Below are 71,550 nucleotides of genomic sequence, written 5' to 3'. Positions count from 1 at the left end.
CCTTTAGGATGTGATATGATTTCTTCAGGCTTAACTTCCACGTGGACTTTATTCAATTATTATGCCAATGAAGGTGTGATGTTGTCAGTACAGCATAGGCTGAGTGCAGTTGCAATGGGACGGACTGTCCCTGTATGCAAATAAATTGTTCTTTTTAACATGTGAAATGACTGTACCCTACTCTATCTAAATTAGTTAAGTTGCTCTAATTTCTGTTTCTAAGTCTTGATAACAAGCTGTCCTTGGACAGACATTGGTAAAGCCTACACATTCATTTCTAGGTTTAAGATAAATGATGATGAAAGGCAAGAATCCCATATTCTGTCCTCAAAAGAGGCCTTAAAAGAAAAGCTACCTGAGTACAAGTGAAAGAGAGCTCACATGGAAAAAGTGGTCGGCCTGAAACAGATTTCAGTGGACTTTCTATCTACAGAATGGGATAGAAAGTGTTTTCCATTCTATTGACCTTAAAGGTGGCTACTTTATACCCATTCCAGAGGAAATAAATGAGGTTGAACTCTTCTAATTGAAAATCAGTGCACTCCTCCATGTGTGTGAACTTTGCAGGACCAATCACTGGAGGAAGTCCCTGAGCTGATGGTTATTGCTCATTCCTCAACTGTTATCTTGAAATCCACGGTAAGTGCTTCTGGACAGCAGTAGACACACACTGGCAACTCCTGCTGTGGCAAGGGACTTTTATTTCCTTTCAATTAGATCATGAGAGAGCCTGGAGTTTTAGGTATGTACAGGAACTTTTGTTTGGTGCTTTTCTCACCAACTTATTTGTTAGATTGATTGCTCCTCATAAGGAGGATGTGGACCTGTTGGAGTGAGTCCAGGGGAGGGCCACAAAGATGATCAGAGGGCTGGGGCACCTCTCCTGTGAAAGCAGGCTGAAAGAGTTGGGGTGATTAATTGGAGAAGAGCAGGCTCCAGGGAGACCTTAGAGCACCTTCCACTACCTAAGGGAGGCCCATAAAAAAGATGCTGACAGACTTTTCAGCAGGGCTTGTTGTGATAGGACAAGGGATGATGGTTTTAAACTAAAAGAGGGTAGACTTAGATTAGATATAAGACAGAATTCTAGTTTTTACAGTGAGGATGATGAAAAACTCGAGCAGGTTGCCCAGAGAAGTTGTGGATGCCCTATCCCTGGGAACATTCAAGGCCAGGTTGGATGGGGCTCTGAGCAACCTGTTTGAGTTGAGGATGTCTCTGCCCATAGTAGAGGGTTGGACTAGATAACATGGAAAGGTCCCTCCCAGCCCAAACTATTCTATGACTCTATACAGAGAGCCTATAAAGCAAATGAAACCAAATTAAATCCAACTGTCAGCCAGCTCGGCACTTTCTTACTTGCAGCCACTCTATTTGCCAGATGTAGCTCAGTACGGATCGCCTGAACAGGGGCAATAGTTTCTTCCTGAGCATCCTTTTCTGTGTGCAGGCAGAACAGAGCCATGCTTTTACCACACAAAATTCAGCCTTTTGCATTCAGCCACAGGTTCCTTGTATAAGCAAGTGGAGAGTGAATGAGGCTTTCCCAGAGGGTAACAACATTGAACTTCTAGGCAGAATTGCTGCTTCTGAAGCCTTTCCAGCCCTTCTGCCTACAGAGGTGCCTAGTGTGACTCCTCCTCCACCAAGCTGGGGCACACAGCAAAGTGCTGTGTATTCTCAATCCTGCCTCCAGCTCCTTCTTGCTCTGGCTTTCACCCGTGCTTCTCTTCTAAGCATATATGCACCATGGGAACCCCATGCCACCTGCTGGCTTCTGTGCCTTTATTTTTGTCTGAGGGTGGTTGTTTTTTCAAAGCATCTTGTTCCCCTTCTCTTCCTTTGACTCTAGAGATGATGTAGGCTTTTACAGCATTGTGTGGTCAGGGAGCATGCTGTGGTCCTTGCACCACTGCAGGACTGTAATGGGTGCAATGAACTGATTCATCTTGCCCCCACAGATTGAGCAGCTGCCTGAAAGATGAGAATATTTAAGTGATCTGTTCTACAGTAATCAAACACCTTTCCCCACAACACATGCACATTAATGTGAATCCTTTACTGTTTAGAGAAACTTCAGGGAGGAAATGTCCTTTTGCTACTTAAGGAGAAGCACTCACCAATCCTGTCTTAATTTGTACACAGAGGCTTTTATCTTCACTCACTTGATTCTGCTGGCCTCTTTAGAAGACTCTTGGATCCAAATTAAGGGCCACGCTGTGCTTGACCATACAGAGAAGTTCCTTGCAAGGTTATGGAAGCCCTTGTGAGTCAGTTCCCATGGAATTGACCAAATGAACTTCATTTTCATAACTAAAGCAGGAAATTACAACAGTCAGAGCATTTAAAGCATCATTTAATTACAGATTTGTTTTGAATGGAAGGTAAAGTGGTGTAAGCCTTCCTAGAGAGGATCTGACTTCCATGCAGATAATGTGTAGTCTGCTATATCCAACATTTTATGATCAGGAAGAAAACAAATCTCTACTCAGCAGCAGAAGCAATCTCTCCTTACTATGATTTGGCCAGAGAAGTCTTCCAGTCGTTCCCAGTGAATGCTGTCCACAGGAAAGGTTTTGATGAGAGCTCCTTGGGTATGATGGAAACCACATGGAAAGCAGAAGATGCAAAGCAGTGAGGGAACATCTCGTGGTGAGAAGCCAGTTAGTGGAAACCAAGTGCAGCACTATTATTCTCTTATTTGCGTTTCACCTCCATCTACATCAGATGTTCACTCTAACAGGCATTCCACCTTCCATCTTGGTGGAAAGGACTTCCTTTTAGACCTGGGATTTGGGAGTTTTACATCCTTTATTATTTGTTTCCTCTCCTTTTGTTTTAATTTTAGCCATAATGTAGATGATCCGATGTGATATGAGATCAGCCTTTGGGCTTTGGTGAATGCAGCAGATATTTACTCCCGAAGTATCAGAAGAACTGCTTTCAAGTCCAAGTTTCCTGTGCAATATAATTATTCCTGTTTAAATAAAGGACTCCAGCACTTCTACTCAGTGGCACCTCTCTATACAAAGTTCCCTCTTGACACAGCTTTTTCTGCTCTTCTCAGAAAATTACTCCATTAGAACCAAACATTAGTCCATCAAAGTGCCTTAAATCAAGGATTGTCTTATATTCTTTCTAAAAAATATCACAATGAAACTGCTCTATTTTCCTTCCCCTTATTGTTACTATTATTACCTCATAAATGCTCCAGAGAGAAACAGCTGCATCTCCTTTAGTTTTCAGCTTCTAAGACTTAGCTGGATGTGGCTTCATGCTCCAGGAGTCCATAGACTCAAGTCAATTTGCAATAAAACTAATAAAGAAAATGGCCCTGATAAGATGTGGCATTTGTAGAACTTGGATTTAGTCTGCTCAGCAATGTAAATATGTCTCAAAGTGAGTTTTATCTAGAAATGCATCCTGCAGCATCATGGTGTCAGAAACTCCCATTCACAGGGGCTGATACCCATTGCAACATCCAGAGTTGGTGGTGGGGTCCCTCAGAAGCAAGACCTACAGCAGCTGGACTTCAGTGGGATTAAACACTTACTACTAGAGCTGGATGCACAGCTGAAAGGAATAGACTCAGGCTAGGTTACTTGAGTAGGGTATTAGGAGAAGCTAGTGTGTGGATTTATGGACACTGCCATGCTCTACAGGAGCTGTGGGTAGCTGCTCAGCAGTGAAAAGTACCCTGCCTCACAGAAATGGAAGTACCTCATCTTTTTACACAATGTTTTCATATTTTTAAATGTTTTTCTTTCACAATCCCAAAGTGTTTATCTGTCTGTGGCAACCACCACAGGATAAGCAGACTGGCTGTCAACAAGCCATAGAAAGTCTTCTCAGGTGCCTGGTGCTTTGTCCAGCAGATTACCAGATTTACCACAGGAGCATCCTACAGCTTTCTGGTAGAGCTGAAGGTAACAGGAAGGCCCAAAGGAGAGGATTCAGAGGGACAGCCTGGGGAATGTCTTCATTCCTTCAACACATCCTGTGGCAGAATCCAAACAGCCTCACCAGCTGTCCTGTTTCTGCACATGAAAAATGGTATCACTGTAAATAAATAAAACCCAAAGTCCCCTAACTTATGGCAACAGAAGTAGCAGGACCTCTCTGAGAAGTTAGTAAGTATGAAGAAGGAAAGTCTGTGGCCTCTACAGTAAGTCCTGTTGGCTTCTTGTTGGGATTTCTTCTGCCAATTCTCTGCTGTATGCCAGCATTGGCATCCCCTGTAGCCATCCCCTTGTGCCATGCTTTCTTCTGTCAAAACATGGATGAATTGGAACACATGCAAAGACAGAATTGTAAAAATGTCTTTTTCTACCACACTTGGAAAACATCCTTGTGCAGGACCTGAGGGAGCAGGTGAGTTTTACAGGGCTCTTTCAGCCAGCTGGGTTAGAAGGGAGTCTCCTCAGCTGCAGCCCCTTAAGGAGCCTGAAGCCATTTTTAAATCAGTAAAATTAAGAAGTCTGGGGGTTTGAGAAGCTGATTAGCTCCACAGGGCATCTACAGATCTCAGAGGCAGCTGAGGTGAGACAAAGCTTGCCTGCATCACATCTGCCTGTTTCTGCCCTTGAGTGTTCCTTGGCCATTGATGGTCCCTGTTCAGCCAAGGGGCTGCCAAAGCTCCTTCCCCTTCAGAAGAGAGACCTGGCTGGATTTGTGTGCCCAAGGCCCTCGACCCTGCAGCCATCCCACTAATTTAACACTAGTGACACAGGCTCACATCCAGCTGTTCTCTCAGCTTCAACCCAGCCTCTCAGTAACTGTTCCTCAGCCTTTCCTGGTGTCTCTCCACACATCTTTACCCACATGGGCACAGGACTCAGGGCTTGGCTCACTGCATCTTTCCCATATTAGAAAAAGCTCAAGACTCTTTTAGAGCATTTTATATCTGTTTAGAGGCAAACTTTGCATTTGTTTTGATGAAATGAAAATAGCTGGAGGTTTATGATGATAGCAGCCTGCTGCTATGCCTGCTAGTACAGCAAACCTGCTGCAGGGAAGAATGGCTCTGCACTCTGCTACTCCTGCCAGGAGCATCCCTGGCACCTCCCAAGACTGCTGCATTTTTCCTCTGGATAAAGCTTGGATTGGCATCTTTTACCAATCCTCAGCTCCCAACGTTTTTAATCACTGTCTTTTCTATCTCAGGGGAAAAATAAAACAATTTTAAAAGCCTGTTTTTCAGGCATTTACATTCATAACAATTTAGCCTGCCCATCTCCACCCCTGAGTGCCCATCCACCCACTCCTGCACAGGTAGAGCCAGAGGGGACCATTTAATTTGTTTTGTCCTGAAACAAAGGCAGCATCTCTGTGGGCACAAGGGCAGAGCTGCAGCACTACAAGAACATTTCTCCACTTCCTTCTGTGTCACTCCACAGACAAGTGAGAGGCTTGGAGGAACAAAGTTTTCTTGTCAATGTCTGATGTTCCTCAGAAGAGTTGGCACCTTACTTAGCATCAGAAAGCTCTGCCACTGCCTCTTTTGTCCACCAAAAGGAAAGTTCATTTTTTAGTGCCACAGTAAGGAGACAGCTTCTCTCTTCATCAGTTTCCATCTGCAAGATGAAAATGACAACGGCCTGGTGGAGACTTTGCGGGGGAAAGGTGCAGAGCTGCTGAAGGCTCCCTTATCCCTGCTCTGCTTCACATGATGTTGCTTAAATCACAGAGTAAAATGTAAGGATGGAGCCAGGACAGTACCAAAGGCATTATTTATTTTGACCCTGGCAGGTTGAAGGCTCTAGTATTTACACAGTGGTCCCATAAATCCCAGAGGTCATCTCCTTGAGTCACATAAACTAATGCAGTTTTAAGATATTGGAGTTTATGCCAATTTATAGTAGCTGAGAAACTGGCTGAAGGTTTTCAAGTCCATGGGAAACACTGCAGCAAAGACTTCCTGCTTTTTAATCTCCTTTATGTCTTCTTAACTATACATGCAGAGGTACTTAGACAACATATGGAAATTGAATTATCACTTTTTAAAATACTACACCATTTTTCCAGCATCCTCTTAATAATTTTAAAACCTTGCTTATGAGAGTATTTCGTGAAAAGCTAGTCCTTAACTAGACAGCTGGTGGCTGATTTGTATGGTTTAAGAGAACATTACAAAGCCACAGCAACCACTAATTTTGCTGTTCATATCTCCCTCCATGTAAAGAAAACCATCCTGTTACCTGATAAAAATATATCATCTCTAAAATCAATATGACATATGCCAGCATACATATTTTCACCTCAATGACGATTTTTTTTCCAGTGGAGGCGTGACTAGACACTAACTACCTTGAGAAGACTGTCATGGAGTAGTTCAAGCATTTTCATCAGTTATCTAATATGTTCATCCCAAACCCACAAGGAAATCTTGTTGGAATCTGTCCCACAAAAGCTATCCTGATAAAGTTCATCTCTGTGCAGTGGGACCAGATCTATATGAAAGTCCCAAAATAATTCTGGAAAAATCTAATATTATAGATTTGTTTGGTGTGTTGTGGGTTGTTCCCAAATTATTTTGCAAGCAGCAAATTATGGTTCCTAAATTATTTTGCAAGCAACTACCTGCAGTTGTAATAGCTCTCACTGAAGGCCCAAGAGGAAATGCCAAGAGGGGCTGGACCTAATTCTTTTTATTGTTTTCCTTAAGCAGATGAGCTGTGGCTCTTAAAGTAGGATATGGAGATCTCCTGGTCGCATACACCTCCCACTGTAACACACCTCTGAAAGGTTGCTTGAAAACAGTAGTCAGTGTTGCATTCAGGTACAGCATTGAAGACCTAAAGAAAAGTATGAGAGCTTTGTGCACCTCTCAAACTCAGCTCCTTTTAGTTTTTCCCTGCATTAATCTTTTCTTCAGCCTCAGAACAACTTTAGCATAACTTTATGGTTGAGTTGTCTTAAAGCATCAGTTATTGGGATCAAAACCATAAGATTCCTGGTTTCTGTTAAAAAATGCCCAACAATATCACAAAGCAGCAAAAAGAAGCAACAATAACTAAAGACCAAAAGGCAAACTCAATAGTCAGTGTTGGCAAGAAATTATTTTCAGGCCTTTAATGTTTAAATCTGAAGGCCAGCAGTTCGTAACTCATATGTTGATAAAGATCATATAAACCACACTGATTCTGAAGTGTTTAGTTAAAACTTCCTGTGCCACTAATTAGAGGTTGGGCTCCACAAGCTCCTACAAGTAGAAACTCCAGACCTTCATGTAGAAAGAGACAAGTTACTGTACAGGTGAGAGCTGCCTCCCACCCCCAGATCACCCCTGAATTAGCTCCTATCTGTGCATTCGCTGAGAGATGGAGGGAGGGAGGGAGGAAGAGAGGGAAGGACCGATGTCTGAGCTGGGCACACTTGTCTACCTCCTTGTGTACAGAGACAGGGTCAGCACTTGCTGGCAAACTGGCAGCTGGGTCTTTTCCAGAAGTTGCCACATCCCCCAGGCAGTGACCAGCCCTCCTTAAACCTACCTCTCCATGTCTGCCCTTAAAACCTGCCCCTCCCCAGCGGCCTTCCAAGGCCTTTCCCACTGTGACTGGGATGCTTGGCAGAGCAACCAACTCCACCAGAACAAATTATGTAAATCCAAACATTCTTTCAGAACAAACCCATCCCTTTGGATATGCACCAAAATGACCTACTCAGTTTTAGTTCATGTACTAAACTGAATTTGTCTAAGTTATGATTGGATTACATGAAATCAATATTAAATGCTTCCCCTTTTTTTGTGAAAAGCATATTGGAAATCTTACTTTAATTTACAGTATAACTCAGAGCAATTAAGGCATCTTACAATTTCAATTCTGAATATTTTGCTAAAAATAGCCACATAAAAGAAAATATTAACTGTAATATTTATTGATGCCTACAAATCTAATGCTTATGAAATACATGCCCCTGATGCTTATACACTGATTATTATAAAGAACTTGCTTTAAGTCTCTCAGGACTCAAAAAAAAAAAAAAAAAAAAAAAGGCAGAGTTGTGACAGATATTACAAAATTTTTGTATCTTAATAAAGAAAGACTATCATTGTCTTAATTTTCTCTTAATTCTGGTGATTGAATTGATTTATTTTTAAACATCATAAGGAGAAAGAATGAAAGTCAAATAGAATAATAAATTACCTGGATTTAGTTTATTTTGCTATGTTTTTTATATCTTGAAACTGTTTCTGTTCCCCTGTTTTGATCATACATCTGAACAACAGCTATTTAACTCCACTTTATTAGTGATGAGTATTTCTTACAAAACTTAAATATGCAGTGGAAGTTTTAATTAAAATTAATAGCACCATCAAGGTTTCTCATTTGCTTTATGGGGAGGAAGGAAGGAAAATTTTGTTGTGAAATGCCATAATACATCAGCAAAAGTCCACCAAAACCACTGAAAAGAGTAAAAATCAGGTCGCGAGTTAATTCATACTATTTCCACTTTGATTTCCTGTCACTTTGGGGAATGGCTTGATCAAATTTTCACTATTAATAAAAAGAGGGGCCAGGAGCAATAACTCTTTTTTAATTTAACCAATATCTTCAATTAAACACAATGACCTTAATACATGACAGGGATGGCCATCTGACTGCATAAAATAGTTTAAAAAATCATCATTCCTACCCCTCAACAAGTCATCTCCTTCTTTTAACAGTTAATCTGCAATGTTAGGAAAGATCAATATTGAGAAAGCTGTGGGGATCTGCAGATCTATTAAATTTTGAAATAAACCCATGAGATTGAAGCCACTTAAATGCTCCTTTCTGTTTAGAAAATTAGATTATGACTGAGAGAAGACTTTGGTATGTCTACTCCTATTGTCTCCATCTCTTTCAAACTGTAAAAAACCGTAAGAACCCAAACCCTGGGGACTGGATCACACAATTGAAAGTGGCAAGTACAGCAATTTAATGAGGATCTATTGGTGGAGCCACAGTAATTGTGTTCACACTGGTTGTCCTCTCTAGTTGTAAGGTAAAACACATTAATTGAATCTCATTCTGCTGGAATGTAACCTGTTTGTTTTCCCTCGCAACACAAAACAGTCTCTCGGGAATCAATAGGTGGAGGGTTAAACTGTTTTAAGTTGAGGATGGTTTTAACTCTGTTCCTCTTCCATGGCTGAGCCCCTGGCAGCTAGGGATTATAAAACAATTTGTATTTATATTCTGGGTTCACTTTCTGCAAGTTCAATGAGCTGAAATGGCCCAGCACAGGTGTCAGAGGGAGAAAGGCAGTGTGGGGTGGGGCAGAGTGGAGGAGCTAACAGAGACAGCTTCCAGGGTCTGCTTTCACCCCTATGGATCACAGGAAGTACAAGAGAACACTTCAGATTTTGGCTCTCTGACTCTAAATATGCTTAGATGGAGGCTATAAGCAATTAAAACTGAGCAGAAAAGAGTTGCCCAAAGAACATTTCTGATCATCTGGTTTAAAGTCTCCCCACTCAGCATGCTTGGCTGCTGGCAATCCAAGTGCTAAAGTCTCAGTTTCGCCAAGAATTTCCTAGAGCTTATCTCAGCTTTGTGAATTGTCTTCCCAAAACCAGGTACCAGAACTAAAGCATAGCAATACTGATGACTATCACACTTGCTAACTGGATAGATCAGCCTAATTTACCAGCTTAGGGTGCTGGTCCCAGGATGGCACATGGGAATGAATTCCTGCACATAGGAACTGTTAGCCCCAGCCAATGCAGAAATGTAATGATGACTGTAATTCATCACTGCAGATTTTGACTCTGCCTTACAGTGAGGTCTGTGGAGAGATGCAATCTCATCTAGGCACAGAGCACCCCTGACTTTAGTGAGGCTAGGCACAGACACAAAAGTCATCTCACTCAGAGCTCACACAAGGCTTCACTGCTACAAAACTCACACACACTCACCATACCTTCCAAAATGAGGGCTTGGATTTGCTTAAGAAGAAAACAAGAAAAAAAAAAAATAACCCTGCAAACCCAAACTGGCCTGCAAGAAGAAAAGTTAATGAAACCTTGCTTCTGTAACATGCTCTTCCAGTGTGGTAAATCAAATCCCAAACCCTCCAGCAGGCTGGAGATGGTGCTGGTTGTCACTGAGGGGCTCTTGGGCGATCTGAGCTGCCACCCAACTGCTGCCAGACATGATGGAGGAGTTCCAGCCTCCTTTGCCTTTACAGGTACACAGATAGTTCCTGCCCCCACCTAGAAAGCATGAACAAAGGTGTCAAACATTTACAATTTTGCATTTGGTAAAAGAATGGGACAACTTTACTGCCAGTATGAAAGGGAAATTACCAGTGCAATCACCTCAAAGTGCTAAGGATAAGGTAAGCCAAATCCTAGTTGAATCCTTACTTTGATAACAACTTTATGGACTAACAATATAATCTAGCAAAAAACATTAAAGACTAAGCAAAATCTTAATCCTTAACTCTTCCTAAATACTGTAATGACACAGAGTTAAAAGAAAATCCATGCGATGATGGAACTGCATTGACAGTCTGAATGTAAAGACATGATGGTAAGCAAGGACAGAAAATCACATTCTTCTACTAATATGCACTTAAAAGAACACTTGACCATGGGAAATAAATATACACCAGAACAGTCTGTAGCACAGACAGCTTTATCTCACACCTTTCCTTAGGCTTCAGGGTCAGAAGACAATCATCAGCTCTCAGAGGGAGGGAACTATGGATTCCCCCATCTTTCATACTGCTACACTTCATCTCTTGCGACTGATCCTGTTAGTAGTGAAGAATTGGCAAGCCCTGGCTTTGAAATGGAAATAGATTTTAGAGGCCATTTTCCTCTTTTAAATACATAACCTAATGCATAGTCAGAGGCTACAATAGCTAGCAAAAAAATTACAAACAGTGTGTTGGTTGCTGCACAAGATAAAAGTTCAATATTTATTGAGAAACTCCAGGCTACCATAAAATAGTGCGGTAAGCCGCAGGCCACTGAAGCTTGAAATAAGACAGCTCGATACAAGACATAAAAAGACTTGAGAAGTGAGCAATAAAAATGAAGTTTCTAAATCCTAGGAAGCCAGCAAAAGCCCAGCTATACAGCACAGGGGGACTAGATGACTGTCTAGTCCCCTGTGAGAAGCTACAAAGGAAAGTCACACTGGGAAAGCACACTGTGGGCTGAGATATTTGCCTGGCAAGCCTTGCCCAATTCAATCTTTTATGGCAAGAAGTTTCTCTTTCCCTGCAACTTACTACCTTATTTTTTTTCTCCCGTTCTTCAGTAAAGAATAACAGAAGTATAAGCAACATGCAATAAAAAAAGACAGGCAGCACCTAAATGACCCCATGTTCTCCACCTCACTATAAATAACTCCACATAACTGATACTGTCTTTGTTTTTGAGGCTGAGCCTCCAGCACTTATTAGACGAATTTTCAATGTTGTTGTTTTTCTTGTCAGATGAATTACAATCAGAAATGAAGTTCAGAAAAAGAGGGCAATGACAAGATGTTCAGCCTCACAACAGCAATTGGGAACAGTCATTTGCCATTCCCTGCATTCAGCACCTCCTCCAGTCAACCATCCTTTCTTTTACATTCTCCATACTCTATATACACCATCCCTCTGTATTTCCAGTCCCTGCATATGCAATTAAGTAAAATAACATTTTGCTGCCCATCAAATCTAAGACACTGAACACCTGGTGTAAATCTTAGTGGGAACATTCCTGTTGCCTCTTTCTGAACCATTGCCTTCCTACCCTCCTCATCATGAACCAGCAGTTGACATTTTTTTTTCCTGAGAATAGCTTTTTTTCTGTGGAATATCAAGAGGCTGCTCTGGTCTCAGGATGAGCCAGGGAGGCCCAAAACTCCTCCCTGCAACACTGATCACTTAAATCTGTTTTGTATAATTACATATAATCTTCCAGTTCTGATGCACAACACATTTTAAAGCCTATTAGATAAGTCCATTTTCACTGTTCTTGGAAGACAAAACCCCCACTGCACTGAGACAGGGCTTAGTTTTCTATCTAAGTTATAATCAGTTTAGATCCATGCTCTTCCATCAGTGCTGTTCATTAGGTTAATGCCTACTTGCTGGAGCTTGACTCCACCCTGCCTTACTGGTTACTCATAACCCACCCCTGCATTTGCTTTTCCTGGGTTAATCAAACAAACATTCCCAGTGCACTCTTGTAGATAAGTTTTGTTCATCTCCAGTAACTCTCCAGGAAGTACTTCTGTACAAACTCCTCTTTCCTGGACATGATTTATCAGAACTCGATACAGTAATGTCTCGCCATTACTTCTCACTATTTAACACATTAAATTCTCACCCAGAAACTTGGCTGTGTGCACACCACTGCCACACTCAGTTTTTTTACAACCACCTTAAATTCGCAGCTTCCCTTCATTGTTGACTAATAAATCCTGGTATTTTCCCATTACTCTGCTGGAGTGTTCCTGGATTCACACTACAAATAGTTATTAATCTGTACATGCAGTATCTTGTATTTTGTGATATTACACATTCTTGTAGGCTCATTTCTAATACTTGAAGGACTCAAGTCACCAACAGGAATTAGGTCATTCATTGAAACTGTTACTCAGTTCTGATCAGGCTCTGCGATATTTACAAATGAATTCTGACAGTCCTGTAAAAAACTGTCCACCTCTTCGGTACTGATATATTTAAATCACTCAAATCCGTGTGGTTTCCTGTTTGCTTTGGCAGCTTTGGACATGGGAACTGCAAGAAGCCTGCAAATAATCTTCTTTCTCCTTCATGAACCAAAGATGTAGCCATTCGACTAGGAAAAATTTGAATCTTTGTAATTAAAAAAAATAAATCAAAAACATGCAGAAGAAAAGCCAAACCGTATGCCCAAGCAAAACACTGGAAAGCTTAAAATACTGCACTTGGCAAGCATTTAACTGAAAGACTCGGACAGGGACAAATGTGCTCCTAAAAGCCTTTAATATCTCTGCCACTGCTGGGTTTGGAAACACCAAACCAAGCCAAAAGGGAAGCAGAAGAGGACCTGTCTGGAAAGCAGGACAACACCTTGGGCCTCAGTTCAGACGAAGACATGACAAAGCAGTGGGGAGAACAGCACAGTAAGAAATGCAGCACCAGATTAGGCGAATTTCCAACAGCTTTCCAAAAGCATCCCGACACCCGGCTAAGGGCTCTGCCTGACCTTTAACCCCCTAATGGAAACTAAGTCTTTACTCCCTGTGTCAAATAGTTCCAACCGTTTATGTTTGAGAAAAAAAAAAAAAAAAAAAAAAAAAAAAAAAAAAAAAAAAAAAAAAAAAAGCTTTAAAGCGTGTGTCTCATAGTAGAAAGACAGACATACAAGTGTGAGCATCTTTCGGGAATGATACCAGTTCCTGGGAGGAACTGTGAATTCCATCCCATCAATCACCTTCACTTTCCCGACTGTTCCGATGGAGCACTTTACCCAAACTGTACCACCACCTCTCCTGGCCCTCGCTCTCTATCAGAAGGGGAAAGGCAGGCACCCCTTGGCAACAAACACCTCTGGCCGCCCCCTGCAGGCACAGCCCGGACCGCAGTGCGCCCAAAGGCATCCAACGCGCGCCGGATCGCTGCCACGGATTTATGAGTCGCACTGACTTTTATGCCCAGCAGCGAGACTGGCAGGGCCGGACAGCGGGCAGGTTTGGAGCGGCCCCAACTCACCGCGCCGGAGCCACCGCCCCGCAGCGGAACCGGGAAGCGGAACCGCGGGAGCCCGGCCCGCGCTCCCATTGGCCCGGCCCGCGCTCCCATTGGCCCGGCCCGCGCTCCCATTGGCCCGGCCCGCGCTCCCATTGGCCCGGCCCGCGCTCCCATTGGCCCGGCCCGCGCTCCCATTGGCCCGGCCCGCGCTCCCATTGGCCCGGCCCGCCCCGCGCGCCCGCCCTTCCCGCTCGGGGCCGGCCCGGGCAGCGGGGCCGGGGCGCGGTGTCTGCGGGGCGGGAGGGGGCGCGGGAAGGGGGAAGGGGGAAGGGCGACAGCGGCGACAGCGGCAGCAGCAGCGCCGCCGCCAGAGCCCGCCGGCATCACGTGCGGCCGCCGAGCCCGGGGGCAGGCAGGGGGAGCGCGCCACGTGACGAGGCGGTGCCCGCCCATTCCTCCTCCTCCTCTCCGCTCTTTCTTCCCCCGGCCCGCCCCGCCCCGCCGGCTGTTGCCGTGGCGACACGGGCAGGAGGAGGCGGGGCCGCCGCCCCACCCCGGCCGCGCCGCAGCCCGTGAGCGCGGCCCCGCCGCCGGCAGCGCCGCCCAGGAGCCGCGGCGGCGGCCCGGAGCATCCGCCGGGCGGGGAGCGGAGCGGAGGCGGCTGCGGCGGCGGGCGCGGGGCGGGGCGGGGCGGCCGATGGCGGGGGGGTGAGGAGGGGCCGGCGGCAGGTGCGGGTCGGGCGGGCGGTCCGCGCCGGCGGGAGGATGCGCGAGTACAAGGTGGTGGTGCTGGGCTCGGGCGGGGTGGGGAAGTCGGCGCTCACGGTGCAGTTCGTGACCGGCACCTTCATCGAGAAGTACGACCCCACCATCGAGGACTTCTACCGCAAGGAGATCGAGGTGGACGCCTCCCCCTCCGTCCTGGAGATCCTGGACACGGCGGGCACCGAGCAGTTCGCCTCCATGCGGGACCTCTACATCAAGAACGGGCAGGGCTTCATCCTCGTCTACAGCCTGGTCAACCAGCAGAGCTTCCAGGACATCCGACCCATGCGCGACCAGATCATCCGCGTCAAGAGGTGACTTGCCCGGCGGCCGCTCCTCCGGCGGCCGCGCCCGCCGCCCACCTGGGCCCGGCCCGCCCCGCCGGGGCCTGCGGGCCTCCCGCGCTCCCCTCCTGCCCTCCTCCCCCGCCCCGGTGCCCGGATCTCCGGCCCGGGGGCTGCCCACGCCCGCTCAGGTGCCTGCCCCGCGGCTCCCTGCCCTGCCCTGCCCTGCCCTCCCCTCCCCCGGGCGGCCGGGCACTGCCCCCGTCCCGCCGCCCCCGCCGGAGCCGCGCCCGCAGCCCCGGGCTCCCCGTGGGCGGGCAGGGCTGGGGCCAGGGGCCGGGGGCTCGGGCCGGGGGCTCCGGTGGTTCCCGCCGCTCGCCCTCCCCCCAGCCGCGTGTGCGGGGAGTTTGGGGGGCTCCCGAATGGAATAGGGTGGAGAATCCGGGCAGAGGCTGGAGCCGTGGGGGCGGAAGAGCAGTTCCCGGGGGTGTATCGGGTCAGCCAGCCCTCAGGTGCCCTGTCTTGGTGGACATGCTGTGGCCGGTGTGCGGGGGAACCACCTGGAGGCTTTCGGTCGGCAGACGAGAGGTCTGCCTGCTCAGATACCTGCATAGGTATTTCCATGAACTTCCCACTCTCAGAAGTGCAGGATGCCAGCCTGTTTCTGGGTGGAAGTGACGGCTGTGAGTGTTAGGCCTCATGTGTGCTGCTGTTCCTCTTAAATTTCCCACGGTCTCTCTGTTCGGAGCGAGCCCACGGCGGGGAAACACCGGTGCCACTGCCAGTTTGTTTTTATAATCGCTGCGTTGTTCAGATGTGCATCCATCGGTCCGATGTCGGCCGCTGAAAGGCGGCCAGTCGCGCTAAAATAAGGGTAGATGCTGCACCATTGGAAATCATAGCAACCGTTTGAAGCGGAGCGTAGATGAGAAAATGCCGCTGGCCAGATCATCGCAGACAGAGGTCTGTTACTGCCCGTGCAGAGAGGCTGTAATTATATCGCAGAACTGGTTGTAGCTTTGGCTTGGACATCTGAAAGGCAAACCCTTGTAAATAACTTAGTTGGACCACATCCGTTGGATTTGCGTCTTAATGTAGAGTAGAGCATAAAAGGTGATGATAATAATAATGGCTAATCATATGGTCGGGTATGGTCTGTTCACAGAAACTGCCATTCCAGACCAAGGCCTGGGGAAGATGTATTTTGAAATTGGGGAGGAGGGTGAGTAGGGGAAAGGGGAGGGAGGAGGCAAAGCGCTGCTATTTTTAAAGACTTGCAACTTTTCCGTAGTGGGTGTTTCTTAATGTGTGTCCTGACTTTTCCAGTGGAGATTTCTAAAGACCAATGTAATGCAGTAATTTTGAATTTATTATGAAAATCCGTTTTCGGTATCCTTCCATCCTCATAATTTGCACATACCTTACAGAAGAACATTTTTTCTTTAACTAGTTGGGGTAGACTTTATTCATTAATAAATGCTTTTGGTTTTCTTGTATTTAATCATCACTATAAATTCATTTAGCTTCTGAATTTATATCTGTGGCTGTGGCAGCTTGCTTTGTACCTTGCGCTGGAGCTTCTGCATTCAGACCCCAGCTGACAAGCTGTAGATAGGTGAAGCAGAATAGAAAGCAACTTGTTCTTCCATAGTTACATTGACTCAGCACTGCTGAGAGTGGGTCTAAATGCTTCTCTCATTTTTCATCTGCCAGCTCTTTCAGTGCAAGACTTCAGCTTTAGGCTTTTGGTTAGGTATTTTGTGAGACATATGAGCAACATTGTAATCCTAAATTTCGTTTCTGCAAAGTAATCTAAATGCAGCTGAAATCCTGAAAATTTTAGCAAGCCCAGATAATTTTGAGTTGTAGTTGAAAGGAATATGGTGCATTAAAAGGATGTAGCTTCAGCAAGGGTACCAGATTTTTACTTGTTAACTTGCCTGATTTACATTTGTGGGTTGTGGTGGGGGTGTTATGTTTTGGAACTTAGATTTGCAGGCAGTGTAAGACCTAATGTGCTGTAGACTTAAGCTTGCATCTTTCTTACCAGTTGAACCTGAAAAATGCATTTTTGCAGATAGAATATGCATCTGTACAAGGACTTCTAAATTATAATTTACAACTGCAGAAAGGCATTTAATCCATGTTGAGAAACAAATAATTGTAGTACTATTTTCTTGGGTGTTTTGGATGACAACTATATGCTTATATTGATACAAAACCATGTTCTGAAAATCTCTGAACTTGAGTTGTACCTGAAAACCAATTGGCTAAGTCTATAACTGGTAGGTATCTGTGCATTTTACATACTGTCCTTGCTATTTTGCTTCATTTTTGGATGAAAGAATCCCTGTGTTATACCATAATTAGAGAGTAATTTTAATTACTCTCCCAAGAAGTAGAAAAGCCAGTTGGAATTCCCTGTTTGGGTTAGGAGATGTACACTTGAGTCTTCTGCTTCCCTGGTTTAACCACTCCATACCAGGCCAGCTAAGCTAAGCAAGTCCTTTGCTCCACTTGATGAAACTGAGTGATCTTAGAGGAATGAACAACATGTTCATGAATGAAAGAGAGGAAACAAGTGGACCTTCACTTAACTCTGAAGCTTAGTGGTTAGAAGAGATTGAGATCACTCTTGCCACTCTAGTTTCTGTTCTCTTTAAATGGCTATTTAATATTAGCACATAAATAGGCTTAGTCTGAAATCCAGCTCTGCCAGCTTGCAGAGAACTCCCCTAATGGTAAAACTATGAAGTTGAGCTTCCTTGTATAGTGTGTGTAGGCCTTGCATCTCTTTCAGTCATGGTGCACAGCTTTATCAAGAGTGGAGGATGTCTCCATGGCTTTTAAACAGGTAATTTAAATTCTTTCCTGGGAATGTTTTAAATGTAAACAGTATTCTTCTTTTCAAAGAAAAAAAAATTGTTTAGATCTTTCTAAGAGAGAGTCCAGGTGCTTTACCTTCAGAGGGGAGCCCTGCCAGTTCTGAGTGGATGGGTGCACCCCCAGCAGCTCTGCCTAGACAGAGGATGAGGAAGAGGTTTCAGAAGTGCTCACTGTACTCTGGGCTGGTGTTTCCTGCAGCACAGAGCGCTGCCAGCGTTGGATGAAGGATCACAGTGGTACAAAATCACAGCTGCTGTTCTTCTTCCTCCAGATGTTTAATCTGAAATGCCTTGATCCAATCCCAGTTTGGGCACCTAGTACATGTTTCTGGACCCTGCTTGTGTTAAATAGTCCATTAAGCCTCGTTTCTTGATTCTTGCATATGCTGAAGGTTTGTACTGCTAGGAAGATGGAGTGTACATAAGGTAGTTTTGGAGACTGCTTGCTTTCTGTATTCAGGAAGGATAAAAAGAATCAGCTGCCGCTTTAGTGTCTCCTGGTGAGGTAATACACGAAGTATGTTACCTGTGCATTGGTAGGTGCTTCAGCTCTGGGGCCTTCTTCCTTGGATTTACAGGCTTGGCACCAAAGAATTGACTTATTTATGCTGCAGACAGGGCTCACCATAGTTTCAGAATGAGTTTTTTTCTGGAGAAACCTTCCATTTGTGAGAGCAGGGCTAAATTGGATGAGTGGGCCCATGCCAACAAAGGTCTGCAGTGAAGGGAGAAGAGAAGCTGTCAAAAGAACAGATTGGAAGTGGTATGCCCCACTTAGATGTCAAGGTTTAGAAGTAATTAGTGAGTATGAAGATTAGGAGGTGTAAATTTTATTTTTATTTTTGTGGAAAAAGGAGTTGGATATCTTTTAACACTTTTGTGTTTGTCTGTTGTATGATTGGAAAGCTCTCTAAAGAGAATCTGCTGGTATTTGCCAAATACTGAATTTTAATTTTTAATATGACTACCAATGTTTTTTTATTATGAAGGTATGTTTAAAACTCACTGGATATCAATTCTAGGTGCTTGTTTAGCTTTCAGTAGTGTGATTTCTCAATCTATTCTATAGGCATTTTTGTAGTGGTTTTTTCAGTTGAACTCCATGAAATAAGAAAGTATTTCTATTCAAGCAGAAAACTAGAGCCTCAAAATAAAAATGAACTCAAAGTTAATTCAGAGTTCTTCACTTGCAGTAATTTCTCTAGATGTCTGACCTGTGCTTTAAGTACAGGACTGTTGTGTTCCTATTTTAGAGACCAAGAGAGCGTACTTAAAGTGCTTTTCTCAAAAGTGCTATTTTATTCCAAATAGTGGAAAAAACCTCCTTTTCATTAATCTAATGCTTTTTCTCTAGAAGAAAGAGACTAGAAAATTTATTTTATTTAGATTGGCTGAAAATGCAGACTAAATTATGTAAGTATATTGCTATGAAATATCACAGAAATATGTCTTTGAGTTGACAGTGTTCTTCATGTAGCTGTGGTTTATGATCAGGATGGAAATCTGTCCCTCCCAGTCTAGGGATTCTGTGTAGTAATTTGAAACATACAAGAGATGTAATTATTGAAATTTATTAATTATGAAATCAGTATCTTCAGTCAATGATAATTGATGTGTTTAGTGACTTAATGGTGATTAAGTCTGGAAAACTATATTAGAAATTACAACTTGCTCAAAAGTCTAGTTGAAAATATTGCTTTTCAAGTACAATGAAATCAAAGTATGGTTTTTATTCAAAGAGCATAAGACCTCTTTAAACAAGGTCAAAATTTTCAGTTTTCTGAAATTCTGTGTATGTTGCATCCTTATTTTCAGAAAGTATTTTTTCTACTTTTGAGAATTAATTAGAGAATTCTTCATAAACACTGATATAACACCTTCAACCACAAACATGTCTTCAGCCTTTTAGGAAGAAACACTGAAGTGTTTGGTAGAAGTGAAATATGGAAAGTCCTGTTTCTTCTGAAGTGTACTGTGTGCAAAGCTTGACAAATGTCTAGGGATTTTCATAGGTGCTAGCTATGTAGAGATGGCAGAAATAAACACACACTGAAATCTTTAAGTCTTTTTACCAAGAGTTATTTTTCTTCCAATAACCTTAATGTAATGGGTTGTTTCAAGTACTCATCTTTAGGTAAAAAAAAGTGAAGTGGGTAAAACGTATGGCCTCCATTCTCCCCTTGGCCAAGCTGCCAGCCACTCTTGTGCACCCATCATATGAAATTTAGGACTTCATTGGAAAAACAGATTAACAGATTCTAAATCTCAGCAAATATTTGTACATATCTAAGTACAATAGAGGAACTCTACTGGTCTCCCTTTTCCTTTTTTTTTTTTTTTTTTTTTACTTAGTTAAGGGACACCTATGGACAGCTGCTTATCAGGTGGGAACCTCATTGATTTATAAGAACAAAATGTAAATACTTTAAGCATTTGTAGAGATAGAAAGGAGTGGTAGGCAGAAGTAGTCAGTCATACCTAATTGACTCTGTATGTAGTATCAGAACCTTCAGCTGCCTGGCCATCTCTTTATTGTGTTTTATTGGGGAACTGATGCATAGACTGTCCTGGAGAAAGTGTCTGTAATAGAAAGACTACAACTCAGATTTGTGCTCTTGTGTTTTTAAAGTAACTTTAGAGACTGAAAAGAAGCATTGTATAGAGTTTAGATTAATTTTTTGTGTGTGTGAATCTACCTGTGTTTTAATTTGAAATTAATTAACTAGTTCTGTCAGATAAAATTATAGGTTCCTACAAGTCATATACAGACAATCTTCTAAAAATGTCTCTGACAATGTGCAATTTTAAGCTATAGAAGATTACTTTCAAGTTGTTTGGCTTAGTCTTAAACTCAGCTATTTCAAGATGCTCATGCATCTTCAGAATATATAACATTTAATGTTTTTCTATAGTAACTTTTGAATTTAATTACATATTTGCAGAGTTCTCTTGACTCTTCCCTCCACATTCTCCCACTCTCACATTCTTGATTATCTGAAATACTCATATTACTTTGAATTTCTTTGAGTGAAAAATATAAAAATTGGAGTCAATGCTTATAACCAGAGTGTTCTAATATGTTGGGGGGGTTTTGGTTGTTTCCCTGCTCCCTACCACCCCCATGGCCTAGTTCAGATAATTTTATAGGTGTTCCTTCCCAAGTTTTACTTATTTTTCTCTGTAAGGTAAAGTGACATGGTAGTTTTCATATATGAACACTGAATATAAATATTTTTATCCCCTCCTGCTTTTTAGGTGTTCTTTGGACTTTTATTGAAAAAGCCAGGTAGGCAAGCTCCTTTTGTATGCGTGTTTAGTTTAGATTGTGCTAGTTTAGAGTATAGTGTTTTTGGTTTTTTTGGTTTTTTTGTTTGTTTTTTTTTTAATGCCCGTATTCCTTAGCATCATTTTCTGGGTTTGATCTTAATTGCTGCTGTGGCTTATGTTGTTGTAGAGATGTGTGGATAATTTTTGGATAGCTACAATTATCAAATAGTAGAGCAGTATATGGCAAGACTTCTTAAATTTGTTTTTGGTTGTGTAGTATTGCTTGTGTCTGTGTTGTAAAAATGCTATTTAATGTGTTAAAGACCAAATGTAACCATGACTTTAATTTCTTCCGTAACTTAGTTCAGTACTGTAGCATTAATACTTGGGGTTGAATGTTTTCTACCTTGCTCTTCATTAGGCTGTTTTGACACAGATTTTTGAATATTTGGAAAATTTTATTTTAAAAAATCATTGCTCATTAGAATTTCTAGTTTTGCGTTTGAATTTCTGTTTCGCTGAGAGGACAGTAATTCTTTAAATACTGTTTTTTATAGCCAACACAGTTGGCAGTAAGTTTAAGATTTTCTTTCAAAATAATTCTTCAGCTGCATAGTGCGTGGATAGAAATAAGTTTCATTCTTTGGTAAAACATGAAGCATTCTGGGTAACATTATGTTTAGTTAAAGCTCTTATGTTATCAGGCATACTTTTTAGACCAAAATTTCAAAAATAGACATTCTTTGACTTTTGGAAGTTTTTAAATGAAAATATGAAATGTCTGAGTGAGTGGATCTCCCAAAAAAAATCATCAAATCCTTCCATTAAATTTATTTTCTAATTTTCTTCTTAATAATTGAATGTCAAATTTTTATTTCTTGTGCCTAAGAAAAAACCTGCGGTTACTGGTTATTTAATTTCTGGAGCATTACAAGTGTTGCTCAAACAAATTTTTTTCCTCCTTGTAAATGGTGTAGGTGGTATGTGATGATAACGTTTTGAGAGAGAATAGGGAAGCAATTGGGACTGCAGTGCTAAATTATCCTGGCACGTAGTGACTTGTGTAAAGATTTATGGATAAAGATTTTAAGGTAACAAGAACTGTAGCTATCTGCTTCTATGGGCTCTCTTTTTCATTAGCTTGCTTCTGCACTCTTTTGGGGTTTTGGTTTTGTTTTGTTCTGTTCTGTTCTGGGTTTGTTTTCCAGAGGTTTCCAATACAGGACTAGTATTCAGTTTTTGCTGCACTAAGGCAAACACTATAGTCTAGGTACAGTTTACAATGATGAGTGCAACTTGAACACTTTCTTTGTCAATGGGTTGGATGCATTTTAGCAGCTGTGTTGTCTTAAATCCTAGTCTAGACAAGAGAATTAAAGGTGTGTTATGAGCACGTTATCCTTTCTCAACATTAATGTCATGGGACTTGCTCAATTAATTTGGTACTGTCAAAATTTTTGCTCTTCAAAATGCAATGGTGACAATATTTTAATTCTTGGCTTTATTAGCTGTAGACTAGGTGAAAGATCAGATGAAGGAAAGAAAAACAAAAGGAATGTTTTTAAAGTATATTAGTTTGTTTTGAAATATCGTTTGTGTCTTGTAGATAGAGTTTTAACAATTTAAAATGTATTATCTTCTGCAAAAGCCATGGTAATGAGAAAGACATTAAAGCATTTTTAAAATATTAGGATGTAATAGTGTAGGGTAGTGGTCTGTGGTAAAACAAAATACAGTTCTTACTTTGTAGAATGGTTTGGGGACTTCCATTATTGTTCTGGTTAACAGGTAGCCACCTTAACTAAAAGATTAATAGTGTTTTAGATTCCCATGTGAGTTTCAATTCAACTACAATTTAATTTGAACTGGAAATGAATTGGATAAGGCACTGAACTTAAGTGCTCTGAATGTTGTGAAGAAGAGCTTTGATCCTGGATTTCTGATTAATTACAAGAAAGGATGTTTTCAATAAATAGCCAAATAGGTCACTGCTAGCCTATATGCATGCATGTCTGCTGAATTATGAGCAAGTTTTCGTAGAAGAATATTTGAATTGTTTGCCCTCTTACTCCTAATATATTTTACAGTAAAGAGTATAAGCCAGGACCGATCAACCTACTTTAACTGATTAGATCTGCTTGCAGTGTCCAGCATTGCTGTAACATCTTTTAAACTCCTGTACTGCTTAATTGAAGCATTTTGTAAAATAATTGGGCTGCTTCTGTCTTTTCAAAAAGCTGTGAATTTTATAAGACCGATATAGAAATGCATAAGTTCTCTTCTCAAGAATTCCTTTTCTTTTGAAATGTCCATTCCAAATTTTTAATTTAATTTATAAATTTTAGAAACCTCTTTGGTTTTGTTCAAACTAAACAATGTATACAAAATGTTGGGGGTTTATACCATTTTCCGCAGAATTTATAAATGAGGAGGGGAAAAAAATCTGGAAAAAATTTTGGGGTTTTTTCACCTACCTCTGTATTTAGTGATGCAGAATGCTGAACAATTGTGTTTCTTTGAACTGTGACATCAGTCCTAATTTGTATACTGCTACTTGTAAATACATGTTTTTAGGAAGGTAAGTTTTCAGTCTGTGGATTACTTTCCACTGCCAGAAGAACTTGATGTATTAATAGATTTTCCTAGTAGTAGTCTTCTCCAGGTTCAGAATTTGTCCCTCTTCTGCCGAAATAATTCTGCTGAAGACCTGTCACACAGTGGTATTTTGTGGTTTAGATGTAAGGTTTTTTAGCTTCAGGAATTCAGGTTGGGTTGTGTTTGTTTGGGTTTTTTTTAATAATTTGGAGGGCAGAAGATGATCACATTGAACTATTTCTTCTGTAGGATTTTATCAGATGCCTCTCATACCCTTCTAACCCCACATAGCAAAAAAATCTAACTGGTCTGAGTGTTTTTCAGTCTCTAGTTAAATCCAGGCTCTCCATCTTGGTGCTTAAAGATGGCATCTGCTCTGTTAGTCTCAATGCAGTTAGACTCTTGGTAGCTGACATACAGGTCACTCCCTACAATGCCTGGAAGAGAGAAGAATGAGTCACATTCTGCTGGGTTAAGGCTGCTGCAGTGCACTGACAAAGTTCAAGTGATAATGTGGAGTGAATTCTTCCATTGCTATCTTCGTTTTGGGTGTGGTGTTAAGTTTGGAGGGAGGAGAGTGGGGGTTGTCAGTGTGGTACCACTTAAATCTGTTTGATCTGCTTGGATTCTTTAACAGATAAGCTCCTCAGGATGCATGGAGGCTTTGGAGGTAGGAGAGGTTGGTTTCGTTAGTGTACCAAATGTGCAGGATGCAAACAGGCACTTCTGGCATCGATCTTCTGAACATGCAGTGCTCTGGAACAGATGCCTTTTTAAATATATTTTTTCCCAATACCAACCTTCTCTTTTTATGCATTTCATTTAGAAATAATGGGACCCGGGCTTTAAAAGAAAAAAACACTACGATATGTTGGGTCATTTGCTTAGGAATCTGCTTTGCTTGAAGTATTAAGTATAATACTGTTGCAGCAAGCCACTCAAACTACCAAGTCATATGTGCAGAATCTTTTCTCTTGAGAAACAGGATTGGCCACAGGTCAAAACACTTAAAAAAATGGGAGAGAAATGGAAGTCAGTATCACATCATGAAGCAACAGCTGACCTTTCCTGAAATATTATGGCCACCTGTTCTTCTGGTGATCATTAACTATATGGGATATCAATTTTGTATTTTTGCAGTAACTTCCTAATCTAAAGAGAAAAAGCAGTCCTGAGAAATCACTTGGTACCGGTCCTGGTACCTTTCTATTTCTTGTATGTCCAGTCTTTTTCTGTTGTTCCCTTGGGATTTGTGAACTTGCCTTCGTGTTTGTACTTACCGTCATAGTGGTACATCTTCAACAAAAAGACTGAGGAGTAGTTTTTAAACCTCTCTTGCAGTTTAGTGGTTAGAACAGTCTTCTGGGAAAAGCAGATGTGAAACTCCTGTGACTAAAGGAGGTGTGTGGTGCACGTCTGTCACCTCATTGATAAGGGTTGTAATCACTGTTCTGTGTTAAATGTGAGAAACAGCCTTGACAACACTTGCTTTTATTCCCAGGGCTTTCTGTGGAAGTGATATCTGTTGTGGGCTTGTTGAATATCTTTCTATTGTTGTGTTGGTAGACTCAGCAAGCAATGTTCAGTGAATTAGGCCTCTTGAGGGACTTGGCTGTTCACATAAGTCTGCAGAGACCTTAGGTGTGTGACCCTCTTTTGGTTCCAATATATGGCTCAGCTGGGCTTGCACAGCTCTAGGCCTTCAGAGAGATACCTTGTTTTGGCAAAAACTTCAGGTGCAGCTTTTCAAGAAATTTAGTGAGGAGGAAGAAATTTTATGGAGCAGTCTCTTGGTCATAGGCCTCTAAATGCTTCTGTAGTACCAGTATATTTATTTACCTCATTTTTGCTTTGCTACCCAGAAATATTTGCCATCACAATGAGTAAATCTCTCTACCTCCTTTTTCACATCAGCTTCATTCTGTATGTTTTGAGCCGTGAGTTTCTGAATGCCTTTGTATGACTTTTTTAGTATAGAATATGGAGTAGGCCACAGACTTGATGATCAAATCATCCACAGCAAAGGCCTAACAAGTCTTGTACTTCAGATGTCTTCCTTCTCTAGGAGTTCTGTGCACAGCTTATATTATATTGCTGTTTATAAAATTTTATTTGGAATAGAATCTGCTTGGATGTCTATTCTTATACGAATAGTTGTGTGAGAGATGATAGACTCTTTCCCAGGAAGAAACTAGAGAAGATGATATCAGGATAGCCATTCAAGAGTCCGTAGAGTTTTAATGTTAAGTATCAAACAGGAAGAAACTTGAGTAGTTTGCCTTCTTTGGGTATCTCTTCTGCCTGTCTCTTAGTTTGGTTGTCTGCAGCCTCACTTAACATTAGAAGCTGCAGATGCTCAGCAGTCCCTTTTCATGCCATCTGTTTCTCCAGTAGTTGGTATAGGTTGGCCATGTGAGAGAATCAATAGTTTTGTGCTCCTTGGTCCTTGATGTTCTAAAAAAATTTAGGCACAATGGCACATTCTAGAATTTTGCTCAATCCAAATATGCCCAAAATTCATTAAAACTGGGGAGAAGCCAGGCTGCCTGCTGGTGTGGTGCATGTGTGGCAGTGTTTTGATGGGATTGGGGTTGAAGAGTCCTCTGCAGCTTTTAAAGATAACATAATGGATCAGCTGTTAATTTTTCCTGGACTGCATGAATGGATATCTAATAGCCTCACCTTTAGTCTGGCCCCATACAGGATGTAGTTGTTCCATCTGGGATTTTGTAACCTCTGTTACTTAACAAAGTATCACTGTCTTATTATGTAGTTGCTGCAAATTTCTGAGTCTGTTTTACTATCTAGCAGTTTTTAGTCAAACTTCTTGTAACTCTTTCATTTCTAATACTTTCTTGTTACCAGATTTCTTAGCAACCAGAATCAGATACTTGCTGCTCATCAGAAGAGTCTGTTAACAACTGTTGGCACAGAATGCTGTTCCTATTACCACTCTGAGTTTGTTTTTACATTGTGGGAATGGTCCTGCTGCCACCAGGCCTTTTGGCCCAGATTCTGCACTGACCATGTAATTGGAAGAGTTGCTCCTCATCTGTGTGAAGGTGGTTTTCAGGAACCATGATGAGGAAATGCGGTCCTTGGACAGCCTCCTGATGAACTGGAGCTACTGTCCCTTTCATCTTTTTAAATTATACTGTTGGTTACACCTGTAATTGCCAAGAGCTCAACTATTGTGTTGCAGTGGTGGTCTGTAGACAGGACATGTGAACATTTAACAGGAAGTAGGGCCCTTTCTCAAGGGAAGGAATTGACAGGCACTTGCAGATGATAGGAACCCTCCATCACAAGACTAAACTATAGCAGGCACATTCAAAGGGCCCTTATCTCTAAAAAAGAGAAAAGAAACCGAAAATAAACACAAGAAACTGAAAATAAACATCATGGTAGCTTGATGGTGGAAAGGTGATTTATCTAGACTGCTTCATCTTAGGTACTTTAGTAACTCTTAGTAAGAAATCCATGCAGTTCAGGTTTTACCTACCAAAGTTTACAATGTAACTCTCTTATGAAAAGGAAAACAAAATATACAGAAAGCTACCATCAAAGTACTTGAACTTAACATGTCCGAATTGCTCTGGAACATAATGAAGAGGGAAGGAAGGTGCTATGAATTGCGGAGCTTGCTAATGTCCTTAAGCTTGATAGGGACACATTGGAGAAAAAGAAACAACCCTGTGTTTACAAAGTTTTCACCTCTGGAAAGAATTGCTGCATTGTATGCTTTACAATGGAAGAAAGAGGTATGATATTTGAAAAAATAAAATATTTTCTTTACATGGCTTCTCAAGAACTTGGTCATTCAATATAATTGCCTTTCCTATTTTAGGAAATAGGAAATTTAGGAAATAGGATATTGCCTTTCCTATTTTTTTCTCACAAACTATATTTGGTAAAAAATACACCAAAAAGTAAAAAAGAGAAAAGCGTCCTTTTTTAAAATGAGACTAGTATATTCAAGAAAAAAAACCACAAATAACCTAAAGGTGTGAAATCACATAACTTAGTGGATGTTGAATTCTCCAGATGGTTTTTAGTCAGAAATAGTGACTGCCATCATGGTAGCTTCATCTGCCAAAGAGAGACAATGGTAAGCTCAGCGTTGGATGAAAGCTGAGAAGGCACACCTTGAAAGTCCATCATTACTCTAAAATTAAGCAGTTGTATTGCCTTCCTAGCTGGGATAATTAGACTGGTAATTTAAGTTTGCATTCTTCTCCAAGAGATGATCAAAACGCTTGCTTTGAAGGACTTTCTGTCTGTTAGCAAGAAATGTGGTTAGATTAAAAGGACTGGGAACAGACTGGGCTTCACACCTCCGCACACACCTTCAGATTAATTGGAATGGCCTTTCTGAATAGGACAACTTAATGTGGAAAAAATAATTAGTGAACTATTTTCAGGAAATTCTAGTTACCAATTAGTGATTCAATGAGAAGAAGGTGTAATGGACACTGGGGTGTGTGTACAGTATCTTTAAACATAGTCTCTTTCTTAAAAGAAAACCTTCTTTTTCAAATATTTCAATATTTTTCTAATATTTTGTTACTGTTACTTTAGAGGATTAAGTATACAAATTACCATCCTTTCTGTACTTAAAATGTGACAAATAGACATGTAAATATTGGGGTAATAATTTGTTTCTAGAATAAAATAAAGTACATTTTTTTAGTTTGCTCAGAAAGAGAGACAGTTAAAATGTATGTGTATGCATAACATACACATAAATGTATGTATATATGTACACAAGAGGTTTTCATTCTTTTAGCCATCTGGGATCAGGACTCAAGATAAAAGGAAAATATTAATATATGAATTCCATCAGGTTCTGCAGTCAACTTCTGTTTAAAATAATTTAAAATAGGCTTTGTATACATGTGAAAATACTTTCACCAAATAACTTCTGAACAAGTTTGTTTAAACCAATGTAAAGCCACATTGTTTGTCTCATACCTAATATGAGCAATATTAAAATTGGTATCCATGCAGGAATTCACAGCATTTTAAAGAAGTTTCTTAGGTTGGCCTGGCTTGTTTGTGTTTTCTCCCTCTGAAAAAAAAATTGTCAGTAAGAGACATAGGCACTGATTTCATTCTGTTTGCCTCTGTCACACACTCGGGTTGCTTTTTCTATCAGCGAGGGAGGCCCGTCCTCCCCATCTGGCTGGGTGACAGCGGCCGTGGGCCGGCACGCAGCCACCAGCAGGACACCAGCACAGAGCCACTCCACTGCCCAGGGGATGCTGACAGCCCCAGCCTTGGGCTCTGACCCCGGCCCTGCTGACACAGCTTTGGCACTGCCAGCACAGCCAGGTGCCCACATCCCCAGAGAAGCAGCGATGTGCTGCTGGAGTCCCAGGGACCAACCTCACTGGTAGGGTTAACAGGTACGAGATAAAACGGGCTGCAGGATTGACTGGCTGCCACAGAGGGTCTTCGTGGACAATAAAATGGCTGTCAGAAAAGTTAGTAAAACTCTTCTGGGAAAAAGGAGCTTTTTATAACCTAGACTAGACCCAAGGAAATTAACATTTATACAGTAGTTAAAATATAAATAGCTTGACATTTGAGATGATGAGTATATATGAGTTCCTCATTCTAGCTGGCTTCATTTTGATAGTTAATCAAATATTAGATTTGAGAGATAAATACAAACATCTATGTATGCGAGGAAAAGTAGAATGTTTAGATTTCACTGTTTTATTGTTAAATAAAATACTGTTAAATACCCTGTATTTAATATCATCTTCCAAACAAGTTCTTACTAAGAAATTTCTGGATATTTGAGTGGATTATATTCACAACACTGATTCAGAATGAAGTAGTCTGTTGTTTTTCTTTAATTGGTACCAGTCTTACTGTAGAAAGAATAAAGAAATCTAAGAAAATTATTTCTGAATTTTATGCTCAAAATAGAAAGGAGGCTATCAGGAACTAGTTCTCCATCTTTATTTCCACTTAGAGGTAATATGTTGTGAGATAGTATTTTGTATTTGAAAATGAATCAAAATTTATTTTGATAGTAACAAACAAGTAACAAACAATCAAAAAATCCTGACAGTTCTGAAGCTCTTATTTTGGTCTGTTCATGTTTAGATATGGAAACAGTTTCACTTAACAAGATTATACACACTTAAAATAAAATTTCTGCAGTTAGAAAGTTAAGGTGTTGAAGATGGAGGTTACTTCTTAAACCTGTGGAAATTAAAACCTTTGTGCTCTGTTTATTCTAACATTCCAATTATTTATAGCAGGCATATGGTAATTAGATAAATTGTTCTGTAAGATAAGGGCCACCAACTTTCTGAAGTCATGGCAGAATGGTTTTGCTTACCAAGTTGAAAATAAAATATTCTGGTAGAAACTTGGCAGGGCAAAGAGGCTTTCAGAGCATCTGCTCAAGTCAAGGCCTTGGATTTTTTCTTTGTTGGTAGAGGAGGGTTTGACTATGGTTGAAAGGACACAAAATCAGAATATTATTTCTGCAGTAAAAGAGAAAATGATAGCATTTATACTGTTCTGTCCTGAATTGGTTCACTGTATCAGTGTGGTCACTTGCTTAGAGTTTCTGTAAAATAGTCCATCTTCTGAAAAATGTCCAGAGTTGTACCCTAAATGTACCATTATGAGGAAGATCAAAAAAAAGATCATTTTTTTCAAAAATTTTTAATGTGCATTGTAGAATGTTTTTATTAGCTTGAAGGACATTAAGCTGTATTCTTCTTTAGTTTCTAGGGCAACGAAGGTCTCTGCTTTGAACTAGACACACAAATTCTTTTCAGGCTATGCAGCATCATAAAAACTCTAGTATCTACCTGCCTTAGCTTCTACAGGGGGAGTGATAAGAGAGCAGAAGTTCAGGCCAGGTTATTTGCCAGTTAGCCCTGTTATTTTTGTTTTATTTTTTCTTAAGTTTTAGTGACTTGCAGCTAGGTTCACTGCAATCAGTCAAATTCTTCAAAAAGCAAATAAATAAAAACCTCTGTAGAACTGCAGTTTGTATCAGTATGTAATGCTTGATTCTGCAGACTAGATCATGGCAGTCGAATTATCAGAGGTGAATTTTGTGACCTAGGCTTGCACTTCAGGGGCCGGATCTGGGTAGTGCCAAAAGTCAGGAGCACAGACTTTTTGGAGTAAAAGGTTCTTACCTCCAGATGGAAAAGAAACTGTTTTTTCTCTGTGGTTCCAACTGGATGGGACAACACAGTCGTTCCTGAACGCTAATCCTTTGGAAGTGGGTGATGTTGCTAAGAAGGTTTTGAATTAATTGTTAGGCCTATTCTTGAAGACTGTAAAAGTGTAATTTTAATGAGCTAGAGAAAATCCTATTAGAATAGTTTAAACAAGTTTTGCAGTGGAATTTTTATCAGTTATTATAAATTGGTTAAAGTAATATAAGAGTGTGTTGGCTTTGAAGAATGAACTAATACTTTAGAGGACTATAGTCTTCTGGCCCTTTTAAAATGCATATGCATTTCATTGGTTTTTTGCTATTTTCGCTTTATGTATCCACTAAAAAGTTTCACCTTTTTATGCTTTAAATAAACAAGGCTAAAGAGTTTGAAGTTGTCATTAACTTATGCTTGAGCTTTAGTTAATTCTGCAAAATCTGGTTAGTTCATTTTGCTTTCAAAAATTCTAAGATATATGTCTGTCTTGAGGCCTGTAAGTATGATTATCACTTCCTCTACATAAATTAATAGCTATAAATATTTATATAACTTTGTCATTTGTTTCTCAGCCCATTTTCTACATAAACAAGCATTATGCAACTCAGTTGTCTGCTTGTCTCATCTTCCTCCATTACCTGCTAGTAAGTTTTGAATTCTGCAGCGCAGTCGAACTAAATTAAACATTAGGACAAATTCCCAAAGAGATCATGGAAGGCCTGTCCTTGGAAGTTTTCAAGACTGAACTGTGCATGGCCCAGAGGAAGCTGGTCGAGATTTCCTGGCTGACCTTGCTCTAAGCAGGGGGTTGGAGACTTCCCAAGGTCTCTTCCTGCCCAGATCAACATCTGGAACAAATTAGAAATCTAAATAATGATTAAGTTCTGTCAGAATTGTTGGTGGGAAAGATACACTATCAAAGATACACTGTCACTGCTGTAGTTATGGAAGAAACTGGCACATGCTTAATCCTAATTATGGACTGGAAAATGGTGAGGGGAAAAGTTGTAGGCAGAAGGAAAAACTAGAGCTTTAGATAGCAGCATTGATAGACTCTGTAAGAAATTAGACCTACCATTGTACTCATAAATTACTTTACAGACTCTGTGCTTTATACAAAGTCTGGATGCTGTTTCAGCTTTTCCAAAGAAGTATTATTAACAGTATTTTATTGCAAGGATTTTTTTTTAAGCCAAGCTACAGGCATGAACTTTAATGCATCTGAATTGGTACTAATCTCTTTGGTCACTTTCTTTCTCCTCCATCACCTTTGTCAATGCTTGCTTGTACAGGAAGTTTACAATATATTTTAAAATATTACAGTAGTTTATCTAAACATTTGCACATCAAGATATGCTTCAGAGAGAAATTTCTTGTGGCAAAACATGTATTGATAGATAAATAGTAATGCATTTTAGAGTCATTGTTGTTTGAACACAGCAATGTAATAAGTTTGAACTATGAAACAATTGGAATCCATAGATTTGTATGATGTGCAAGAGGCTCACATTGCTTTTAACAGGTATCTGCATTTTTCATTGCTTTTGTAAAGGAACCTATTTAACCTCACATCATCAGAATAGTCAGGTTTTATGACTTTGTAGAGTTTTGTACAGAGGAGCAAAAGAAAAGGAGAAATCCCTCAATGTCAGCATATATTTTAAGGTATTGTGAGCCTTTGCAGTTTCTGCTCAGGCCGGTGGTGTTGAAGTGAGGTAACCTTGACTTTGTCCTCAAAGTTGGTGTTCTTGCTTCAAGGCACACCTAATCCACCAGCTTATTCTTTCTGCTGACAGATTTCATGTTGGCATAGAATCTGCCCTAATCTTCTAAATACGTGTAAAGAAATCTCAAAATGTTGTGGTGTTACATAGCTTACTGCTGAGAATAGCTGGGTTGCAGGGTGCTTTTTCACTTGAAAAGCAAGCAAAACTGCTGCTGCATTCTTCAAGATGTTTGGATTGCCTCCATCACTAAGGATGGAAGACCTCAGAAATGTTTATGTGCCATAGGCAATAGAGGTTAAAGCTGACAACTCTTTTCTTTAGATGAAGAGTAGAGGTACAGAGTTCAAGGACTTGCTAGAAATTGCACAGGAGGTTGTAACACAGGAGGGTGTGAAACTGAACCCACATCTCTTAAATCATGTCAGTATTCCTCTTGCTTGATGCTTAATGTTTTTGCTCTAAGACATTGGAGGATAAAATTTAATTATAAGTGGTTGTATCTGAAAAAAGTGGTCATTTAAAAGAAGTGTCTTTTTTTTGAGACTTCAGAATACAAATAAAAGATAGGTGGTTGTCTCTTTAATTTTACAATCTTCTGTATGTTGCACATTTGGTAGGTACTGAAAGCCTTGACGTATCCAGTCATGCTCATTTTATTGGAATAAACATTACTATATTAGCATGGCTTAAAAATATTCAAGGTAAATAAACTAATGTGGTTATTAAGAATAATTTTCAATTATGGATGCAAAGCTTAAATATTAAAATGTGAGGCCTAATTTTGAGGATGTTGAGCTATTCCTACAGCTAGTAGCAGTAATTTAAAAAAAAAAACCAAAAAACTAGGCCCTCAGCTTTAATGTCTAGAAATTTTTTGAGCATGAACTTTTTTGTATTTAAGCAACTATAACATGCCTCATAATCTGTTCGTTTTCTTGACAAGTAGACTGCTTTCAGTATGAACTGAGTAGAGAGACAGGAGCTAGATGAAAATGATGCAGCTGTGAGAATCTCAGATTTGTAGGACATTCTGATTTTCTTGTTGCTTTTATAAACAAGGGAATTAGTCACAATGGAAAAAATCAGGTAAAACATTTGCCTTGTATTTACTTGTGGTTATTGCTTCTTAAGCTAAACCAAGGAACAGAAAACTCCCATTTGAAAAATCCAGTGTTTCTGAGTTGCTAAATGTGCCAAGCATTTCAGGATTTCAGCAAGATGATGTTGATGCTTGGTTGTGTAAGATGAGGATTTTGATTGGCATAGAGAGGGAACTCAAGGATTAAAATCTTGTTTGGATATGCTCCGAGCAAACCTGCTGCTAAGAGGGTAGATTTTATATATCCCTTAGAGTCTTTTCAGTCTTGATAATAGACTTCAGTGTTAGCTTTGAATTTTAATGATAGATACTAGAGAGAAGGTCCTTTTTAAGGTGAAAAATAACCTCTTGTTTATGAAGGCTTTTGAGCATCTGAAATGGTAGTAGATGAGAACTGAAGCTTGTGTTATTGGCTCCTTGTCCTCAGCACTCAGAAAGCTGTTTTCCTTCACCTGTGCTAGAGCCTTACTTCGAGGGGAAGAGACAGTGTCATGGGACATAGTTTAAACATTCATCGAGTTCTGCAAGCTTAATGAGAAAATGTCTTCCTGACATCTTAATGATCAGGGATTCTTTTTTAGGACTTACTTTAGTGACTAGCAAACCCTTAAGACATGTTGATAGAATTTTCAGATGTTCTTGACATTTTACCTTAAAAAGCGGGAGGGAGAGCCAAAGGTAGGCTCTATCTGTAGTGGCTTGCAGAAGCAGGCTGAAAACTTGGAAGGAATTTATTGTTATTCTAGTTCTCTTATGATATCTTAAATGTGGAAAATCCTCTGCAGATAAGATTTTTTTTCTGAAGTGAATGGAAATGACCTGTAAAGATCTTTGGTGTTCTTCATATAGACATGATGTGCATACTCCTATTACATCTGTTGCAGCAAGGGAATGTGAGTTTACTACATGGCCTTTAAGTATGTGCATTGGGTTGTATAAGCCATGGGTCTTGCCCCTTAGAAGGTCTCAGCTGTAAGCTGCCTAGGAATAATGTGTGCAAGTGCTTTGGTTGAAAAGTGCTTATTGTGAGAGTTGGGAAGCAGATATTTATTGTGCTTCTGTATACTGTGGTTGGTTGTTGTTTCTTGGGCTTTTGCTTGGAACTATTTCCTCTAATTTCTTACAAGCACAGCACCAATGGTGAGCCAAACTGGCAAGTGAAGCCAGCTCTAACACCCACAAAACTGAATTTGCCTTAAAGTATTTTATTTAAGCTAAGGGGATTATTTCCAGAAAGTTTCATGTACAGAAACAAAGTTTCTGAAGCCTCCTCAAAAGTGATATGGTGTGGTGTTATTTATTATTCTAATATTACCCTCCCAAGTTGTTTTGCAATTATTATTTAATTTGCTGTCCTATGAGTAAGTACAATTATCATGACTTTATATACCTCAATCTATCCATCTGAAGAGTTTGTTTTCCCAAAGGCTATGTAAGGAGTTCATGTCAAAGCCTAGAATAAAATGTTAGATACCAGTCCTGCAATTAGGCCATACACTGTTCTTTATAGCAAACTGATTCATGACTCAGCCACCTAATTGCAGTGAGACTTCCAATAAACTCTGTAACATCTGCTCATTTATAAAAATTATTTTAAGACTATTTTTTTAGTTGGGAGTTGTTGCTTAAGAAATTAAATCATTACACAATATAGCTTACAAAACTGAATATTAAATGCAATTAATTAGTAAACCGGAATGACTTGTTTTCCCCAGAATCGTGGGAGTTTTACAGCTGTTCTGTATGGTTTTGCCTGAGAAGCTGTAATAATTCCCATTAGACGGAAAAATGCTCAAACTCTGCAGAAACCTACCTTTGTTAGATTTAAGTATCTCTCTGACACATTTATATATGTATACAGCTATTGACACATCTTCATTGGTGTCTATTTGCAGGAGTCCATGGAAACATAATTCTGCACAATGACCTCCTAATGGCTGCAGTTTTTAAACCTACCGAAAAACAAAGAGTTGGGGTTTTAGGGAGTTAGGGGAAAAGTGAGATGCCCCCTCTGTCTGTGTGTTTTAAGGTAGTAATAGCTTGAGAAGTATATATATTTTTTTCCTGCTGCTTTGATTCAAGAATTGGTAGCTTCAGCAAAGGGTTAAGATGATTTCCTCTTTGAAAATTCTGTGGTATTGCTTCCTCTCATCCTGGTGTTTGAGAGGCTCAGAATCAGGCTGGGGAACACTCTGTGCCTTTTCTTATCCTCCATAGCTGATGGGAGTTTTAACTATTGAGGATTCTGCATTAAATATCCAAATAATTACATTAAAGGAATTAGAAAAATTCTTGGTAGTTACACTTGAAATATGTTCTTCCTCTAGGTGAGGAAACTGCTTGTTCAAGTTATGACAGATTTTACTGCAGGCAGTCAAAGTTTTCAAATTACATTACAAAAAGATATTTAGTTATATTTAGTGTGAATTTGTAAATAACTTAATAGATTTAACTGTCATTTCTGTTACTTTATTTCCTATTACCCATAATTCTTTTGCTGTGTATTTTGGCAGGATTCATACCACATTTTTTTTGTAAGTCTAAAATGAAGAATAATTATTTTTATTGACTTTTTGATATTATTTGCATCATTTTCATCACTAATATCTTTATCCCTTAAATTAATTTCCTTTTTGAAATGCTATCAAAAGTGCCAGAAATGCATTAAAAAAAAAAAAAAAAAAAAAAGGAGAAAGATGCCCTGTGTGTAGAAGGTAATAAAGGTGATTTAGTACTGGAGACTCCTTTTGATTATTAGTAATAGTTATCCCATACCAGATACCTTTTGTATTTCAGTGGTCCCAGTTTTTTATCATGTAAAGCTGTAATCATGCAGCTTCCCAAAAGCTTCAACAGGGCTTGAAACTTGTTATAAAGAATAGTCTTTAAGAATACAGGGTATTATCTTGATTTGTTTTTATTAAACAGAATGATTTGGTTGAAAATACTTGGGTCTGATATAAAGCTCAGGAAAAAAATCCTAGAAAAGAGACACCACTTCCAGAATGTAAAATTAGAAAACAGGAACCTGTTTGTACTTTTTTTTTCTACTGACTAGTACAACTCACACACACACACACAGAGTGTAGGGATACTGGGCAATCTCTACTGCTGTTTAAGGGAATCAGATCAGTTTAGTAGCCTTGGTGTGCATTAGGGGTGTTTTTTAATTCTTGCTGGTTTGATCTTCATTTTTATTATAGTTTCACTGCATATCATCTTTGTTTTTATCTTTAATGACAGTTCTAACCAGAAATCTGAGAAGTACCTTGTAAAAGAAGTCAGGTACTGCCCATGTTTTTCTGGGTATGATCGAAGGTGGAAAAGTTGTAAGGGAAAAGTCTCTGAAGATCATTCTGATACCATTCACCTTGAAGTTTTCTAAGTGTTTTAAGCTGTTATTTAAAGTGTACATAGTCATCTAAAGAGAAATGTGGATGATGTGTGTGCCGTGTGAGGTAAGATAAAATATAGAAATATTTATTGCTGTGTGACATATAAGACTTATATGGTCAGTGGTGTATAACTGGGCCACATAAAACATTTGAAGTTTGTGTATTTATTGATCTCATGTGGCTTTGGTGGCCATCCTCACAAAAACTGAGAGATTTGCTGTTGGTCCCAGGTGTTCATTAAAGATGGGTAATGGTAGGTTTTAGCACTGAATTTATCTAGAAATAGGAAATACATTCTGATTGACTTTTATGGGGCAATGTCTGTACCTTGCCAGTAGTGGAAACCCTAGATATGATGGCATTTCACTCTGCACCAGTATCTTTCATAGGGCTATAAATGACTGCAGTCCGATTATCTCTTCAAGAGTCACCACTGCTCAGTATCTGTCATATTGGAGCTAAAGATAGTGAGATCATTTAAACAGGGTGAAGTGCTTTGTTCTTTAATTGTGCTCTGCAAACACGTGTAATTGGTTTTGCAAAAATTTGTTCCTGAAGAGGTCTTAAAAAGTCAAGCCTTCCCCTGCTACATTTGAGAGGGTTTCTTACAGGCTCAGATATTTTTGCCCTAGAATACATACTGTGCTACTTTGATACTGACAAAAGTGCCAGCAATTCTTATTTTCAGGTAGCCCTCCTGCTTTTCATTAGGAATGATAAGTGCTGCTCAAAGCTTTTCAGCCATACTGAGAAAATTGGATTTTCCTTCTCCAGAAATGAGCAGAACTGTGCCAGTTTTCCATTGCTAGGGGGACAGGCAGGGGCAGATGGGCTGTAGCAAAAGGCAGAACTTCTGCCCAGCTCCCACTGTGGGCTGAGATGCTCTCTCACAGATCATATGATGGGAGCAGCAGCCTGGATTCAGGACTTAAGTATAGGTGGTGGTGTTTTATCCTCTTTTGCTCTGCTAAATGTGTAAGTTAGATCCTACTAGAGGAAGGATTTTTGAATTCCTATGTTTGATTTTTGTGGTTGTATGGAAGGGTTCTGCGTTGGTGGTTGAACATTTCAAGGTGGCTCTCTTTCTCTATTTATTTTTTTTTCCTTTGTAAAGAACCTGTTTTTCTCTTGGCCAGTGAAATTCAACAGGGTGAAAAGCCTGTGAGGAAGAGATATTCTTTTTCTCTTCAAATGTCATTAGAATCATATAGTTCCCCCACATCTGAGAAACTGCTCTTGTCATGGTGGGCCTGTGCTGCCACACATCACCTTAGTGGTATCAAATGGAGTCTCCAGATGCAGGCAGAAGTTCTCCAGTGAGATCAGCAGCTGTAGTAAGGGGAGTATTGAACCAGGGGTCTCCCCCATACTCATCAGAAAAAAAAAGATGCCTGAGATATTTAGTGAGGCAAGAAATTCCGGCAGTGTTCAGAGGTAAAGGGTGCAGAGCTAGCTTGAATTTCCTAGCTTGTAGAGTTTGATTTAGTCAAGAGCTAGATTTTCCACAAGGTGTTACCAGAACTCAAAAACTGGAAAGTGTGAAGACCCTTAGGACTCTGAATGAAGACACACAGTTCATCATCCTCTTGGTACTTGGAGAATATGATACACAGAAGTCTGGTCTGACTCCCTCTACTCAGCTTGGGTCTGGCAGGACTGTTGCTGAGCTGGAGCTCATAAGTCCCACTCATACCAGAGCCAGTCTTCTGCTCAGTGTCCATGGACTGTTTTTCCATTATTTGCTGCATTCTAGGTAGTAGACACTAACTTTTCTATGTAGAATGATAAATTGTGTGTATTTATTATGGACATACACAAGTATATATAAAATCTAAAATATATGTCACATAGAATATGTATATATATAAAATGTATTTTCTCTGTAAAGTTAACTACTCAAAATCTAGGTAGTACAGGAATGTATTCTGCAAGAACAAGTTTATTTTTGATAGGAATACATAATGAGAGCTTTGCAGAAACACTTTCTTACACATTTCAGTATCATAAAGTTATTGGCTATTGGGCGAATCTGAATTATAAGGTGAATAAGGCTATTGACTGTAGGATCTCATTTTAGGCAGTGAAGGTAGGTAGTGAATTAGGTAAATGCAACAGGAAAAGCAATACAGAAAATTGCTTCTATCTGTTCCACATAATAGTTCCTAGATGGCCTTGTGCAAATAAATTAAATTAGGCTTTTCACATCTTTTCTGTCAGCTCATCAGTTCTTTCTGTTCTTCAGTACAAAACATCAGGGTTTCCACTGCTCCATTTCCCAGGTGCTGAGTACTCACAGCATACAGACTCTCAGATAATTAGTTTCCTAGCTTTTCTAGGATTCCTAAACCTTTTAAGCACCTAAGACTTTTTCAATGGAACTGACTATAAGTCTGCAACAAGTGTGTATGTGTTTCCTGATACGTTTCTCAACAAATTGGAGGGATCTCAGAAAACTCAGAGAGGTGATGTTCTGTTTTAATTCTGGCTCATCTATTTCTTCACTGGGCACTTCTCAAGCACCTGCTTTGAATTTCTCAGTTTTACCAGAAGGCAAGCCAGTGGAGAGTTAGAGAAAGTTCAGAAATCAAGAAATGCATTGAAGGGGGTACCTGATTCCATTTCCACCGAAGGATTTTTTTAATGCTGTATAGCAAATACAATAGGACACATGCATCTGAACAGTAAAGATAAGATAGCAATTCACTATTTCTTTTTATCTGTTGAGTGCCATCCATCTTATGTAATTTAAGACTATGCTATCTTGTGTTTAAATGCAGGAGGACAGATTTCAAGATGCTTGTGTGTATTTTGGTACTTAATTAATGACAGCTTAGCTCTTGCAAGAGTTCCAAACATACCATTCTGCTAAACACTGCATATCCACGGAATAAGAAACGGATTGTGTCTCTTCAGATGGTGAATGAAGGAAGGATAAATGGTAAAAGTGAGGGGAATTCTCTGCAATTATTGATGACAGCCCTGGACTATGGATTAAATTACATTCCCTTATTAAGCAAATGGGCATAACAAAGTTTAGAATCTCAGCTATATCTTATGACATAGTTGAACAAATTTTTGACACTAGTCTGAGGATGTAAGAGTTGCTGATATGGTTTGAGAAGTTACTGGCCTTTTATCCTTTCGGACTCTGGGGGAGCTCACCATCCCTGCAGCTGAGGCAGCAGGAACACACAGGTTACGTGTTCCAGTGCAGAGTGGTGACAGACAGGGAAACAGGCTGTTTCCCTCAGCCAGGTGAGGCAGATGCACCAGCACTGCTCTGCTGTCTTGCCTGGCAGGCAGGGAGGACAGGAGGGAGGGATGAAGGTGTAATAGGTGGCTTAATGAGGGTATCATCTTCAGTTGCGGCAGGTGTCAGCTGTGTCTTTTGTCTGTCCACAGTTCAGTCTTACTCCAGTGATTTGACTCAAGGCAGTACTACTAAGTTAATATGAAGGAGAAAATAAGGTTTAAGTTGAGAAGGTACCATCTTGCTTCTCTTAGGTCTGGTTTGAGTGCTAAAAAATCGTAATTGGTTTTTCTCTCAGTCCTAGTTGCTTTTGTGAGAAAACCTGTGTAGTAGTATTTTGGAAATAGGCCCAGCGTTTTCTTCTCTCTTCTCTTTTTCTATGACAAATATGTAAATTTAAAACCTGGTGGAACACTTAGTTTCATGTCTGAAGAAAGGTTTATGAATGTGAGGATGGAAAAAAGAAACCAGCAGGCATTTCAATTTTGTAAAAAATTTTGGCAAGGATCCCCTCACAAGGAGGTGCAAAGTAACAAATTCCTTCACAGCTATATAATCTGTTGTGCTGTCCAAGTTGATTATGAAGCAGAACTGTGATAGTATTGCCTGGAACTTAATTGTGATTTTTTATTTGTCTCTTCAACTTGTTTATCTGGCATGATGTGAATGCTGCAAGGGAGAGATATACATTTGGTATTTTTTAGTATGTGCTTTTATGTAACAGTACTTCTATCTGTATGCAGTACTTGAAGTGGACTACATTTCCTGAAATTTGGAATTAATTTACTGGCCCTTTGGTTTTGTCTCATTTGTTACTATTCAGAGAGTCCTGCGTATCTTGACCAAAGGTAAATGTACTCTTGAAAGGGAGAGTGTTGCATCATTATCCCAAGCAGGAGATAGAAAATACCCGCTCATGGAGAAGGAGGATGTAGTGTTCAAGGGAGGGTTTGATGTCCATCCTGTTCTTAATGCTTGGAGATTGCAAACAGAGAAAATAGTGTTATATTCCTCATTTTTGTAGTGTGAAAGTATTCCTGGCATATTTCCTGGAGGGAAGGAAAATTCAGAGGAGGAAGTTTTTTGCAGAACTCTGAAAGCCCTGAGGGGAACAAGATATGCAACAAATTGCTAGAATGTGAAATACACATTTTTTTCAAATGTTAAATTTTAAGATCATCCAAATGTCTCATTCCTATTGGGTCTGTACTGTTTGCAAATAGATTTTTTTCTTTTTTTTTTTTTAATTTAAAATGTTGTCATTTTTAAAAATATAATTATTGTTGTTGTTTTTGTTTTTAAACTGTAGGTATGAGAAGGTGCCAGTAATTCTGGTTGGTAATAAAGTGGACCTGGAAAGTGAGAGAGAAGTATCATTGAGTGAAGGCAGAGCCTTAGCTGAAGAATGGGGCTGCCCCTTTATGGAGACCTCTGCTAAAAGTAAAACAATGGTGGATGAGCTCTTTGCGGAAATTGTTAGACAAATGAACTATGCAGCACAGCCAGACAAAGATGATCCATGCTGTTCTGCATGTAATATACAATAGCATTAAAAATGACCTAACCTGGACTTAATTTGCAGAAATTTTGTAAGGTGGTAAAACTGTCTACTTCACTTCCTGGTTTGTGGGTCACTTGAAATACATCTGTAGTGAAGTAGCGACATTAACTCAGAGCTGAGCATTGAAAGTCAATCACTGACTCTGAATATAATTGGGTTAAATGACCACATCTCACCCATTTTTTCCCTTTGAGCACCTGCAATTTTATGGCACAGTCAGTTGATCTACAGGGTCATTCCAGTCAAACATACGTGTGTTGTCATGTCAGACAGCAACAACAGCGCTTATTTCCGAAGAGGACAGAATCCTTTTGGAAACAGGAGACGAAAGCAGTGGAGAGGATATATATCTCTGAAGACCTTTCACAGCAAGCATAAGTATGAAAAGGGGAGCCAAGTCTTTTGGTGTCTGATTACCACGCTTCAGAATGGGCACTATCACATGTGGCTGAGTTTGTTCAGTCAGTTATGTTGATTTCACCAGAACTTCTGACAGTGTTGGAGGAAAAGGCTACCAGAGACCCATATAGTTTGGATTCTTTTCAAAATCAATGCTATTATTTCTACACTTTATCTCACATCTTGAAATAGAAAACATTGAATCAGTGTGTGAAATGAGAGACAAGATCTGGAAACAAGTGACGGGTGAAGAAACAGTCTGGCATTGGAATGTTTTAAATCTTTCATTTTGCTGCTCAAAAATGGAGGATCGCTTCAGGTTTTGGTCTACAAAAAGCCAAACAAACCCTCTGTTTACAAAGCAGGAAGCATCTTTATTTTCACTTTACTGAACCAGGAGGAAGCAACTGTGATGAAAAAAAAAATTGCTGAGCCTTACTAACAAGGAACACTTTAATAGATTAACTAGTACCATCTTGTAAGGAAAATTAAGCCATGTTTCATCCATATGTTCCCTTCTGCAGAAACCTCGTGGGACAGTATGAACATCCTGCATTTTTAAGTTTGTTAAAGACAACAGTTTTTCTTGCCTTTAAGGGCTACATTCTCTGGTGTGATCCCGAACTAACCTTTGAAAATCCAGTTTGCTATTTGATAGCTTTAATGTTAAAAACTTAAATTGAATAACCATGTGAAATCATTTGGTTCAGAGGTGAAATAGTTATGGCTGTAATTCCTTAGGTGAGTGTGGAAATGGCTCTTTAATTGCCTGACACACTATTCAAAGGTTGCCCCAATTATTGGAGTGTTTAATGGTGGGAGCAAATATTTTATTTGGAAAGGATGCTCGAGCTCTGACTTGCTAGTTTCATAGCAGTGAAGTATTTATCATTTGCATGACTAATGGCACAGAAATACCTATTTCAAAGTCTTACAATCAAAGTATAGAAAAGTTTTCAATCGCAATGTTTAGATTTTAAATGCTGGAGAGATTGTCTTGAGCTGGATCTTTTATAGGTAAAATTGGCCATAAAAGTACAGTCACTGAGCCTGTGGTCTAAATAACACCATGCGTTTATTAGTTTTTAAATCTTGTGCAGTAACAGTGTAGTTCCTTGTGTTTAAATGAGTGAAAATAGGGGTGCTGGGCTCTGTGTGTGTGTGTGTGTTGAGTGTGTATGTGTGTGTGTATATGGCCCTTAGAAATGCTGTAATTGGAGTTAGGTTCGAGAGTTTTGCCTCCATCTGCAGAACTTCCTAAAAACGCTCTCATCTGCCACAAAGGACACTGGAGTAGAAAACACTTTGCAGATTTCCATACATAAATATCCTTAACATTTGAATTATAGTTCACTGGATGATAACTAAAGAAAATCATTCACAGAAGAGAACTGGCCAACTCTGCCCTTAATCTTTCAAGACCTTTTCACAACCAGTGTGACAAAGGGCATTAGATGCCACAGAAAATTAAGCCTTACTAGAACATAAATGTAGCCCATTTCCCATCTACTTTGCAGAGCTTTTGTTACTGTACTTTGTTTTCTTAGGGAGATAGGCATAGCATTTATTTCTGGCATCTGAATGCCCATTCTGGGTGCTCTGAATCGCCCTCCTAGAGGCACCTACCTCTTTCCATTGACTGTATAGCAAACTTAGGCTTTTAACTTTAGTCCTCCAAGTCACACAACTCACATGCCTAAACTAGATGGTATGAATGTTCTCTTACCACCCCCTTCCTGCCCATTGTGTCAGCTGCCATGCTTAAACAAGGTGTGAGATGTTGGATTAATGATATATCAGGGTTTCAAATCTCTAGATTGGGAAACAGTTAATCAAGCAGCACAATCTATCCGTAAAACAGCTTGTCAGTGTGAGATCCACTGCGTAAGCTCTTGAAAAAGAAAAATGACAAAAAACAAACCCCAGAAAACAAACCAAAGCCAAATTTCAAACTGAGTTGGAAGTGCATGTTATGGGAGGTTATTTACAGAAATGTGAAAAATCTTTAACTGACAGATTGTTCATTGACCAAGAAAATGGAATGAAGTAGAGTATGAACAGCCTAACGTGAAGTTCATAATATAAAGCAGATGGACTTTAAATACAGGAAAAATTGCACAGTAAATTTTTAACAAAAAAGAAAGATATTAAAGAAAATATCTCCCAGTTCTGTTTCTTCATTCCACTCTTACATTTTCACAAGCATAGGCCATATGTAAGCTACCATGCAATTTGGCTGTGGGGGGGGCAAAGCATAAGTGTTGTTTTTCATTGTATAGTTCTGAGGAAGTAGTTATGCACTATTTGTATTTCCACTAATGTGAAGATAGTGGAGCTTGAATCAATGACAGTTGCACTCGACAGATTTTTCAAGTTATAGGGTTAGCAGAAAGGGAGGTAGGTGAGCCACATGGCAGCTGCATGGCCGCCATGCAGGAATCACTGGTCTTGGGTCACTGTTTCATTTGTACCCTGATAGGATTACCAATTATAGTATTTGAAAGTTTCTTATAACATGCCTTAAAATATTATGATTTGTTCCAAAGACCCACTTTTCCTTTGGCTGTTCTTGTAGAGCTTTGTACTTTTCTACAAGACAGCATTTCTCCAGTTTTGTTGGGTTTTGTTTTGGTTTTTTTTTAAAAGTTGCAACTTTTATTCTTTTAAGCTATGATAGTGAGAGCAACTGTTTCCTCTTTCCCTTAAAAATACACACAAAAACGATTCAAAACAAACAAACCAGAATCAGATCAAAAGTATTCAGTATAACTTGGATTTTGTTTGGGTTTTTTCTGTTGTGCCCATCCCCTTGCCCACCCCTTCAGAGCATAAAAAAAAAAAAAATTTGGTGACATTCTCTGTTCTGATTCTAGCCTCTCCCTAACCCCAGTGCTACAGTTGCCATTACTTTTCTGTGGGAAAACTACTGGTATTTGCTTTCCTGTATAGAATGTTACCTAAAGATGTCAGCCATTTGGTTGGGGGGTTTTGTGCATGTTTGTTTTTAAATTTTTGTTTTTAATTATTTTTTTTAATTTTTTTTTTGCCAGTGTGCCATCAAAGCACTGGTTAGGCTTTAATTGTGAAACTCCACAACAAAAGCAAATGTTTGACAACTGCAGGAGGCTTTTATCTGCATTGTTGTGCATCTGTTAATTCTTGATCAGGGTTTGAAGAAAGACTGAAGGGGGTTCTGGAGTCAGACTTAACACTGTTGATTTGGAGTTTCCTAGGGGTGAATTAATGTATTTCACAGTTAATTGTTGAGCTCTAATACAACTGGCAACTTAAAATGGAGCAACAGTTTGTTTTGTAACAATGTCAGTTGTTTAAACCTTGATGTTTCAAATAAAACAAGAATTGTACATAGAACTCAATGCAAACTCAGCAGTTGTATTTGGAGTTAAATTATTTTAACAAATAAATTTATTTAATGAAATCTTCCTTGCATTTTCTGTGTTGTCCATTTTGATTTGATCAAAAACTTCATCCAGAGCTGATGGGGGTGCCCAGTAATTTGAAACAACAACTCTCAACTGTATTCAGTTCAGCTAAGTATTTCCTGCTAAAATGCTCTTCTGGTACAAATTAAATAGCAATAAATAAAAATCAAATATAATTTATTTTGGATGGATGGATGGATGTTGTAGTCGAAGTTATGAGCTTGATAAAGAACAATAGCAACAGAGGGGGGTTTTCTGTTCACTTTTCTTAGAGGGATACACATTGACAACAATCAGTAATACTCAGTATTTGATAAGATACAGCTCTTGCTGTGGCAAGAGAATAGTGCTTATTGTAAATATATAATAAAATGTTCTATATATATAAAAATAAAATGACCAAATAAAAACTTGTTCAATATATGATATAGTTAATATGCAGAGCTACTTTTATAGCACTGATACTGCAAAGGGTTAAAGAAGGATTGTTTGTTATATCAGCTGTTCAATTGATGAGTGTTTTGAAGGCTTTCAGCACCACACAAAAGGAGTTAGTGTTATAAGAACTTCAAATACAATTAGTGTTGCAGAGATTTATAAATGAACAGTTGAGCTAATGCTAACAGGATTATTCTAGCTAATTGGCACTGATCAGCAGTTACATTTTAGTCATGCCAGTATCACTAAAATACCCTATTTTCAGTAATGATGGGTGCTTGGTAGTCTCTTGTTTTCATGTCATGCATGCCTTAAGGAGCAAGAAGCCTGAGGCTGGCACATCTTAAAAAGCTTTTAGTTCTATGGATCATATAGAAGGCTGACACATGCTGCTAATTGCATGCTTTTGATTTGCCCATTCATTCTATAAATCATTTCCAAGGGAACTTTTGCTGATGAGTTATTCCAGTCCCATTAGCTTAGTAATATCCCTTTGTTTTGCCCAAGAAGATACCTATAGAGAGACAATAGGGATTCATTGGGTTGTTCTGAACAGTTAAAAGAAAAATTATGCCAATGTGTGGCATACTCTTTTCAAATAACTGAACAGCTACTCCTAGCAAATGTTTTTTCTGTCTCTCTGCACTCTTCCCCCTCTTTTTTCTTTTTTTTTCTTTTTTCTTTTTTTTCTATTGCAGTAATTTTTTTACTCTGTAAAATATTTTGGTTGGATATAATATCCTGTTATCAGTCTTCCACAGGTATCAGTCTAACTGGATCACTAACCTTTGGTCAATATTTCTGCTGCTTGACCAGAGATTCACTGGACTACATCTTCTATGCCAAGTTACTTCTAGTAGTATTGTGTCCTTGCTGTTTACCTTGTGTTTTATTATCCATGAAATGACATCTATTTTTCTGAGCGCAGGAAGAATGATTCTGAAATTGCTGGAAAATGTGTTTATTACTCTGTCTGGCCCACAGCAGTGTAGTCATCTCTTCCTTTAGCAGGCACCATCTTGGTCATTCTCATTTAAGAAAGAAATTTCCAGCTTCCATTGACTTGATTTTGTTTGAGTGCATCAGTGTCCTACTCAGTTGTCTTAAATGTAATTCCTGTTTTGCTATAAAGCATGAAGAAAGAACTTTTCTTGTGGTTTTTTTGCTAATAGCAGTCAAACATTTGGAACTGCAGTTTTGTTTCTTCCTAGGGAGGTCAGTTAATACATCTGGATTTTGATTCCAGTTGTTTAGGGCTTCATTTGTCTGATGGTCAACACAACATGTTTTTCTTCTCACATGGGAATAAAAAGTACTGAGGTAAAGAGTTATAGGCTCATAGAATGAGTCAGATAGAAAGGGAAATTTAATCTTCATCTAGTTCCAGTCCCCATGCCATGGGCAGGGATTGCTCAAAGCCTGGCCTTGAACACTTCCAGGGATGGGGCATCCAGAGCTTCTCTGTGCAGCTCGTTCCAGTGCCTCACCACCCTTCTTAGAATCTAAACCTGCCCTCTTTCAGTTTGAAGCCATTCCTCCTTGTCCTGTCACTACAGGCTCTTTTCAAAGGTTCCTCTCCAGCTCTCTTGCAAGCCCCTTTTAGGTACTGGAAGACTGCCAGAAGGCTCCCCAGAGCCTTCTCTTCTCTAGGCTGTGGGTTGCATTTACAGGCTGGATTGCAAGTGGGTGGAAGAAAAAGCCATGTTGATGTGAGCCAGGCTCTGTGCAGTACTGGAACTGCTAATGGCACATCTTCATTCCACTCTGCTGGAACGGTTCTTCTGTGTATTTTCAGGCACATGCTTTGTGGTCTGACTGGAATATGAAATAGTCTGTGGGGTGCTGAGAATTTATTTCAAGTTCTTCACGGTGCAGTGACCACATACGTAGACAACTGGATAACAGACCTGGCTGCTCTCCTTAGGAATATTTGCAAAGCCAGAGGGCCACATAGGAGTCTCACTGAAGAACGGAATGATGAGGTGGTTAGCTGGCAGAAGTGGAGGAGAATGGGGGTGGATCTAGGTTAAAGAGGTGAATTTATAAACCTGAAAGACTGCTGAAGAAAAATATGTAGGTAGACTGAGTGTTATGTTGAATGGTAGAAATATGAGAGCATTCTTGCACAAAAATGCTTATTAGGTAGATCTGGATCTGAAGTGTAGCCTTCTACAAGATATTTCATTGAAATAAGTATAAAGCTGCTTCTTGAGATGTTGTACAAAAAGATTCTGAATTTGTTCTTGCTTTAAAATCCTTGTACAGTTTAATAACCAAAAGACATTAACTTCAAATGTCATCCCCAAATACTTGAGACATGGCACCTTAGCTTTCTAGTTGTACAACACAGCTTAGGAAAACAAAACATGCTTCTTTCATCCTACAGCCAAGAGTATATTCTAGATCACAGCTCTTTTGGTTATTACATAGGCTTCTTTTTGCTATTCATCCTTTGTTCTTGCAGATGGAATAATCAAACTGAATAGAGGTTGCCTGGCACTTTCCAGTATGGGACAAGGTGATTTTTTTTTTTTTTTTTTTTTTTTTTTTTTTTTTTTTTCCTGCTTTCCAAACTAATTAGTAGAGCTCCAGTTTTTTCAGGATGATCTCTCTGTCCCAGATTTGGGGGTGGTTGTTTGTTCTCTATTTTTTAATGGTTCAGCTGTTTCTAAGGATAAAACAATGGAAGATGCACTATTCTGCATGTGCTAAATTATTGAAAACATCCTGTCAAAACCTGACAATACCTGACACCATTCTGATTTGAACCACTGGGAAATGGCCCAAAACCCCACAATACTGGTACATGGGTCAAAACTTGACCAAATTGTAAGCCTCTGAAAAAATGGTTCACCCACTATAAGAAGGCATGAAAGTCTGCATCCAGACTCTTCAGCTGGGTTGGTTATGCTTTCTGCTCTTTGTATTTCATATATAGTAACTGCTGGGTGCAAGGCACAGTCCCTGTCTGTACACACTGGCTGAGAGCTGAGAAATAGAGTGGGAAAGAGTAGGATGAGGCTTCAGCAGGGAGGATTTCCAACTATAGAATTTAATGTTTCTTGTTTAAGGAATAGAAATCAGCTTTGCTGGCAGTGAAGTCATCTAGGAGCAGATTCAGAGGCAGACTTTGTTAACACCAGTAGTGGAGGAGTGGTCTGAACACAGGAACCTCATAACCTGCCTGATGGCCTGTCACCAATGCTGGGTCACAAGAAAAACTTTCCAAAAGTGCTAATGTGATTTTGCCTAGAAGTCCTTGCCTAAGTAAAGCAATAGTAAGTTAACCTTTATAATATTTGCTATAATACAGGAACACAAATAATTGATTAATGCAAAGAAGATAAGATTCTGCAAAGCAAAATAAATTATACATAAGTGTCCTATTGATAGAGAGTAAATGGATGAGGACACTCAATGCTATGTGGATTAAGGTGCTTCTCAAATTCTCCATGAAGCCTCAAGACTTCTAACAGGTTCTGCTCTAACAGGGCAGGATTCCTTCTAGGCCTTTGTATTTCTCTAACTGGTTTTTAGATAAAGTACATTTTTTTTCCTATGTGGTTCTGTTGAAAATTTATTGAGGGGAAGACAACACTTAAATGCACTATTGATGTAACATTTAGCTTTGTGTTTTAAGATGGAGGGAGAACACCAAAGACTTCTGGTTCTGCCTAATATTTCAGGAAAAGATACACTGTGAAGATTCAAGAAGTATTCATAAGAGTTGGCACGTCTTTATTAAGGGAACTCAATCAACCTTTCTTGATGAAGGTGCTATTTGTGGTTATTTCTAGGAACATGCTTATTCAAGCAGTCAGAGATCATGAAGCGTGGGTGGGTTCTTACAGCGTGTTGTCTACTTGTTCCCCTTTTCAACTGGGGAATGTTGTGCATGACATGCATGATAGTTTACTGAGTCAATTCCTAATCTCTGCATTTAAAGTTAACCCATCAGGTGAATATTCTTAATCCAGCAAGACAACATCTGACGGCAAACAAGCTCTCTCTGATGACTGTGGTTCAGGAACTCCCATCTCTGCATCAGACCTAAAACAAAATGCTCATTTTCCTTGGCTAGAGGAAATCTGAAGAGCAATAAACATTGCTTTCTCCTCATTAGGTGAGGTATCCCCAGTTTCAGAGTTTTTTGATTTGTCCAGAAGCATACACTCGTAAAAAACTTTGTATTTGTCAGTATGGAGGAAGGATAGTGACAGGGAAGATACACTGCTCATAAAGGTACACGGCTCTTCACTCCAGGGAAGTCGCCTCTGCCATTGGGTGAACATCATGTTCTCATGTTCATCTTTTTTCAATGTGGAAAACAATTTGTTTCATGTAAGACAAGAGAGATTCTTCCTCCTTTATTCCTTTTTTTGTCTAGGTTTTTGTGGGGTTTTTTTCTAATCTTGTATAGGTTTTGCACAAAGCAACCACTGTGTGCTCTTGAATCAATAGTTCATGACAGAAGCTGCATCTCCCCTGCTCTCTGGAGATATTCTGACTCAGAAATGTACACAGCCTATGCATCACTGAAGCTATAAACCTAGTTTGCTTGTTTATAAGTGGTAGTGTTTTCCAATAAATTATGAAACCACACTTTCAAAAAGTTCACAATGCTGCTCCTTATTAAACTTTTTTCATTTGTTCCACATTTTGGCATGTTTGTCAAAAGTTTTAAAACACACCAATGAACAAAAAACACCAAACAGTAAAAACCAAGCAAACAAGATAAAAAAACAGTACAAACCAAATTCAGGTTTCCTCATCTTGCTATCTCCAGAAAAAAAAAAAAAGAAAAAAAAAATTCAGCTACTATTTGTCACCTTTATACGTCCAGAAACCTATAAATGCAAATTAAAAGGATGGAAAAGGGAAGACTTGGGGAGGGGAAAAATTCTTACAGCTCACTGATCTTGGATGGCAATAGCAAAATAATCCATAAAGTTCTCTGATCAAGTATAAAAAGGAGATGGTGGAAGCAGATGGTCAGTTGGGACTCAATGGGAGCAATGATAAGAAAAGTTCTAGAAAAAAGAGAGTTCCCTGTTCTCTACCCGTACAAGTCTCCCTGTAAGGAAGTGTGTGAATGAACAGTGTCTGCCACACTGTGTGGGTGCTGGGTGACAAGCAGCCTGCTCCTGCAGTGCTTCTGTGAGTGCTGAGAGAGCTGGATTAGCATTGCAGCAGCTGCTACATTCACCTTCTTTAGCAAAGCTTCCCTGCAGACCACAGCTGGGACTTAGTACATTTAGAGACATGCAGCTTCTTTAACTGATTATGTAATTGCTGCTAAACCTGCATTTTCCTTGAAAAACCACCTTCAGGGGCTGTTCATCACATAGGAAGTGCAGGGGGGCCATCTTTCTCTTCCATGTGTTAGGAACTGCAGGACCACATCATGCTGAACACTTGTTCTGCCTTGAGGATGCACCACAGAGGATGTTTCCAGATAAGCTGGGCTAATCAGGCCACCATGATTTCAGAGCTTGCTGCTCTGCCACCCTGTGAGAGAGGTATGGCCTATGCTACCCCTGGCCAGCTGTGTGTCAGTATGGCCCCAGCTACCTCCGCTGCTGGATTTCTGGATCAAAAGTCTTAGCCAGTTTTCTGCCACATCACCCAGTATGGGCAATAATTGGCTGACCCAAAGATCATTTGGTAGCTCTTTCTGCTCTGTGTGAGAAATAATCTTTGAGATCAGCCCTCTTAGACTAATTAGGCAGAGATCCCCTCTAATCCCCTTAGAGCAGGCCTCCCATTGCCTTGGCTTTGTGTGGACAGACTCCAGAAAAGCTCTGGCCGCTGCCTGGTTGCTGAAGCAAACAAGGGCTGTCTGAGAAACATTCTGCCAAAGGTGTGGGCAATTCAGTATCCTTGCTGTCAGCATGTTTGGATGCATTAATTTCTCTGAGAGGCACAAAGAGCAAAGCAGCTCCATGCCCCAAGTGCTTGTGTGGGTTTCCAGCACTGTGAAATGCCCACTGTGCTGCACTGTGGATAGATTTCTACCCCAGTTTCTGCAGGACGTGCCCTCCTGCACATCTCCTGACAACACCCTTAACAAAATCCATGTGCTGCTGCCTGCCTTGAGCTGCAGACACACCACACACACACAGGGTGACTGGCCCTGGCCCTTGGCATGCCTGCCTTGCCTCCAAGCCGGGGCTGAAGTGCTTGGGGCTGCAAATGTTGTGTCACAGTCCCAGGGGACCCCATCCAGAGGCACTCATCAAGTGAGATGCAGAACTCAGTTCCCTACTCAGAGATTTTCAGGGTGTGCAGAGAGGATCTGGCCACCTGCAAGTCACTGAAGGTGCAGGAGGTGATAGGACACCTTGTGTCAGGGCACACAGGATATTTTCCCTTTCACTACCAACACACCTGTTCTTCTTCAAAGAATGGAGTATTTCTTACCTATCCATTTACCTGTCCACTTCCCAGTAAGCACAATTTATTGTCATTGGCAAAACACCCAATAGTGGCTCTTCATACTAATAGTGACCAAAGAAACAACCTGAGAGCACAGGAGTTTTTCCTGTAGTTAACTAAATAGTCATGGAAACTGGAAAGTTGAAGGCTCCTGCAGAAAAGCTAAATTAAAATCAAATTAAACTTGGCAAGGCTTCTGATCTAGGGATTACAGTACAATAGCATTTGAAATGTTCTGCCAGAACTTGACCAATACTGATGGTAAAGCTGATTTTTGAAGGCCTATCTTAAAAGTCAGTAAAAATTAAAATACCCTGGTAATGCCCGTTGAATGCTTTGGAGGAGGTAACCATTGATACTCAGTTAAAGCAAAGTTTCCAGCTAAGACTTATTTTTCTAACTTCTGTTTTCCGCACAGCTATTTAAAAATACTTTGGAAAAGATGAGCAGTCACATTTTCCTTAGCTGAGTAGCTCAAGGATGAGTTAGACTCAGGAACCTAGAGTCGGAGGATTTCAAATGACCTATCGTTCCCAGCTTTTTTCCTATTGAAGCAAGGAGATACAAAGGTATCTGTTAGGGTTAGGCACAAGGGCCATGTAGAGTCTGGGAGTAAGTAATCCTTTCCTCTGCTGATACTTAACAGACCCTTTCCTAGTAATTTATCCAAATGTGCACATAAGCTTTATCACCAGTCTTTTGTTTTAGTGGTCTAGCAATCTCTTGTGGTGAAATAAGAGATGTTTTGTCTTCTCTTTGTGGAGTTCATAGTCTATATTCATATCATGCTCTCAGGCAAGCTTTAAACTTTTGAGTGAAATGTATGCATTATATCCTCATTTCATGCTTGTGGAAAGAAAGTTGTAGAGACAGATATTCATCCAAAGGAGTATTCCATGGCCCAACAGATCCCCAAACTCCGCTCACTGAGAGTTACTCTGTTAGTAAAAATAACTGACAAAAAAAATCAAACCCTGAAATTAAATAAACTCAAAAAGACCATTGGTTTTGAAACCACCCTGCTTCTAAGTGCATCAGCATATACCGAATGTAAAGCAACAAGGGAGGAAATGAAATTGGCACTATTTCTGTTTGCTAAAAAAACTTGCAGCTTCAATCTTTCTTCTTTCTGTATTTAAAAATCCTGATGAACTAAGAAGTGACTCTGTAGATCTTGGTGTACTTAGAAAAGTAGTCTGAGTAAACATAAATTCTGCTCTAGTCCTTTTAGTGCTGTATGTGGCCAAAGAGACAAAAAGCATTTCAAGCGCTCAAATGGGGAATCTCCTGGAAAGGGACAGCCTGAATAGAGCCGGCCTTTGTGATGTCGGGGAAACATGAGGTCAGGCTTAGTAAATTGGCAGGAATTATTTAAAAGAGCTGTTACAAATGGAGAAGGGTGCATTTTTGTGTATTAGTATGTTTCTGCTCACGATTTTAATGGTCAGAGGGAATAAAAGATGCTTTTTGAGGGGGTATATGCATTCTGGCTTAGTGGATGGAAAAGAGGGAAGCAAGGATGAAACTACTCCCTTGCACACATCTTGGTTCTAGATGCTGAATTCTTTTCCTGATCTTTAAGTTGTGGGGGAGAAGAAAAAAACTAGAGCAATGTTTTGTGAAGCTGATGTCAGAGAATGCCTGTGTAAAAGCAAGCTCACCAATCTGTTTGGCAGCGTGTGGTGAATAATGAGCCCCTCTGGAGACTCTCCAACCCCCACCAAGGGAGGCAGATCTTCCTACAGCCAGTATTTAAGCAACCAGTGTGGTGCACTCCAGCTTATGAGTGCATGGGACACCCTGAATGGGCTGAGGAAAGAGTGATTCCACAGACAGACTCCTGTCTGTGCAAAACCCAGGAGAAATGAGGAGAAAAGTTTGTACTAATAATAACTGCCTTTACTGATAGAGAAATTTTCAGAGGCGAGAGGGAACAAAATAAAGACAGCTACAGGAGACAAGTCAGTATGTAAAACTCCCCCACATAAACTATGCCAATCCAATGAAATCCAAAAAAAAAAAAAAAAAAAAAAAAAAAAAAAAAAAAAAAGGAAGCTGGGTAGTCATTCTTTCCTAAAGAGGAAAGCTAAAGTGATAGCAGAAATGCCTGTTCTCGTTATCAAAATTGCCTGTGTCTGAGAGCTGCTCTGAAGGGCCCTTGTGAGGTGATTTGAACTGGCAGTCTCTACTGGCACGCACCTACTGGGAAATGCTTTCTTAGAGCTGCTAAAAACAATTTTTAAATGCTCCTCACATTTTCAGGCTGAGGCCAGCTGATATCTCCCAGTAAATTAGTTGGCCTGAAATGGCCTCCAAGGGAGGAAAACAAAATTAATCTTGTTTCGGACTCACACACCTTAGAGTTGGGCAAGGAGGAAGAATGCAGACACCCAAGTGTCTTTCCAGATGGACCTATCAGAGGGTTCACCACTGTCAAGTCAGGGCTGGTGCGAGGTGGCTGCCACTCCTGAGGAAGGTTTGGGCCTGGCCTGAGTGGACAAGATGGAGAGATAAAGGGAAGGAAACACCCAAGTGATTGCAAGCTCTCAGCTGGGGGGTTTGAACCAGCACCACAGCAGAGCCAGTGCCCCTGTGGGGGCGTCTGGCCACCTCTGCTGGTGACAGATCCATCATGGACCAGAGCCCTGTGCTTAGGGCCTCTTACCCAGGACCAGCTTTGCTGAGCTGCAGCCACAGGCACTTGTCCCTGCTGATGGAAAAGTGCTGATAACCAGTCCTCTGCCCCTCCGTCCACACCAGCGCTCGGTGCCTTGTGGAACACCTGCTAGAACACTTCCTTGGCATGAAAGCCTCGGCTGCCAGGGGTACCTTTGTTGGTAACCTGTCAAATAAAGGCTGTGGTCAGGGAGGCTCCTGTACCTGCATCACAAGCCACACGCTCATTTTGCAAAGTGTGCCTGTGTGTCCTTGCTTTCTTCTTCTTCATCACTGAAGAGAGATCTTTGCATTTTGAGGGAGAAAATGGGCACAAGTTCCTCCGAGGCTACATGCAAAACAAATGCTCGTCACCTGTCATGCAGGCAATAATTATTAGAAACTGGAAGCAGCAAAGCATGGCCCCCCTCCCTGACCTCCCTTAGATGCAATCATTGAGGGCAGCCTTACGTGGGTGACAGTAGCTGGGCTTTATTCTTCGCTGCCCTCTTTTTCTCCTCATATTTTTGGGCTAAAAGCAGTTTTTGTCAAAGCCCTTACAGCCTCTGTCACCATCCCCCTTAGACAGATGATAAGTTTTAGTGACAACATGCTCTCCTTTCTCCACCCAGTAGCTTTTGAATGAGCTCTTCCAGCCCAGGAGATGTTCATTTAATGTTTGCTGTGAGCATTGCCTGTGCTAATCGAGATTCTCAGCACTGAGGCGGTGTTGATGGGATGCAAGGTCACAGGGTGTATCTATTCCCTGATTGAGCTTGGCTTTTGGAAGAAACTTCCTCTTGCCAGTGCTTGACATGAATTTCAAATTCACTTCCAGTGCCTGTTCTGCAGGCATTTGAAATTCACTGTTTTGCAAACTCTCCTGGGTAGCAAATGTGACATAAGCCTCTGTAGGCTTCCCTCCTCTCTGTGAGCCTCTTCTATGGCCATGGGAAGGGTAATATTGAGCCTCTGCCTCCTGGAGCTACCCTGAACATTCTTGAACTCAGATCAAATGACTGCCACATCTTCAAGGCTGGCTGTTGACTGTTTTTCCAGCCACAGTCATAGGAAATAGTACTGCTACAGCCAAAAGGGAGGGTACACTCAAGTGCTTCCATGAAATGCCACCCTACTTACACCACAGAATCCTACACTTTATCTTCCCACAACTCCCTTCTCTGCTCAGAGCTGGGTGCTGTGTCCTGTTGGGGTCCTCTTCAGTCCTAACAATTCTGGGACTTGGTCAGCAAAAACCACCTGGCAGAAGAGCTCACTGGCACTGTCAAACCTGTCATTCCTATTCACTTAGTAAAGGTACGCAAGGCCCTGAAATGGCAAGACTGGGCAAAAGATACTTCTGAATATTAAATGAAACAGGCAGGAGACAAAGGAGGAAGGAAAAAGTATTCATTTTAGTGCAACGAGAGGTGAAGAATTGGGTATGCTCTCCTTCCAAACTGGCAGCAATGATTAATAAAGCTGTTAATGACCTGGAACAGCAGTGTGGGTGCAGAACTGGCTGGTACAAAAATATACAGCTACTTTCATAAATACCAAGGAAGACTTGGAGGTTAGGGTCCTAACTGGGAAAACTGAGTTCATAGCACAGCAGTGGGTGGAAATCCTTTTCAAGTTGCTCGTAGAAAGGGATAATCTGAAAGTTTTCATTACATACAGACCATACATCCTAGAGTAACTCAAGTCACCTTGATCCAGGCATCACTGCACTTCATTGTGTTCAATAACCTGGACTCAAAATAGACACTAAATCTGAAAACTGACAAAATGTGGAGCTTCTTTATAAAATTATTGTACTTCCACTTGAAATATTGTAGAGTGTTATTAGCATGCAATTTCACATCATACATCAGCAGCAAAGTGAGCCAGAAACAAGAATGAAAAGGATTAGCGATACCAAAACTTCTGCAGTTAGCAGTGGAAGAAAGAGGACTACTCAAGACAGAGATGAGTCTAATATGATGAGACTAAGAGGTGAAGATGTGACAACTGGTGAGTAACAGAGCTCATACAGATCCAGCAGAGTCCGTGCATCTTCTCATACAACTCCAAAAGGGAGAACATCTGACAACTGCACAAATACAAGGCAGTGGAGTTTATTGCATGAGATAACCATGGTCAAGGAATTGATAGTGCTGATACAACTGATATAAAACTTAAATGCATAGCAATGGGAAGGAATAAAAGCACAGCAGCAGCCATAATGCCCCAGAGCTGCCCCAACCAATGTCCTGAAATTTCAGTAGCCCCTACTGGACACAGGAAAAGACAAAGTGCATCCAATGCTCTGCCTTGGAAGGGATGAACCAGTGGAGTCAGTGAAATGTTCTTTATTTCATGTGTGCCAGGCATAGCATCCTCTTGAAGAGGTGACCTCCTCACTCAGCGGCACTGACTGACAATGCAGGTACGGTACAAATGTGATGAACACAACCTGAAGGATAACAAAGGCCTTTCCAGGAGCACCAGCCCTGCTGGATCTGGATCCTTTAAGAAAAAGCAAAAGGCAGTAAAGCAGAAAGCCCTGTCTCATTCTGGAAACACTGTTGATGATTTGCATTTAATTCTGCCATTATTAATGACTGAAATACTCTGGCAGCTAGTGGGTATCTGGCAACCTGCACATCTGAGTCAGACCTCCATGGAGCACCTGCTCCAAGCTGGCTCCAGCACCTAAGCATTCTCCTTGTTGGAAACCTCCATGGAACAGCCAGCCAAAGGACAGACTGCAGGTCCACTGGATGAGAGAAGTTTCTTGCAAGCAGGTTGGCACAATGCGGGCCATGTGCACTGTGTCTGTCCTCACACAGCCCTCAGAGCCCAGCAGCACCCTCAGCAATGCTCAGGTGGGGGCACAGGCAGTGACAGCTGAGACAGAGAGTAGAGGTTTCCTGAGACCTTGACACAAATGCTTCAGTAGTGTGGAAGTCCTGTATGATGGTGCATTGTGAAGTGCCTGGGACCCTTGTGCTGAGATCCAGCAGCTTCATTGCTGTCTGAGTGTCATGTTTCCCTGGCTTCAGAGTCAGGGAATGGGGGAGCAAAGCACACACCTATGCAAAAAAGGCACAGAAAAATAATGTCAGACACTTAAATTACAGAGATCTTCAGAGTCTGAGGATCTGTGGGTCTGGCAACAAAAGGCATATTTTACACTATAAGAAACCGCCTTCATAACCACCAGCTTCATAACATTAACTTCATAAGGGTAGAAGGGAGGGAGAATGGTAACATCATGAAAATCAGGATTTTTGGAGTGCATATCCTGCATCTTGTTCTATTAAAGCTGATGGAACATTGGTGACCATCTCCTGTGTGCAGCAGCATGCCTTGGAGCAAGAAAAAGTATAATAATGTATTCTTAAAACTCATCTAAAAGTATTCAAGTATTTTTACATATGAACCTTCAAATCTCCCTGCCAGCCAATTCTGTAAGCTGATCTCTGACAAGAGCAACAAAATACATCTAATTTTGCAATGCAGCTTCTTGGTTAAGAGATGCTATGTGGAGCTGGGATGATCCTAATATATGCCATATGCAAAAGGAAACGCTGACCTTGTGTGCCAAAAGAGGCTCATTTGAGCCTCATATTACAGTGCTGTGCTTACAGGCAAATAAAGATAATTTCTCTGGATTGTTAGTATTTGCTTTACCAGCTGTCTCTCAAAGCACTGGAGCAGATAATCTGAATGGCCTGGCAGCCATTCTGTTGCAAAATCATTGCTACCCAGTTGGCTGCCATTAACAGCAAGCAAAGATCAGCCTTGCTGAATGAAGGTGAGCTGACCATCATCTCAAATGTGCCCCTGCATGGTTGTGGCTGCACAAGGGAGAAGGGCCTTCTGGTGGCAATGCAAACTGATGTAAGAAGCATGTGTTTCTTCAGGGAAAGGGGTTGGCGGCACCTGACCTGTTCCCAGTGTTCCCACCAGTGCCAAATGGTGCGCAAATACAGGAAGGAGCAGCCCTCTGCAGGCTGGGGAGCTCTGATATGAGTTATTTAGGCACCACTACCCTAAGCAGAGCTACAGGAGGACCCTGGCTAGGATGGCAGCTGATGCCAGCTGTCTGCTCAGGGCAAGAACACCCCAGAGAAGCCCTTCAGCCCAAATGGTGGCCCAGAGGCTGGCACTGTCTCAGTCTTCCCTGCATGGCTGAGTCCTTCAGAGAGTTGTGCTGGCAGAGGATGAGCAGGCGGCCAAGGAAGGCAGCCTGACCCAGCTTCAGCACAGCACCCAGAGAACTGTGAATGTGCTGCCTGTGAGCTGTGCTTTCCCTGCAGCACTTGGTGACATTTGGAGCTCTGGGGAGAGGACTGGACATACCCAGCACCATATGGCCTCAGAGCAGACAGAACTGAGAGGGCGGCCTGGTGGTGCCTTCACGAAATAGCAGTGCCTTCTTAACTTGAGTTCCCACCATGCTCCACTCAATGCTGTATGAGCTGGTGCATTAAAAATAGCACCATGTGCAGAACCAGGAGGAACAGCAGGGTTAGCCACACACACTGCTTTTGCTGCTGTGAGAACAGAACTGTCATGTTCAATGCACTAGTAGAAAAGGTGGGTGCGGCACAACCACTCAGACCTCCTCCTTATTCTGTCTTTTTCCATTCCCATCCCCAAAATATTTTTAAAAGACGCTAAAAGGTAAATTTTCAAGAAGAGACAATTAATACTGGATTTAAAAAAAACGCACTATTGCTTCTTCTGTTCAAGCACAACTGGGTGACCCAACTGCTATTCCAGAAACATGCATAGCTAAAGCAAAACATAATTATTTCCTTCTACCTTTAGCTCCAGCTTCATATCCTAGAGTTAGCATAGGCAAAATGAGCTGTTTGTCAGGAGAGGACTTTGTACCACTGGAAAAATGTACCTGGCAGTCTCCCCAAAATCCTCATAATTTTTAATACAGCTTTCATGTTTGTTTTCACTTTCCCCTTTGTTAAACATTTTAGGCAACTCAAATGAAGCCCTTGCCATCAAACCAGCCTTTTAGCAATAATGACATAAATTACATTGTTCTTCTGAGCTTGCAGCACCCAGCTATTAAATCTAACCATGGGAGTTTGGCAAATCTTTTCATGCATGAGGCAGCTGTTTCCTTTCTCCTCAGCTTCCACTCTCCACCCCCTTTTTTTGCCTTGCATGAGCACGATGTGCACTATGAGGGATGCACTGTACCCAAACCCCTCCACCTCAGGGGCTCTGCACAGAGCCACAGGGCTCCCTGAAATGCCCCCTTGAAATACTCCATGTCCATAGGGGGACACAGACCTGCTCTTGGTCTCAACCTGTCACAATTCTCCAGAAGCACAATCTCAGGTGCCCAGAGTGGTTTCATGGCACAGAGCTGGCAGAAGCAGCATGAATGACTTAGAAAGTCACCTCCATCAACCAGGGGCAAATCCTGGCTCCTGCTGTTGGGACACCCCATCTCAGTGCAGCACAACTTGGGGATTTATCATACTGGTGCTTGGAACATGCTGCCAAGAGTCTGTGCTCAGGAAAACAGTCCTGAGAATTTCTTTGTTTACCTTGGGGATCTTCTGTAAACATTTTGACTTGTGTTTTCTCAGTGTAGTTATCTGCCCAGGCGAGGCTACCTTGGAAAAGACGTCACCTTGCAGAAGCTGTAGCTATGCATATCCTTCTTCAAGGGGCACTAATTTTCATCTTCAAATTGCCCTGCTACCAATGGGCATTTTCAAGCTGTGCACAGTTATTCAATGACAATAGCCTAATGCAGGCTAAAAGATGGATAATTTGCAATCAGTGCTGTTTAATGTACACATGCAAATGGTAACATGCCAGTCATGTACTTCCCCCCAGAATGGTTGTCTCACATGAGGATGCATGAGATGGCTGCTGCACAGGCCACTCCTGGTTATTCTTGTCCCTATGTGGTATCAGAACCTACCAGATGGATCAACGTGCCTGGGGACACCGACCTGCTCCCCACTGCTGTCCTTTCCCAGTTCTGTTGCTGCATCACTGCCAGGTGGTCAATAAATGGATGGGAAGCCCTGTGCTCCCAGACAGCATCTCCCAGAGGGCATCAGCTGCAGACTCAGTGAAGGAATTGAGGAGCCCTGTGACTGGTTTGGGCCTCTCTGCAAGGGAAAAAATGAAACTCAAACCCAACTCTATTTTTCTTCAGTAAGCTCTGGCATGAGCAGAGAGGCTTTTCTCCTGATGAACTTTCTTTTTTTTGTGCAACAGCAACCAAAATAAAAAGAACAGCACTTAAATGGGGTTTGTTAGTAGACAAACAAGGTTAAACAGGTTAAGCAGTGGAATAAATGTCTCGGTGTTCCTATCTTGGAGCAAATAGATGCCTGAATGTTCCTGTGAGACATATTTGCTGGTGCTGCAGTGCAGAAAGACAGGCACTGCAACCCTTCGCCTCAACAAGCAAAACATATCTGTGCTGGGAAGGGAGGGAAATGTTTTTCCTCCTGAGTTTCAGAAAGCTGGTTTTGAAACAGAGATTAGAGGTGTCAGTAATGGCAAATAAAATGCACCCCCCTAGCAGTTCCCCTGGACAAAAGGAACAGCAGCACTCAGCCATTCTGCCTGACTGACAGAGATGGGGATGGGGCCACACACTGACATAGATGCCATCCCCAGTACAACACATGCTGCTTCCCCAGACACTGAAGAACATGAGTAATAGAAAGGAAGAAGTGACCATTTCCTCACCCCTGTATCTGTCATCCAACAGCTGTGCTGACCCACCCTGTCTGTGGCACAACCTGTGGGGCAGGAGAGGAGCAGTTGCTGCTCTCCCTCTAGCTCTAGAACAAGAGGTATGAGGTGGGGATTGGAGTAGCTTCTCCAGCCCAAGGATGGATGGGGAAAGCGTGTGGAGGTGGGGGGTAACCGTTGGCTAGGTCTGTGACTGACCTTGCAGAAAAGCCTCCAACTGTTTACTGAGCGCCTGAGTTTAAGGCTATAGGGATTTAGAAGACCTTTGGAGATGATGAAGGTTTTATCAGTCATCAAAGACAGGATTTAGCTTCATTTGGTGGACTCCTAAATTCATTCCTCTCACCTTTCAGTATATACCTAAATCTGAGTGTCTGAGTCACTCCTGAGGCTCCATTAGCTGTAGTGGAATGTAAGTATCTGATTTGCTTTTAGTTTTAGATGTGCATACTTGGGTGAAATCCCACCCCAGGTGTTCATTATTTGCCCTTGATGGGCAACCACACAGGCAGCCCTGTAAAGGGTTGTGTGAGGGCTCCAACTCCCTTTCAGTGTGAGGTCCCCAGGGATTTTAGCAAAATGAAGGGCTGCCACAGTGGCATGGAGAGCATTCATATGGTTCTGATGGAGTTCTGCTGTTGTAGTGACAACCCCAGCTAGTGGGGGATAGAGTCAGCTACCAGGGGGGATGATGGCTATTCAAACAGCTCAGTCTCTGTTTGCAAAAGCTTTTTGCACATCATTACACCAATGGGTTTGTTATTGCTCTCCTTGGATCACTTCTTTCCTGCCAGGGTTATGTCTGGCCAACCCAAAAGGTGCAATCCTCCATGTGATCCCAACAAAATCCAGTGGCATTGCTGTCTCAACACTTCCAGCCACAGCCAGGGGCCAGGGCAGATGAGTCAAGATGCTGTGTCTTGTTCATCTATACTGGCCTTGATAACCTTAAAAGATAAAAGCCACGGGCACTTGCAGAGACAGGTAGACACAAAAGTTTGTTCACAAGATGAAGTAAACAACCTCCAAGTTCAGCAAAGAACTGCTGAAGAAGTAAACTCCAGTAAAAGCTAAATGGAAGTGAATTAATGCAGTTAATCTACTTTTCAGCTTGATTAACTTCCACCAAATAATCAGCAAATTCTTATAAGTTTTTGATAATAATGTTGAAAAGTACTCAGGGGTCCAGGACAAAGAAAACTCATGTGACATCCCTCATGGCAGCACAGCACATACACAACATTCATCACATTCTTGCTGCAATAATAGGCATTTCCAGGAATGGGACTTTTCTTGGCAAAGGGACTTCAGGACTTCACCTGCATGCCTAAACTACCAGTCTGGTGGGATAAATGCTGAAAATGCTGATAAGCCTAGAAATAAAAGAGTTCTTAAAAAAAAAAAAATTAAGAGGAGGAGGTTATGTGAGACTCAGTAAAGCCATTTGCTTGATTTAACTACAGAGACAGAAAAGCAATTTAAAAGCAAAGATATCAATGGACAAAGGAATGAGAACAAGAAAGACAGAGGGAAAATCTAGCTGTGGAAGAAAGCTTTCATATAGCCTGAAGTGTGGAGGGAGAGCGACTGGGCCTGATACAGGTAACAATGTGCACAAGATCAGAAACACACAACTGCAGCTTTGGCACACTTGTTAGGGAGCTGGTCAAAGGGAAGAAAATGTGGATATTGTACAGGCAATGGTGCAAAAGCAATGACCATGACAGATAGATAGAAGATAATAGATGGATAGATAGACAAACAAATAAGCAGAAAGTACAGTAGCCGATCAATGAGCTGTTAAGGAAACAGAGAAACCAATGTAAACAGAAACAAGGGATGTTATCAGCTAATTTTGGAAGAGATGATTGGGGAACTAGGGACTGTGAAACAGACTCAGTGTGCTCTGCCACACACTCCAAACAGCAGCTTTAGAAGTGGGAGAATACTTTGCAGTTTCAGCAGAAATAGTCAGTCTTGAGAATCATATCATTGAAAAGACCTGAAGTTCAGTTACTATCTGGAAAATAGTTCTGCTAATAGTTACAAGCCCCAGGTATTCTTGGATGCAGCAGTTCACTCGTCACTGAACCAAGCAAGGGTGACATTACCTCAACCTATTTTGTTATTTGTCGAACTGGTTACAGAAAATCTCATTGCAGAAGATGATCTTGGACTAAAAGGGCATGAGAAGATTTGGTTTAAGTTAACAGAAAGATAACAAAAGTAAATTATAACTATATGCTAATGAGAAAAATTTCTCAAAGATGAGCAAAATGTTTAGTGCTTGGGACAGGAGGCATTGCAGTTGACTACTGACAGGGTAGAGTGGCCACAGTGACAGTAGCCCCAGCTCTGTGGGAAGCCCTGCCTGGTCTTGGCTGCTCCAGCACCATCCATATGGGCTTGGGACAGGCAGCTGGGAACCCACTAGAGCATTTTGTTCTGTTCTTTCCACCTCCTTGCAAGCAAACCAACAAAACTTCTTCAGAGCCACTCAATTCCTCCTGTTGATTTACCTTCCCAAATGAAATTATCTGTGAGATCCTGACATTCAGCTTCCTGCTCAGGTTAAAAGGAGTAACAATTTATTCAGGTCTCAAAAAATAAGAGACTAGCTTGGCGCTGCAATTCAATAAGAATAATTATCTAGACTGCAGGGTCAGAGCCAGGATGACTAATGGAAATGTTCAGAGAAATGGAAATTACCCCACTACAGATGGAAGCTAAACTCCGAGTTTAATATATTCCATCTAAAAAGACCAGATAATCTCCATCCCCAGTGCTGAAGGAACTGGCCCATGAAATTGGCAGTCTAATAGTAAGGATTTCTGATCTATCAAATCAGACACAGATACCATAACACAGGAATACAGTTAATGTGGGAAATGGATAGGAGGGTATGATCCAAGCTGTTTATACACTCATTAATCCAACCTCATTGGTTTACAACCCTATAAAACAAATTTTGAATGAACAAATAATTTTCAAGTAATAAGATATGGCAGAAAGTGAAGCTAAAATGTAGCATAGGCCAACCAAAGGACAGCAAGATGGCAAGCTTACTGGCTCAGGATGCACAGATTTGAGGGATAGCTGCAGCTTACTTGTCGTAAATCCAGGAGCGAACTTGTTGTTCATTCTTGGACTCCTAAGCCTTGGTGGCAAGGCAGGAGGGTGGTGGTAGCACACATCTTGCTGCAGGGAGGCAGCCTGGCATTTCTGGACACTGGTAACTAAATAACTGAGGCCACTTTGATCACCTTTACTGTGGTGCAGGGACATCATCTTGTCAAAACAAGTATTGCTCCTACACCAGTTATTCTGGAAAAAAATAGTATCCAAACAAAACAAAGCAATTTGATCAGAAAGCCCATAGCTATCTTGAGCTAGTGGGTGAATGCCCAGTCATTGCTTCAAACTCTGTAAGAACACCCATCTAAAAGGTAATTTCTGTTTTCAAAAAGCAAAGGTACTTGGAACTTGGACCTGCATTTGTAGCAAGCAGGCAACTGTAGAGTCTCAAGCTCACAGAGGAAGGGCTGGGCCCTGCTCTACAGTCAGGGACCTTTCTTTATTTGTGGTGCTCAGCAACTCAATTTCTAACAGATTTGTTGATGTATCCAGTCCTCATGTTTGCCAGCATGAAAATTCAATGGATTTTGTATGCAAGCCTAGCATAAATTTTAGCAACTCTTTCCTTCTTTTCACTCTTTAGAGTGATTTTTCCTTTTTCTTATGGAGGCTGCTGGCAGACAGCCTATGAGACAGTTTTAACATGGAAATTTTGCTTAACTTAGATTTGTCGCTGTGGTGGGTTGACCTTGGGTAGATGCCAGGTCCCCACCAAGCTGCTCTATCTATGGCTCCTTTTCCCAGCTGGACAGGGGAAAGAAAATAGGATGGAAAATGACTCACGGGTTGAGATAAGGCAGTTTACTAAAGCAAAAGAGAAAGTTTGCATGCACACGAGCAAAGAAAAAAAACATGGCTCTACTCTCTACTTTCATCAGCGAGCAATGCCCAACCACTTCCTGGGAAGCAGGGCTTCAGCACCCCTTAGCATTGGCTCTGGAAGGCAAACATTGCAAATAATGAATGTCTCCCTCCTTCCTCCTCTCCTTAGCTTTTATATCTGAGTTGACATCACATGGTGTGGAATAACCCTTTGGTTTGATTTTGGGCCAGTTGTGTCCCCTCCAAGGATCTATCCCCAGCCTACTGATGGCGTTAGCACCGCCGCTGATGGGCTCGGCCTTGGCCAGCAGTGGGTCCATCCTGGAGCTGGGCATTGCTCTGCCAGACGTGGAGGAAGCTTCTGGAAGCTTCTCACAGAAGACACCTCTGTAGCCCCCCACTACTGAGACCTAGCTATGCAAACCCAATAAAGGAGTTTCATAAGTGCTTTTTCCATGAGACCAGCATCACTGAAGGCCATACAGACATCGATGCTGGGACGTGGGAGACAGGAGGGACGGGATGGAGTCAAGAGGTGAAATATTTACAAACTGCACTGTCCCTGCAATGTGTCCACTGCCCAGACTCTCAGACCCCAAATGCCACCAGTGCGGCACAGAGTGACAGGAGGCATTTTCAGGGTGTTTTCTTGCCATTGCCCAAGTCAGTCCCAGTCTGAATAAAAGATTTACCAAATCTTATAACTATTCACAAGAAAGCCTTGGCTGAAAATGGCATTTACAGACTGACGTAGATGTACAGAGAATAGAGGTATGTGTCAGCACTGCTGTGGGGCTATCTGCCCAAGTGTCCCACATCAAATTGCATGTTAGTGCTGGAACTTTGGCCCTCATTGAACAAAGTGCAGATCAAAATGAGCTGTGCAATCTTCTGCTGCTACGTTAATCAATTATCCCTGAGCTCCATGACTCAGTCCTTGCCCTGCCATAATGCTCCCATGGGCAGTAGTACTGTGGCCAATCAGTATCTAGAGGATTAAGGATTTAGTCCTGCATTAATTCTACTAATAAAGACAAGTTAGAATAAGATCAATGAAAAAGAAGTAGGAAAAAGCTAGGAAATGTTGCTCTGGTTGTTTTACCAATCCCCCTTTGTTCTGCACTGACTCATGAACTCAGAACTCAGAAAAAAACCCAACACGATACAGACATTTGCAGTTCCATAAACACAAGATCTGGACAGCACTACTCAGAATGAGGCTCTCAGAAGAATTGCTTTCCTGTATCTCCTCACTTCCTTCCCTTGCTTGAGACACAGCTTTTTCTTAGGCTTGCTGCCCCAATTCTTCAACAATTTTTTTGTGCTTTTGCTACTTTATTTTACTGCAGGGCCACTGTTACATAGAAGCTCAAGTAGCTCAAAGGAGTACACACAGGAGCTTTCCTGAGCTGCTCGTCAAAGCTGATTGTCAAGGTGCTTGTGTTATAAGAACAGTTCTATTAACTTTTGACCTGCAAAAATTGACTCCCAGCTCCATGCCTGGCCAGCTCCAGCATCCCAGAGAGTAGCAAGCCAGCATTTACTTCCCTTGCAGCTACAAGAGCAGCCAAGGCTGGAGCTGGGACTTCAATGCTCCACAGCTGCCTGCTGTGCCTGGAGCTGCAGGAGGAGGTGGCTCTGGCTGCCACATGGGTGTCCCATGGGAGCAAGGAGCAAGCTCCTAGGGAGGATTCAAGGAATCAAAACCAAGTGCAGGTTGTTCTAGTTGGATATTTCATGCCCAGAAGCATTTTGATAAATGCAGAATATCCTCTTAGGTCATATTGGGGGGCAGTTGTTTGGGTGGTTGGTTTGTTTGTTTGTTTTTAAATGTGGAAGAAAAGAAAATCCTAAACATTTGGAGCAGATTGAGATCTTTCTTCTTAACATATTTTCTTTTACTATAGGGACATGTATAAAAACCGGCATTTTCTGATATGTAGTTCTAAATAAATGTTCCAAAATCTTTTTCTGATTAAAAAATCCCAATTCTAAATTAAAATTAATTTCTTCTGACCCAGAAGTGATTTTTTTTCCACTAGCAACATGGTCCATGAGGAAACTTCAATCTTGCTTCAATCTGGAACACAAACAATGTCAAAAATCTTGAATCTGTAGCAATCTGGAAATTTGGAAACCTACCAGAGGAGTTTGTAGGCTTCTCTCCCTTATGAGCAGGCTGGGAAAGAGGGCTGCTCTGCTCCACAGCAGATTCCCACAGTGTATGAAGTGGAAAACCAGACCCCAGACCAGGTTTTGGGGAAGCTGTATCCACCATCACCTCCTCACACCAGGACCCAGGACATCATATTTCCTTTGGGACGATAATCACAAATTAGCCATGGCTAAGAGCTTTCTCTAACATACTGGATGCTCTCACCAAGATTTCTGAGTTGGTTGAGGGGTAATTGTGGCTGAGGCAGGTGCTCTCAATACTGGGTTTCCTATGCAAGCTCATTAGAACTTCCTCCATGATGCTCCATTTTCTACTTTTACACAGGGAAATCAGTGATTTTCTTAATTCAGTAGATATGTGCACACAGAAAAAGACCTAACCAACAATTAACCTACTCACAGTACCAGCAGACAGTGACTGTACATTTGAAGGTGAGTTATAATCCATTTGGCTGTAGTGCTATCAAAATCTAACTACATGCATATGTATTTTAGCTTCATATGTATTTTTCATGTAAATACAGATTTAAAGACTTTTTATATGAGTGTATACACACACACACATGCACTTATATTTATCTATACATAGGTACACCGCACGGTACCTGTAGTTTTAAACACAGTCACACTCTTGGAAAGGGCTGTATCAGGAGTGGTCAGGGTGAGTCATAGACATCTAAGCATGTGAATATGCTTGTGTTTTACCCGGCCTCATTAGATACCTGTTCTGGATATGATTTCACAAAGGACAGTGATAAGTTAAAGACAGCATCTCCCTTACAGTGTTAAACAGAAACATAAGCCTTTGAATGAACCTAGAGTGAGAAGAAGAGCATGGAAAACCAGATGAAACTCAATGAGTGTTTCAGGCCACTGACAATAGCCCAAAATTTGGCATTTCACACAGGTGTGGTGTCTGCTTGGTAGACTGACTTCCTTAGAGTGATGACCAGCCTCCTCCAACTCGACTGACTGAGGGGGCAATGTCATTCCTTGAATGTGCAGTGCTGATGGAAACCACCTACGAACCACCTTTACCTTCCCCTCCCTGGCTGCCACTTCTCCCTTGGGCCATGATTTGGCAGCAGTGCCATGCAGTGAGCCAACTCACAGATGTGGCTCTGTGATTCCCGCAGCCAGGTGCCCAAAGGCACAGCAGTGCAGATGTTTGATGTGCCCAGGGGCAAGCCAGGCTCTCAGCCTCCATGGTGATGCTAAAATACTTGTCTGTCACCTGAAAGTGCCTCTTCTCCTGTGAAGGGGCAGCAGCACATGCTGCACATTCAGAGACCAGCACACAGTCTTTGGACTCTTCCGTTCCTGGATGACATCTGAGCAGCAGGAAAACAATTTAGTGATGAGGCGAGTGGCTCACAGGAGGAGGAGAAGGAAGAGGTCATTAAAATCCTATGATTTTTAAGCTCTTATGAGTTTGATGCAATGTTCTCCCACAGATTTGCCACCTCTTTGACCTTAAAACAGTATGTTTATAATGTACTTACTGCTGGAAGCACCAAGAATGCACTAGTGTATGGCATCTCTTTGCATACTGCAACATTTCCTGAAGAAGCCCCCAGGATGGGTTTTTCTAATAAATTCAAGTAAAAATATTTCTTGGCTTTTAACCCCTTATTCTCTTTGCATTTGCTAAACAGCTCAGGGAGTTCTATTAGCCATAAGCATGCTGTGTTTTGAGGTGCCCTTGCTGTTTTAGGTCTGCCAGACAGATGACAGCAAAAAATGCCAAGCAGTTTGGAGTGAGGCAGCATGGGGCTATTTTAGGTTGCATGATCCTGTCTCAGACCAGTGGCAATTTATTTCACCCTCCACAAGGATTCCATTAGTGGGGTGGAAGTCTAGATCCATAAATTATCAAAAGTTTTTAGATATTGCCATTTCTTTTTTTTCCTCAAGCCTGCAAACACACACAAACACATTTAGCTGAGTGCAGAGAAATCCCTCTGGCTTCAGTAAAACTAATGACAGTGCCAGATAGTTGACAGTCATGATAGACACTGCATCAGAGCGGGTTTAGCCTCTCTTTGTGAGGAAAGGTGGAAAGAAACAGTATAAATAAAACCCAAACAATGACAATGCTGATAATCAACAGAGGGATTTTTGTTCTCAGAAACTCAGGTTTGGGTCTCTATGAAGACAAATGACTGCATCTATTAAAAGCAAAGCTGGAAAACAGTTGGTTTCCAAGATGATGAACTAGTAATAAATATTTTCAGGAGGGAACGGTATTCTATAGCTGGTTGGAGACAAATATTCCAGAAGAAAATATGGATATAATGAGCAAAGAGAGGAGCAGAATAAAACACAGGGAAGATGCTCTGGGAAAACCATTAAATACTGCAATAAGGATTTTAAAGCTCTTTAAAATTGTCAGCTGACCTCATGCAGCAGAAAGGAAAAAATGTGAACTGTAAAGGAAAACAGAAACTCAAATGGAGAGACAGAGGACTGTTTCTGTAAGCCCAGCAAAGGCAGCTTTCTTGAGTTTGGACAAAAAATGGATCTGCTTTCCTTCATTGTCTCTCCTGAAATCAATTTCAAGATTGAGCAGCCCTTCCAGAAATTTCTGTGCACATGGGCTCTCACACATCCTCCCCAGGAGCCAGGCCCTGGAGGAAAAGGCAGCCAAAGCCCCAGAGTCCTTCTGCCATGACCTGGGATCTGCAGACAGACCCAGCATCTTCTCACTCTTCCCATGGCCTAGAAGAGAAAGAGAACGAGGCCACATTCCCCCAAAGGCTGGTGGCATTGGCATGGGTCTGGCACAAGAAGCACAGTCAGGCTCCAAAAGTCTTCACTCCAACTTCCCCATCATCCTCACTCAGCTCATGAGCCCCTCCACTGCGAGCTCAGCAGCACGGCTCATGTGGAACATGCCCTTCTGTTCCTTCAAACCTGTGCTGGTAAGACATGGGAGGAGGAGGCTGAGCAGAGTAGCTATGGAAAAACAGTGTTCAAAAAGTGCAACCGCAGTGCTAATGAGATTGGTTTCTTTGCTGTGGTTGTGTCACTACTGAGGACACGGGATGGGATGAACCTTGTCTGTTCATCAAGACCTGAGGGCCAGAGAAGGAAGAAACATCAAGTGTGTTTTTGGAGAGCTCCTCCAGGCCTGCAGGTTCTCAGGTCACAACTGGGGATGCTGGTCTTATGCCTGAGACCTTAATCCATCCACTTGCAAAGCACAGCCTTGTTCTCTTACCCAGGTACAGGCTCCAGGCCTGAGGGCCATGTTTTGTGAGAAAAAGTAAAAAAGGAAAAGTCCAAGCCCTGGCTTGTGTGAATATAGATACAAATTTAGGATAGGATCTCAGGCCAGCTCTATTCAGGTAGTGCCTTACTCTTCTCCCAGGTAAGGGTGATTTTTTTTTCTTTTTTTCTTTTTTTCTTTTTTTATTAAAATGCTGGCATTAACAACAGGTAAAACAAGGAGTTCAGCCAGAGACCCTGCTGGGTTGGTTAGCCACTGCACTGGCATTCACATCAGTGCTGAGCCCCAGGGCATCTCCTGGACTGAAAGAGCTGCCAATTACAGAAACTCCCCTGCTCCATCTGATTCTTGTCAGAGGGGGACTGGACACCCATTGCAAGCATGTTGAAAGCATATGTCTCTGCCACAGG

At 41.2% G+C, this 71,550-nt stretch overlaps 1 protein-coding gene across 1 annotated transcript; it reads left to right on the top strand.

The window, feature by feature from the left end:
• Nucleotides 1-14,424: 14,424 nt before the first annotated feature.
• Nucleotides 14,425-45,504, top strand: RAP2A (RAP2A, member of RAS oncogene family; the record flags this gene model as incomplete). The annotated part of the gene is made up of 2 exons (XM_083855433.1): nt 14,425-14,738; nt 41,426-45,504. The coding sequence occupies 2 exons, from the start codon at nt 14,425-14,427 to the stop codon at nt 41,661-41,663; spliced, it is 552 nt and encodes a 183-aa protein (XP_083711559.1). The 3' UTR covers nt 41,664-45,504.
• Nucleotides 45,505-71,550: the final 26,046 nt, after the last annotated feature.

Source organism: Zosterops lateralis, assembly GCF_965231275.1.
Source record: "Zosterops lateralis genome assembly, chromosome: 2".
NCBI lineage: Eukaryota > Metazoa > Chordata > Aves > Passeriformes > Zosteropidae > Zosterops > Zosterops lateralis.
This window is presented reverse-complemented; position numbering and strand designations above follow the sequence as displayed.